This window comes from Stegostoma tigrinum, chromosome 12 (genome assembly GCF_030684315.1).
Source record: "Stegostoma tigrinum isolate sSteTig4 chromosome 12, sSteTig4.hap1, whole genome shotgun sequence".
Taxonomy (NCBI): Eukaryota; Metazoa; Chordata; class Chondrichthyes; order Orectolobiformes; family Stegostomatidae; genus Stegostoma; species Stegostoma tigrinum.
Genome location: NC_081365.1, coordinates 21,879,751 through 21,951,839, shown reverse-complemented (window position 1 = coordinate 21,951,839; position 72,089 = coordinate 21,879,751). Strand labels below are relative to the sequence as shown.

Here is a 72,089-nt window from a genome sequence, read left to right as displayed (position 1 = left end):
AAAGTGGGATCTTAAAGATTGTAATCTCACTTTTACCCCCAGCGCCAAGTTGGAGCAGGACAGAAATGGGAGAATAGACTTGTTGCAGAATAGCTCTGGAGAAGGCTCACTGGACTCAAAAAGTTAACACAGTTTTCATTTCAAGATGCTACTAGACCCGCTGAGTTTCTGCAGCAATTTCTGTTTTTGTGTATTTCAGATCTCCAGCATCCACAGTTCTTTCTTTTGTAGAAGATACTAAGCAGAGCAGAAAATATAACACAGAACAATATGACAAGTCAAAGTACAGTGGCAGTTCAAGGATACAAATACAATGTAGTAAAAAGCAATTTTAGAATAGATATCAGAACACGTCCTCACACAGAGAATGGTTAATAGCTCAAACAATATTCTGCATAGGACAGGGGAAGTAAAAACCCAAAGGAAATAGTTAAACATTGTGGCAAGATCTTTATTTATTCACAGGATGAGGGCATCACTGGCTAGGCAGCATTTACGGCCCATCCCTAATTGCCCAGAAGAGTCAACCACATTGATGACCGTAGACTTCCATGAAAGGAAAAACTTGATGAGGTATTTGTCTTTCACGTCCATCGGTATTTATTTTTATGGGGCCTAAAAATATTTCGTAGTGTTCCACAAAAAATATTATCAGAAAAAATGAATCTTTATTGAATTGGAAGCCACCTTGCAACATGCTTTGAAAGTTTTTAGAATGTACGTGACAGTGAGTGGGAATAAAAGGGGCAGGCTGCGATTGATGGGATAAGATGATTGTACAACTACAGGAATTTTTTTCTGGAATCTTGGTTTCTCACAGTATATTTAATGCTTTGGATAAAGGAATCGAGGATTGTCTATCCAAGTTTATACTTCACCAGAAAGCATAGTAGGAGGCTGAAAGTTCAATGCAATTAGTGTTTCTTTTCAATGCAATATCATGTTGATCTGAAGTTATTCAATGGCTTTTAACAAAAAAGGAATAGCCTTACAAGAGTTTTATTTCATACATTTGTGGGAATAACCGAATGTTTGAAAATATTTTAAATTTCACCAAAAATCTTGTTAATATTACAAAAGATAGAGCATAAGCGCCAAGTGTGTAAAGGCAAAGTGTTGTCTGCAGGTGCCTGATGTCTGTAAAATGGCCATATCAATATAACCATATTACCTTAGGACATTACTGAGAAGAGGTGGCACACAAAGGAAATTACATCTTCAATACTTTGAATATTAGGACAATAATAGTGTGATTTGATCTGTTCTGAAGAATACTATGTGTAAGGGCGATGCAGGAGCTTTTCAGTTTCAAGTGGAGACTGAGTGGTAATTAGGCAATTGGTTTAAGGTGATAATGAGAAAACTGCAACAGGTTGGAATATTAATGTTTTTATTTTATAAGGTATTGGCACAGTTGAATTAGAATTGAGATCACTTTCACCTCATCTTGGCATGCGTCAAAATGGTCACACAGAAATCAGACTGTCAACAAAACCAGAGATAATGGGAACTGCAGATGCTGGAGAATTCCAAGATAATAAAATGTGAGGCTGGATGAACACAGCAGGCCAAGCAGCATCTCAGGAGCACAAAAGCTGATGTTTCGGGCCTAGACCCTTCATCAGATGAAGGGTCTAGGCCCGAAACGTCAGCTTTTGTGCTCCTGAGATGCTGCTTGGCCTGCTGTGTTCATCCAGCCTCACATTTTATCTGTCAACAAAACCAGGTTGGTATCATGAATTTGGAAATGAATCCAGATAATTGTCTGAGTTATAATTAAGAAGTGGTCGGGGCTCGGATGAGGTGCAACAAAATGTTCAGTAATGTTTCCTGAATTGTTCCACTTCACATGAATTAATCGACACTCACAGTGAACATTAAGCTGTTGGCCCCTCTAGCAATCTTTCATTCTGGCACAAGTTTCAAAATCCAGCAGTAAACTGGAATTCATGTCAAAAACAAAAACCAAGTGCTGCAGATACTGGAAATCCAAAAGAAAAGGGTAGAAAATGGTAGAAATACTGAGCAGGCCAGGCAGCATCTATGGAACAAAAGCAGAGCTAATGTTTTAGGTTGATGAGTTGATCCAACATTAATAAACATTCAACACTGCATCTTAAAAGTTGTTCTGAGAAAGGCCTGGCAAAAATCACTTGCCTAAAATAAGAAATCAGAAAGTGTTGGAGAAACTCAGCATGCCTGACAGCATCTGTAGAGAGAGATGCAGAGATAATGTTTTGAGTTAACTAGATGCTGCTGTTTAATAAGGGGCTGCCCATTTAGAGTAGGGATGAGGCAAGATGTTTTCTCTCAGAGGGTTGAGTCTTTTTCAACCATCTCCCTGAAATTGTAGAGGAGGCAGAGTCTGTTTTTAAAGCAGAAGTGGATAGATTCTGTGTAGAAAAGTTGCGAAAGATTATTGGGGTAGGTGGGAAAGTGGATATGAGATTATAATCAGATTAGCCATGATTTTATTAAATGGTGGAGCAGAATCAAAAGTCCTACTTCTGCTCATAATTCATATGTTCCTTTGAGTCCAGTATTACCTTCAGTCCAGCCGCACACAGTTTTTGATTCGGGAACATTAACTCTGTTGCATTTTTCACAAAGGCTGCCAGACCTGATGAGTTCCTTCAGCACTTTCTGTTTTTATCTCAGATTCCAGCATTAATTGCATTTTGCTTTTGTTTAAAAAAAAGTCACTGTCCTGTCTCTTATCTCCCTTGAATTCTGTTTCGTTCATTGCATCTTGGACATCTGAAAGTGAGCCAAGCTGACTTCTTTGTAGTTTCAGAATCCAAATAGTTATCAGAATCTGGCTTCATTTTAAGCAGGGCATCACAACTCCTTGTGGGTAAATTCTAATTTGTTGCAGGATTTGTGATGTTATCCTATTTCCTTACTTTGCTCTACTTATATAAGCCACCGTCTAACCTTTTATGACTCCACGTGAATTGATCAGTCACGTTGCAATTGCTGCAAGATTCAAGGAGATGTGGTGAGTGCGCTGCTTTGTTTCCTGTGTTCACAAGGTCACAATCTCCCAAAACTGTCCACAGTCATGTGCTTTCTGAAATGTTCAGGCTGTTATAATGTCAGGCAAGGCAACAGTCAACCTCCACCATCCCACAAGCAGCAATGACACATTAAAACTGCAATCATCTCAAATTCATTCCTTTCTGATGAAGACATCAGGAAAATTGTGGAACAAAAACAGAAATTGCTGGAGAAACTCACGAGGGCTAACAGCATCTATGGAGAGGAAGCAGATTTAATGCTTTGACTCCAGCAAACCTTCTTTGAAAATTGTGGGCTCTGTCTGGGAAATGGGCTTTCCCAACAGATTCCTCATGGGTTATGTTACAACTGTCTGTCCTTTCACTGTGAGTCATTACACTGCCAACCTGGCAATTCCAATTGGGTTTAATAACAGTTCAGTTGATTGGATGGCTGATTTATGATGTTGAGTGATGCTAACAGTGTGGGTTCAATTGCCACACTGGCTGAGGTTACCATAAAAGATTCTCCTTCTCAACCTCTCCCCTTGTCCAAGATCTGGGGACCGTCGGGTTAAACCACCACCACTTGTGTCTCTAATGAGAAAGCACCTGTATGGGACTATGACAACTTTACCTTTTAATAGCAGCAAAATGTACCAAGATTGTTCAATGCAAAAGTCTTGCCAACATCACTGAAGGTAGAATCACACACCGACTGTTTTATTCACTTGACTTAATCTCTCTATGAAACATCCAACTCCCTTGCCCCAACATGCATCATTAACTATCTCCTTCCAATTTCACAATTTCATCTCAACTATTTGCAAACCAGTTGTTTTAACACATGAACGTATCCTCCTGATTGCTGGTCTGTTTCCTAGCTATTTTTTGCTATCTGGGGAGGCAATGGCACCTTGGCATCAATATCCTCCAGCTGTTCCACGGTTACCCTACAAAACATGTCCAACATATGCTCTGGTCTTTTTGTGCAGATGTCCCAGCACACTTAGCCTCTTTCTTTCACTGACTTCTTCCTTTCACCAGGACCATAAGAAACTACAGAAGGTTGTGTGCATCACAGATGCCAACCTTCCATCCATGGACTCTATTTGCATTTCTCGTTGCAGCAGAAAGGTTGCCAACATCATAAAGACCACTCCCACCCCGTTAGTGCATACCCACAGCCTCTTTGCTCAGGCAGATGATAAGGAAGCTTGAACACATGCACCAACAGGTTCAAGAACCCCTTCTTCCCTGCCATTATTAGGCTGATGAATGGACCTTGCTAACTTCAAATAATGTTGATCTTGCTTCATGCACCTCCTATTGTAATCCATACGCCCTGCTCTGTCTAAGCACCCTTTGCTCTTTATGCCCCTGTTTGCTATGATCTACCTGTACTGGTCACAAAACACAGCTTTTCACTGTACTTAAGTACAGTGGACTACAATAAGTCAAAGCGCCTGGTCAAAAGGTTGTTCAGAAACAAGCGGGAACAGAAGTGAGGAATATCTGAGGTGAGAAACACGCCGTTCGTTTTGAGAAACGCTCTCAAAAAACACCATTAAGTTACACTTCACAGCATCACGAGTTAACTTGAATATGATACATGACAATAAATGTAAATAAGAATTCCCAGTTTACTAATTGCTGCGAATTGAGATTTGAATTCGTTATTTCCATCTTTTCCCGTTTTGTATGGAATTAATTTAATTCATTTCAACACCCAGTTCCTCTTCCTCCCGCAAAAAGAAACTATTTTCCTTGTTTGATGATGCAATCCCAGTAAAATTAATATTGAAAGAAACATTTTGGTATGACGTTTAAAAGCCTATTGCTCTAGTATCACAATATCAGTTATTACACACAATTGCTAATTCGTGTTCTTTATGCAGTCAGCACTTTTCTCGTCTTCACTCCTAGTTTAATTTCCATTAGATTGATAAACGGGGTCCTATTGAGGTTTGCTATTTATTCTACTGCCTTCTCCCACTTGCTATGCCAACCACTAACGTCAACCGAAATGCTCGAAGACCACTTTTTAATTAGTATCGACATTAACAATACGCGGCGGAGACAATTCGAGCAGATAGCTCTAAATGCTGCGAGTGCTGATCCCCCTCCTTTACCGAGCCAGTTTACCCAACTGTTTGCGAAGATTGCCCCTGTTCAAGCAGTGATAACGCAGACTTAATGTGTTTGCTCTCGACCAGACAAGAGGTGTGACGCGAGAGTTACATTTGCAACACGTTACAGAGCCAACCACAGATTCAGCAAAGACACGTCGCCAAATGTCAAGGTACAGATTTGTAAAATGCATTTGACTTGAGGTTTTTTTTCTCTGTGGATGTGTGAATGATGAGCCAAAGCGTTTAAATATTGGGCATCTCGGTAGAATAGAGGAGACTGAGACGAGACCTGACAAGCCTTTGTTAGGAGGCGCTTCCAGAACTTGGGATAAATCAAAGGGGAAGACATTTGTCACCATGAGTCTTCATGTGTTATCCGGTCTTCTCCTCATTCTTGTTGCTGTGGCTCACCTTGTACAATCGAACCCCGTGTTTTCTGACCAAATGCAGCGCCACCAGGGTGAGTCCTGTGGGAAGACTCCTTATTTTGGTACTTTATTTTTAATTTTAATTCGAATCTCGCAATATTGAGTAAAGAAGCCTTGGAATGAACGAATTCCGCACCTAATCATTGAGCAGGGATGAAACAGTTATTCTCAAGGGATGCTTTTCTTTTTACATATGCTAATTACTGATTACTGTGTTGTCGAATTTCCATGTAACACCTTTCTATGTTTCTGCTTGCTCATGAAAGAGATGGCAAGACCCGCTACTGTTGAGGAGTTAAATTCGGAGGGACGGGAGAGCATTATGAAGATCCTAGCTAGTCATGGCCCGACGCACAAAGATGACAATGGGAGGATCCGAACCCAAATAACAAGAAGCAGAGGTGTGTATAGAAGAGCTGTACGTGCATTTGTCAGGGAGAGAGACACAAGAGGTATATATATATATTATGTATAGAGAGATGAGCTGTATTTGTGGGGTTAGGTGTGGGGAGAGATTGGCAGATGTAAATGTAAATTGGAGCTGTGTGTGTGAGGTGAGAAACGGGTATGTGTAAGAGGAGTGTATGCATGTGTAAGGGAGAGAGGCAGGTACATGTAGACAGAACTCTGTGTGAGAGGTGGAGAGACAGATATGTCTAAGGAGGACTCAGGGAGACAATATTGAGCTGAGGGGCTACATTCACCCTTCATTCTTCATAGTCTCTTAAACATACCAGCTCTCTCATATTCTCACGTTCATTCATCCCTCCGTGCGCACCGCACGGGCTGCAAAAAGATGCTGGCCCATCCAGCCGAGTGTGAGCAATGAGAGTGCGGGAGATACTATCAGGGACAGAGCATGAAGAAGTCGGGGTGACGGATGGGTGTGAAGGGGAGATGGTGTGAGAGGGAAGGAGAAGGTGTTGGAGAAGTGTGAGGAATGAGGGACAAAGTGTGAGGGCACAGACTGAGGGAAGGAGGGCACTGGGGGAGGAGGTGAAGAAGTGGGGGATAACTGGGAACTTGCCTGGACTGTTTATTCTTTGGACGCAACATCTCAGGTTATTTCAATTTCTTTCCATTATTTTCCAGTTGGACATAAATTCATGTGCATTTTGTGTTCATCACCTTTGTTGCTTCCAACAACGGATAATGAAGGAAAAATAACCTTCGCAAACGTTAAAAGAAACTCGTTCTGAGGAAGAATCACTGGAGCCGAAATGTTAACTCTGATTTCTGTTCATAGATGCTGCAAAACCCTGCTGAGTTATTCCAACAATGTCTGCTTTTGAAATAAACCCATTTGGACAAAATAAACGTTTCGGACATCATTAGTCCAGAGATTTAGGAATAAGCAAACACTCCAGAAGTAATGCTTTAGAGTTGGAGTGTTTGAAGTAACTGGATTGCTGAGATACAGGAAAGAGTAGAGAAAAGAATGCTTAAATATGCGTGGCTCAGACTGTAAGGGGGGACCCTCGACCCGAGCCCGTTCTACGCCAGTTTCATAAGGAATTCGATTCAGGGTCAGAAAGACCACTCCGAACCTTGACTATTTTAACACAATCCGTGCCCATCACTCAAACAGCGAACATACAACACTGGGACAGACAACACCCAGCACTCCCCAAAATTGCTCATCCAGCTGGAGGGGAGAGGCAGTTTATTCGTGTTTCGGAGACAGCGCCCGTTAAGGCGCTAGATAAAGGCAGAATCCTTTCCTCCCCTTCATGGAAGACCAGCTTTAGAACTGTATTAAAAGCAACGAAATTCAGAAAGAAATGAAGTATTCGATATTGAAAATCTAACGTAAATAGTGCTATGCACTCCAGGAATCCGAGAGGTTTGAAGTGTTCTTTCTTGCTACAGTGTTACTCAGTGAGATATTTCTGACTTTATTTTCAGCCGGCGGGAAGAGGTCAGACAGAAGAGATGATACGGTAAGGAATTTAAAACAGTCAGCTACCGGCGGTGAATAGCGTTAAACTCGCTCAAATTAGCACAGGATCGAAATATCAAAACTTAATGAGAGTATCATCCAAATGTAATAAATACTGTCAAGAAATGATAGGTAATACGTAGATTCCAAAATGCAATGCCCTGTATATAATAGATTAGAAAATGAATAATGCGAAGGATGAGCGATATTAAATCTGTGAATTTATTTTTTTTTCTAATTCTTCGTTAAAGCGCCTTCATTTAGCCAAGAGAATAGTTACAAAGAAAACCAACTGGCTACATCATATGAGTGATGAAGTTTTAAGAAACAGTCTTCAATTCATGACTGTTTTTTGAATTTGATTCATTCGTATTCAAGGTCGATGAAACAGTTATGGTGATCCAGGACTCTTTTTGTACTGTGAGGAAAATCCAGGGAAGTGAGCGCATCCCGTTAATATGTTAAACTACACCCACGCATTAGCTATTCCGGAGCTGTCTCTGGATATCTCTAAAGACAGTGATGAGAAAGTACCTGCAGCGTGGAAAGTAACAATTGTGAAACGGCCCAACGAAAGCATTACAGCGATCATTATATCCACGGTCTTAACTCTGCAGCAAGCAGTGTCACGCTAGAAAGCCCATGGCCAGCTGCAGATTCGGGAGCTTCACCGTGTTTTAGTTCAATCACAGTCTGAGGGCTGGTGGTCAGGCAAAGATCAGGCAGCTGCTGCTGCACCTGCTGAGTTTCTCCAGCACTTCCTTCTTCTTTTTTGTTTAGGATTTCCAGCATCCGCAGTTCAATTAGTGTACAGGATGACCCAGAGCAACCACTTTCTCATTCTGTACAGAGACTGAGGATGGTGGGACTATCCGACTACAGCAGACTACCTGCTGCCAGGATAGTAGTCATGTATTGTACACAGCCACATGCCAACTACACATCCTTGCAGCTGCTTTATCTCTCTCCATTGCCCTGTCAGCGGACCCTTACACCATCCAGAAATTGGCTATCATGGCACATTAAAATGTCCATTAATTTCTTTTCACTCTTGTGAATGACAATGCCTTGTCTTTCTGAACTTCATCACTTCTCAGGGTGTATCAATGAATGGCATACTCAGTAATGTTACACAGGTCACCCACTCCTGCCTGGAAAGCTGCTGTCACATAGAAGTCTCATAGCAGTGTAATCAGTACAAGCATGTTCCCCAACTTGGTTTAAGGCTCCAGGCTGTGTTGAGCAGGTTACTTCTAAGGGAGATGGAGACATAAGAAATGCTCAGGGAAAACCTGTGAGGAAAGTGGGAAATGGGACCCAGCCTTCTGTGCAGAGTCATCTTTCACACTGTTTACAGAGGCTCCCCTCTGTTAGTATTCTGGTTATGAACAAATGTTGAAATATAAGTTACCTAACTATAATGTCCTCATTTCTCTTTCTCTCTTGCTGGATCTGCTTGTGTTTTAGTATCTTCTCCATTTGTTGTAACAATTTCTTTCACTGTCATCTGCACAGCTTTGTATCTGCCTCTGGTACATTCTATCACTTTAGCTCCTTCAACATCACTCTTTCTTCACAGCAGTGCACATGTGTCAGGAAAGAATCAAGAAGAAATCAAGAACACTAACATTTTGACACTGACTATGAGAAGCAGCAAGAGTGAACTTCTGAAGCTTCAAAAAACACAGTGGGTGCTGTAAACCTGAAAGAAACACAGAAAGTGCTAGAGAAACTCAGCAGGTCTGGCAGCACCTGTGGAGAGAGAAATGTAGTTAATGTTGTGTGTCTGATATGACTTCTTCAGAACTGAAAAGTCATACTAATCTCGAAGCATTAATTCTGTTTCTCTCTGCACTGATGCTTCCAGACATCTTGAATTCCTCAAGCATTCTCCCTGTATTTCTTTCTAAATCATTAGAAGCCAGCCAGCATGAGCTCAGAATGGATTTCATCAATCATATTATAAATGAAAGTGTAGAAAATATACATAAATTACACCACTTACTAATTTTCATCACAATGTACCATGTAAAGGCCTAAGGTTTAACTTTATAATATTTGTTTGTTGTCCTTAAATATCGATAATTTCTAATCAACCTGTTCAAAAATGTTATTATGCATCCTGTATCAGGTAGGACTTAAACCCGGTCCTCCACAAGATCTCTGTCATATAAATTTACAAAAGATCCCATCACTGGTATAAAATACAAAATTGTAACATATGGAATGGATGTCATTTGATAGGTTCAATTAATAACACTTTGCTTTCTGCAATGTAATGAAGATCTCCTTTACCGGAAAGTTAAGCATTTCTTAAAGCAGCATAGTGGCTCAATGGCCCCTCACAGCACCAGGGAACAGGAATCCACGGGCGACTGTCTGTGTGGAGTTTGCACATTCTCCTGAGCCTGTGTGGGTTTCCTTTGAGTGCATTGGTTTCCTCCCACAGTCCAAAGATGTGCAAGTTAGGTGGGATTGGCCATGCGACAGTGTATAGGTTAAATGGATTAGCCACGGGAAATGTCGAGTTACAGAGATAGGGTGGGTCTGGGTGAGCTGCTTTTTGGAGGGCCAGTGTGGACTCAGTGGGTTGAATGGCCTGTATCCAATTCTATTCTATGATCCTTACACTGACAACATAGCTTCGCTTGATTTCTCTGTAGGACCTCGTGGAGGAAATACAAGATGGCTATATGTTTTCTGAGAAAGAAAGAGAAATGAAAGATGAGCCATTTGCTGCAAATCCTTTGAAGGAGAAAGATGCCAAAAAAACAAAGAAGCAAACTGGCAAGAAATCAAACAAGCGTGGTAAGTGGGACTTGTGGCTCTGCTAGATTTTCGGTGATTTATTCTCTCACACAGTGTTCCGCTCTCTGCTTTTTTGCTGGGATTTGATTCCATGGGGGCTCTGTAGCTACTTCAATTATTACTACTTAATCATGTGCCACCAGTAGAGGACAGCACAACTGAATCTAAGTCAGCACATGCAGATGTAAATAGGTAGAGTTTGAAAGGGAAACCCCAGTTTGTGTCTTCCTTCCCTAGTCCTGAACACCAAAGCAAAATATTATCAAGTGACATGTACTCAGTAGTCCTGCAATTTTTAAGTCAACTCCCTAGTTTTTCCTAATTAAGAATTCAGGTAACTCCATCTTTTTACATTGTAAACCTTGTCACTGCCTATTCTGAAAAGGCCTTCTTTCATATCTGTCCAAAATGTTACTTTAAACTAGAACATGACTTAATTGGCCATTATTAGCCAGTCAACTTAAACAGGCATTGAACATTCTACCTGTCCCTGGTCAGTTGTCAAATTTCTTTTCTTCCAAAATATGCTTTAATCTTAAAATCTGTAAAATTACATTTTGTAATGGTTCAAATTGGACATTACTGAAATTGCAATACAGTTCAAATCCTTTTCATACAGCATTTGGCACTCTGAAGTGCCTTAATACAACTGCAATTGCATATGATGTTTAAATGTACACTTCATGACAAAAATACCAACAGAATGGTTTCACAAAATTTCTAGCTCCTAAATATGGGAGACAGACAGTGTCATTTCCCTAGCACTCCTTTATGATGGCTGCCCTAAACTTTAGGGGTCGCTCAGTATGCAGTCCTCGACCCCGTGTCTGCACCAGTGAAGTAACTGATATTATTCAAGATGTGATGGAGAGTTCTCTAAATCACAATTCCCCTCCTGTCACACCTCACATTTCGGTTGGGTCAAGATCTGCTGGATTACAAAAACTATAGCTCTCACGTGTGGGACTTTGACTTTTGGAAGGTTACTATATAATTCCTTTCCCTGCAGGATGATTTTTTAGTATTACCCATCAGTGCTTTAAATATCTTTTGTTATCTTTGAAGTTATTCAAAACTTTGGACTTCAAGGTGAGTGTGTTAAAGCCAACTCTGCAAAAAAGAAGCTCCATCCTTATCTACGTTCATTCAGTCAAGAAAGACCTTGGGTTGGCTGTACTAATGCTTCTCAATAAAGTACTTATATTTAATGTTATAATCTTCTTGAGAAACCACAAAGAACAAACAAGGACTTCTAGTATTAAATTTTAACATTAGTTTTAGAAGGTGTATCATGGTTTTCTATTAAAGTAGAACTACGTTTGAATTATTCAAATATTTATCATTACTTTTCAGCTTGTTTTTGGAAATACTGCAACTAGAAAACATCAGATTATCAGCATTTTGGACAAACCCAACTGGTGACCAAGGAAATTAAACCATTTGACATAGAAAGTATCACTTTCAACATTATCCTTTAAATAATAAAATGAAACTCTAATCAGACTGCTTTTCTGCCTTGTGTAAAAATTATATTTGACAAAGTATAGCTGAATATGTGTATTTAAATTACCTTATTGAAATAAAAGTTTAATTTTTCTTATCAAGGTGGCTTAGATTTCGCAATTTTTAGACACTGTTTATAACTTGTTTTAACATTTAGATTCTACTGTGGTTTCTTCATACAAATCCCTGACATTTACCTTTCCAACTAAAATGGCTCCCTTTTGAATATGTTCTACAACACATGAATTTACTTAGGCATGGAAATCCTAGCTTTTATATTGAAACTAAGCCAGAAGGAACGTGAAGGCATTTCTTCCTTACGCTGGATACAGATTCCAGGATCTATAAAAAAAGTCCCTTTATAAAGAGCAAATGATTGAGAGACAGCTGCGTGAACATAAGTTCTTTCTCCTTTTGTTGCTCCAGAAACCTGTGACCAATGTGGCAAACTATAGCCTCGCCTCAACATTTTTCTTTCTTTGCTGTTTTGGTTTTCTATTAATTTAGTCTTTCTTGATCTCCCTCACAAAATACTCCCTTTGCTGATTGGAGACCAGAAACTATTTCCCTTAGATTCTGTTTATAAGGATGGCTTGAAGTAACTTAACCTCCCAATCAATAAAAACCAAAAGAACTGCGGATGCTGGGAATCAGGAACAGAAACAAAATTGCTGAAAAAGCTCAGCAGGTCTGGCAGCATCTGTGGAGGAGAAAACAGGCTGTTTCAGGTCCTGTGACCCTTCCTCAGAACGTTCTGAAACAGGCTGTTTCAGGTCCTGTGACCCTTCCTCAGAACATTCTGAAATGTTAATTTTCTCCTCCACAGATGCTGCCAGACCTGCTGAGCTTTTCCAGCAACTTTGTTTTTGTTGTTTTTTTTTAATCATCCATTCATCCTGCTTCTCAGGAATATATATCAACTCAACTCACTACCTGTCCTAGTAGAAATTCACAATTTGTGTCAATTAAGATAATCTATTTGTGACGTACACTGTATATTTTCACTTACATTCAGAGAGTGAAATACAGAATGAGTATGACTTTTTTTTTAAAATTCAAGTTTTCCTCCTCAGCCCAAGGAAAATTGTACCAAAATGTCAAACTATGAGCAATACTTCTGGTAAAACATTAATTATAATTTAAGAAGCATCACTCAGCAAGTAATACAAAGGCTACCAAATATCTTATTTAGTAATAGTGGCAGATTCTTCACTTTTCAAGTATGTTCAAGCTGCATGTGATTCAAAGGTCACACTTTTTACAGCTAAATCTACACTAAGGAATTTGTTTACATTGGACGAAGGCTGTGTGCTGCTGCTCCCCGTCTCTCACCTGCTTTTGAATTGTCACAAAGGTATGTAGTCTCCGAGATGTCTGTGTAGTTTGGCAGCTGCACAGTATATGACTGGCCCAGGGCATTTCTTTGCTTTTGCCCTTTGCTACATTTCAGCAAAGGTGCTAACTATGGTACATCATCATAGGGAAAAGTAAGGAGATAGCTCTTTAAGTCTATCTCCTCCAGTACAGCATTTGACCCTATGCAGTGAATATTACATGACACCAAAGTCTTAGCCAACTGAGCTAACTGGTTCTTGAAATAAAACCTTCATTCTAAAATCTAAGCTACAAAACTAGTGAACGTAGTCAATGGCAAGTTAGGGTCAGTAAACAACAAAAGTTACTTGATTATTTTTTTTAATGTAATAAGGGAACTGAATGTACATTGCATTATCTTGCACTTTGTCAATACTGTCACCTGCACATTGAGATACTGGTGTGAAGTATATCAGGCTATGCATTCTGCACATACACCACACTGACACTGTTTGCCCCTTATTTCTAAGTACATGTCCCCAACTTCCTATTACTCCTTTATTTACAGCTGTACATCATAGATCATCAAGTGCAGCTTTCTGGTACAGTGCCTCGGACATTTTGTTTCACATTCTAAATTGATGCCTTTTCTCTTACTGATATCAGAGTCATATGATCAGGTACATTATCAAAATGTATATGAATCGCATTATATCATATATTTTGAATATTATCTATTTTGATTTTCTGAAGATATTTAACAGGTTCCACATAACTCATCATAACAATTAAGAGATTTGAACTTATTCGGGCAAATGCTGCTCCATGAATAGGGGAAATAAGAAATCAAAGATTCAGTGGAAATGGATTCTTATTACATTGGTCAAATACTTAAGGAATGTACCCCAGGGGCCCACTTTGTTTGGCATTAGTATAAAAACAATTGGGCAAATTTAATTTTCCGAATGTAACAAATTAAGGAACATGGCAAAGCATGAGAAAGCTTACAGAAGGTAACAGACAATTCACAAAGTGAGCAGATAGAAGGGAGGTGTAGTTCAACACAGATGATTGTGCAGTGGGAAGAAAGTCCTTTTTTCCTTGCCTATCTCCCAAATGTTAAGGTCCCTAACAGAGTGGAGATACAGAGGGAGTCGAGATAATACTGATATCTAAAAAAAAGGAGGGTTGGTAGTAAGGGCTACAAAATAGCAAATGGACTGTTGTGAATTGTTATGATCTCAGCTGATGCTGTTACTGGGTTAGTCAGATCCCAGACTGAAATCTGGCTTGATTGGTATGATTTTTTTTTGATTGAGTTTAACGAGGTAGACTCTCACTGAAAAATAAGCAGACAATATTGCAAATTTGATTGTAACAATACACCAGAAGTTTATTTCACAAAAGAAATAAAGATAAAATAGAATAGACCAAGCTATTTATACACACATTTAAATATTTTGAAACACATGGTAAAAAAGATCTTTCCATTAATCCCAAAAACTCACCTTTACAAATCCTTGAAACAATCTTTTGTAAATTGAAAAATATAACCTTTACAGTACTCACACCAGAGAGAATTTCATTTTTCATTGCCTCTTAATTTAGTTGTGACTTCAACCCCCATGAAGAATCTGATAGGGTCTCCCTGAAGCCTTCATGCAACTGAGTTTAAATCTTGTCAGCTTCAAATAACCCCTCGGAGTTTTACCTCAACACAACTGGTCTGGGTCTATTACCTAAACTGAGCTAATCTATTTTCTAACAAAGCAAATTTAATCCTGTGTTTCTCAGAAGCAAGCAACTTACACATCCATCTTACACCAGGACTTCAGAAGGCCACATCAATGAAAAATAAAACTGAATGGCTTCTCTCTATGTTATGGTTATATCCCAATGCTTACAAAAAGACTCAAATGTCCCATCAGCAAGCCATTTTTATTCACTCATGGGACATGGGTGTTGCTGGGTGGCCAACATTTATTGCCCAGGCCTTGTTGCCCTTGAGAAGGTGATGGTGATCTTCTTGAACTGTTGCAGTCCATGTGATATATTGCGTATTTTGTTCACTCCCTATGCCAACAAAAATGAAATGCGGAAAGTTAAGTGCATAAAGAAATGCTTAATAATCAAATCCCTGCAGATACACAGCAAACCCAATGTGCTGCAAGTTAAAAAATCAAAAATAAATGATATCTACATCATGTAAGTCACACAGAGTGTGTCGCAGGACATTGAATATAAAATAGGCAGGGAAGCAAAATTCAATTTGCAAAATGCAATTTTAAATGCCACCCTTCCTTGTAGTACTAGGTGGCGTTCTTAACATTACACAATTATAGGAAGGATATCATTGGCTTGGGAAAAGTGTGACGAATAGTAATTGGATTGTGCCAATCCAAGTCTGCAATTAGTAAAACCCAGGTACAGTACAACACTGGCACCTGATCGAAAATCAGTTTCTACCAGGCAGGTTAGGTTAGACATACCCTTCTTGTTCATGTTCATGTTCATTTTTTTGGTCTTGTGTAAAGATGAGTTGCATAAGGAATGCTTTCTGAAAGGTGCATGTATGGACTATCAAGAGCGACTCAGGTCAATGCCTGTTCTGAACCATTGTAACTCATCATACAAGTGACAACAGATGCCACAGTAAAGCAAACCAACCAAAACATCTACAGTACAGGCCATTATGCCATCTTTGCAGGTAATCTATTAGCAATGTATTCACTCATCCAGTAGAATCTCACAGTTTGTGCAGGATATAGAAATTTGGGAAGATTACAGAGGGGAGAGAAGAATCAGAATTAAACACATTCATGGTGAACTTCACTGTGAGAAACAACAATGAAATGCAAATACCAAAGTGATGAAAGAAAAAAAACTTATTCAACATTCAACTTATCACTTAGCATGTTATCATTTTGATGGGAACATAAATATAAGTTACTTTAAGGTAAACTAAATCAAATACATGCACTGTCTACTTCAGATATACAGGTAAAAGGTAATAGCACTTCCATCATTCTTAATCTGTCCAATAGCAAACTATAATCTCTGATGGTATTGGACCATGAACCAATTCCTTAGGCACCTAATTCCCAGCCATTACTGATCTACCATTGATTGGTATATCCTCTTATCTTCCACAGATTGCAACTGCTATGGATCAAGGTCAAGAAAGTGGGATTAGGCTGGGTAGCAGGGACATAATGAGATAACAAGGTGTAGAGCTGGATGAACACAGCAGGCCAAGCAGCATCAGAAGAGCAGGAAAGCTGACGTTTCGGGTCTGGACCCTTCTTCTGCATTCATCCAGCTCTATACCTTGTTATCTCAGATTCTTCAGCATCGGCAATTCCTACTATCATGGATACAATGAATTCTTTCTGTTCCATAATGTTACCTAAATACAAAACATTCCATTTTGCAGGCTTGGTCTGGGGCCTACAATAGACTACTGTTTATAACTATTCTCTTTTATTTCAATGAGCTGTTGATTACGTGTCTGTTTAGTCTGCTGTGATGGTAGAGGAGTGATTAGGGGGTCAGAGCTATCATCAGCCGCAACTGTAATACATAATCATTTATTTCCAGGACTCTGCCTCCACGCTTCCTTCATTGTGAGAAGAGCTGCACATGTTTGATTTGTTTGAGAATGGGGATGTCTGCATTTTGTTGATTTTGGCATAGGAGGACAATATATGTTTTGCATTAGTTCCATACAGCTTGATATGCAATGGATATGAAATAATAGACCTTCTTTGGCAAGCATTATATTTACCAATGAGCATATACAGTGAGCGATGATCTTTACTTTGAAAAAAATCTATCGATTTAATAATGCCATGGTTGGGCCTGCTGGTCGACATTGAGGATTATCTTCCTGATTGCTGAGTGATACAAGACTTTAATTAGTCCTTTGAAAAACATGGAACAAATAAACTACCCACAATCAAAGTGTCATGTGTTTCAGAAGGTCATTTTTGAACACGAGTTGAAGGCAATGTCAGATTTCACTGCCGATCTGCAGTCTTCAATTAGAATTGTCTTCAATCTATCAATCATAAACTCCCTGCTAACCCCGAGTATTATGAACTGCTCACTCATCAAACATGAATAAGTCACTTGTTTTGTGATAAATGTCTTTTGCTACAGTCAACGGTGCCTGCCACTGTGACACTTTGTGCTCCCAAGACATTGCCACCAGAATTCCCTGGTGCAGAGATCTGTGTATATTCAAAATTTAACATATGCAAATCAGAGATTGACAGAGTTTTAGAAGTCAGGGAATCAGAGGATATGTGCATTGTCTGGGAAGGCATAACCGACGTAGATGATCAGTCATGATTTTATTGAATGGCAGAGTAGCTCCAGGGAACTGATGGGCTACATGCATCTGGACAGGATTAATGTTTAATTTTAAAGCAAGACTTTTTGTTAATTAGGTCATTGATCAGCTATGTTTTCATTCAATAATGGAATGAGGGGTTAGACAGCCCAGTCCTGTTCCTAAGATGCTAAGTTTTCTCCGATATATTTTGATTAGGGTAATGCTACATATTCCAAATTCTCACTCGTATTTCTGCCAGTATTACATCTCTCTTAACTGTTTCCCTTTTCAATTAAATGATCAAACAGACATTAGTATTAGGCGATATTGTTGCATGTTGGCCATCTTTAATCATCTTTTAAATATAATGGGTAAAATGGTGCAGCACTGTTCAACATTTTAGAAACTAAAGAACTTTAATTGATTATGTAGCAACAAACTGCATTCTGATGCATTCATATGTACATTCTGAGCTGCAGTAATGGACTTATTTCATTCTCTTTGCAACGTCTAAATATGCAATCTGAATCTCACGATTAGCAGGGCACGTGTTTACAAACTCCTCTCTTTCATAAGCATTGTTCAAGTATCTCCAAATTCCAGTCATTTCCTTTGGGATTTCAAAATTTCGGTATTTCAGTGCTACAATCTAAATGAAGGAAACAAGACAAAACATTTGCTTGATTTTTATTCTTGATATACAGGCAAGGCAGCTTAACATAACACATACAAATTTGCTGTTACAATATAAATGTCATGAGGGGAACTGAATTCCTTTTAACTAGGCTACATCCCAAATTGCTGGGACAGCCCCACAGACTTAAATTGTGCTGCTTAACATGTGCCTAGATACAACTTAAAGCAGTTCCTCGAAACATTTCAGCCCATAGCACAAAACATTCTGACATTTAGCAACTTCATCAAGTCTAAACTGATGACAGTTATATATTGCTGCATTAATTGGGGTTAAGAACAGACCATTCAGCACCTCACATCTGTACTACTATTTGATTACTATTGGCTGATCTGCTTCTGCACTCTTTGGTTCCCAAGCATTTCTGCATTAGCTTTGAGTGTATTGGCAAGTCAAATTAATATCAGTGTTCTGCCAATATTTCATGTTCTGAGCTAGCAAAAGTCTATCAGTCACAGATTTAAAACTTCCAGTTGAACCCCCAAACTAGCCTCAAAAGCATTTGGAGGAGTAGAATAAGAACTAACATTCTGAATTGAAATATGACTGTTCTTCAGAACTGAAGGGAAATTGAAATGTGATTAATGTGATCTGATGGGGTTGGGGGTGGAGGACAAGAAACACAAAAAGGAATATCTGAGGTAATGTAGGAGCCAAGAAATGATAAAAATGGCAAAGATGTGATGGAAGCGAAGGCAGAGGATGCACGAGGTATTGTAGTAAAGAAATAAAATATTTATAAAGTATGAATGGCAGAATAATGAAGAGCTCTATTTGGAAATGAAAATGTGAAAAATACCAAGACCAGCACATGACAACAAAAAAATCAAAATGAGAGACTTAGCTCATGTACTAAAGTTATTGAACTCAATTTTGCACGCAGAAGGACGCAAGAACATGTAAAATATCTAACTGGACAATGAGGAAATGTTCCTCCATTTTGTGCTGAGTATTACGAGAACACTACAGCAGCCTAGAAGAGGAATGTGAGCATGAGGGCAAGGTGGTAAATTAAAATGGCAAATAACTAGAAACTTGAGGTAGCATTTACATACTGGGTGGAGATGTTTCACCATGTAGTCACCAATTCTGTGTTTTGGTATCTCCAACTTGAGGGATGCAATATTGTGAGCAGCAAATACAGTAGGCTACTGTGAAAGTAGTACAAATTAACTATTGTTTCACCTGGAAGGTGTGACTTGGATAAAGAGGACAAAGGAGGTGAAAAAGTGCTACATCTCTCAAAAAGTGCCATGGAAAGGTGGCATGGTGTCAGGATGATACAGGAATAGACCTGGAGTTCACAGAAAGAGCAGTCACTTTGGGATGCTGATAGGGGAGGTGCACAGTGGTTCAGTGGTTAGCACTGCCGCCTCACAGTGCCAGGGGCCTGGGTTCGAATCAAGTCTCGGGAAGTGTCTGGGTGAAGCTTGCACGTTCTCCCTGTGTCTGCATGTGTTTCTGACAGATGCTCTAGTCTCCTCCCACAGTCCAAAGATATGCAAATTAGGTGAATTCGCCATGCTAGATTGCCCATAATGTCCAGGGATGTGCAGGCTGGATGGATTAGCCACGGTAAATGCAGGGGACTGGATGGGATTAGGGGAGGTAGGCTGGGTCTAGGTGAGATGATCTTCGGAGGGTTGGTGCAGATTCAATGGGCTGAATAGCCTCTTTCTGCACTGATGGGATGCTAAGATGTGTTGGTAGTGGGATTCTGCTGGAGGTGACAAAGTAGTGAAGGAGGAACCTTTGAATACAGAGGCTGGTGGAGTGGAAAATGAGGACAAATGGAAGCCTATTGTCATTCTGTCAGGGATGGGACAGGGCGGGGGGGGTGGAGCAGAAGCATATGAAATGGATCAGACACGAAGGATGGGGTGGAATACTGTGTTGGGAAAGGAAGGAAGACACTTCAGAAACACTTTTATGGGAGGTTGTGTTACCTGAACAGATTGGACAGGAATGGAAAACCTGGGAGAATGGAACTCCTGGTATAATTTTAAGGCTACCCCGCTTCTTGTTCTGGAGTCCTTACAGGCAGATCAGGAAAAACCAGAGGAGTAAGAATCACCAGCTTTCGCTTCAAAAGAACTAACATAGACAAAGTGGATTGAATGATCTTAGTCTGTGCTACACTATTTAAGGATTTTAAGCTGAATTCATTTCTAAAAGAACAAATGGTGCTGTGTCATTGGGGACTGTAATGATCAAAATGCATCTACTCAACAATCATCGAGTATTTATAGAAATTGAAACAAACCTTGATAATGTGAAGCTTTGGCAGGAGATTGCAATCTGCTAAAGTCAAGTAATCTCCATCTAGGTATTTTCTTTTTGAGCAAATATCTTCCTCTGTGCTACTGGCATCAATTTCTTCAGGTAAAGGTGTGTTTAAATAATCATCTAATTTTTTCAGAGCTTTCAATAAAGCCTTTTCCAAACCTGAATAAACAAGAGGAAAGTAACTGTAAGCATCTGAAAAGAAGAAAAATAAAGTAATTGTCGTAAGTGGGAAACTTGCTCATAATTGAGCTTGCCCAGCTCTTGGAAATGAATGTAAAGGAATTGCTTTTTACCTTGTTTCTGATTTTTCTTCATTATTTTTCACTTAAGCAATCTTAATCACCTTTATTCTTGATTATCTTTTCTTCCCTTTGATTTCTTTTCTTGCTTATTGTCTGCCATCTCCTCCCCTGTACGTTTGTATTTAAAAATCTGTACCTAGGTACCTTTGTATCTCAGATGGCATTGTAACCGTCAACAGTACTTATTTGAGTACATGTGGCAATAAAGCTAATTCTGCATGACAATAGTCTTCTGACACCAGCCAATAAAATGCTGAAAGTCCAACATCTTATTGTTTCATATCATCAGTGGGCAATGGAAGATTCTACTTGGAGATAAACAGAACAGTAAACTCTATCACCTTTACCCACTTGGTGGCACTATCCACAAACCCCCAAATACGCTGAAACCATGAGGTGGAATCAAACAGGAACAAACAAGTTCCATGTAGCTCCACATTAAACGCCAGTCCCCAACCCTGCCGAGTGTTCGCTATTCCTCCAGACCTCCCCCTTACTGAGGACAAATGGTCAGTCCTCAGTAAAGGGCTCACCTTTATCCCCCTCCACCCAGACATCAATGAATACCGTTCATGCCTGGATATCAAACAGTCTTTCCGCCGCCTCCGCGCTTACTTCTTTAATCGCGAGCCTAACCCTCCCTCTAATGACCCCTTCTCCCGCCTCCAACACACACCCTCCTTCTGGACACTACCCCTAGGCCTCCTACCCTCCCTCAAACTCTTTATCTCCAACTGCCATCGTGATATTAATCGCCTTAACCTCTCCACCTCTCTCACCCACTCCAACCTCACCCCAACAGAACGTGCAGCCCTCCGCTCCAATCCCAACCTCACCATAAAACCCACAGACAAGGGAGGCGCAGTGGTAGTATGGCACACTGACCTCTACATCGCCAAGACCAGGTGTCAACACTCCGACACCTCCTCCTACCGCCCCCTTGATCATGACCCCACCCCTAATCACCAAAACATCTCCCAGACCATCCACAACCTCATCACCTCAGGAGACCTCCCACCCACAGCCTCCAACCTCACTGTTCCCCAACCCTGCACCACCCGTATCTATCTCCTTGCCAAAATCCACAAACTTGACTGCCCTGGTCAAGCCATTGTCTCTGCCTGCCCCTGCCCCATTGAACTTATCTCCACTCATCTCAACTCCATTTTCTCCCACCCTCGCCCACCTTGCCCGGTCCAGGAACTCCCCTACGTCCATGACACCATCCATGCCCTCCACCTCCTCCAAAAGTCCTGGCAACTCTCCCCCAAAAGGATATCGATCCAGAGACATCTGGGGTTTTGAAGAGAGAGAGAGATTAATAGATGTTTGTGAGGGGAAGCTGTCACAGGATGTGGGGTTATGACAGGTAAATGGAATTCAGGTGCAGATCATCCTTGTTAGAGTAACAAAGCAGACTGTTGAGGTTGAATGATGTATTCCTGCTCCTGCAACACTGGCGTATGAGATGTGGGTACCTGAACTGAAAAAGTGTGCCATTCACCACCACCTTCAAAACAAAAAAAACACACAGCAAGTCTACTTCACTGGTTTTCGTTATCAAATTAGGAAATAACGGTTGTACGCGAGTAGCTGCAGTCAAATGAAAAGGGACTAATGGGGGAGGAGGAGACAAAGGGCTTTATAGAGTCATCTAGCACAGAAACAGACACTTCAGTCCAACCAGTCCATGCCAACCATAACTCCAAGCTAAACTAGTCCCATCTGCCTGCACTTCACTCATATCCCTCCAAACATTTCTTATTCATGTACTTACCCAAATGTCTTTTACAAACATCACATCCTGATTCTCCTATTGAGAAGGATTGACTGACAAGCAGTACATTTCAAAACCTGATCCCTGTGGCTGTAATTGCCTTACTTACTTTCATTTGCATCTTTCTGGGCATTTTTAATGTATGCTGAGAACTTGGCAAACACATCATTTCCTGCAGAGTTCGATTCTGGATATCTGGCAGAAAGCTTTGGATACCTGGAAAAACACATTGTTGCCCTTTTAAAACAAAATCTTCTTTACTTTAGCAGTTAAGGAATGTACACGGATGCATAACCATTCACTCAATAAACTTCCAGCAAAGGAGTCACTGGACATCAATGAGGAGCCAGAATGCTGGTCACTGCCTCTTTATTTTGGGGCTCCTAAGTCAAAGAGAGCATCTCTAATGTGAGCGCGACTCTTGCTCTAAATTTGACAGGGTGTGCACATCTGTACCACAGTAAGAAACTGCTGGATTTCATGAGACTAAATCTTCTTGGAAAAGTAACACTGGACTTCTGATATACACTACCATTAATGCTTGAAGTGGCCAGCAAATTCAGGGGATTAAGACATATACCATGAATTATTCTACTCTCTACCATTTGCTTTTGTATGTGGCATCCTGACCTCAACTTCTCCACTATTTTTAAGAGATTATTGGATTTACACAATAATTAAATGAGCTGTGGAGAACTAAAGCTCATTCTTAGTCAACACAGCGTGGAGCTGGAGGAACACAGCAGGCCAGGCAGCATCAGAGGTCTAGAAAAGCCAATATTTTGGCTCGGGACCCTTCTTCAGAACAGTCCCGACCCAAAACGTCAACCTTCCTCCTCTTCTGATGATGCCTTACCTGCTGTGTTCCTCCCCTCCATATTGTGTTGTCTCTGACTCCAGCATCAGCAGTTCTTGCCAGCTCTGAAAGCTCATTCTTAACTGTGTAAGTATACTTTCAACAAAGTGATAATTGTTAATGCAATATCAGTGAACCTGTCTGATGCAGAAAACATACAACTTCAACTGTTAAGTTTCATCAGTTTATTATGCAGCTATTTGTGGGGGCTTATTCAAATGATGCCGCGTATCCTATGATACAACAGTAAATTCATTTCAAAAGTACATTGGCTGTGACGTACTTTGGGATTTCTAGTGGTGGTAAAAGAAGCCTTTTTATTCCTATAGGTGATAAACTTTTCCACAATTTCTAAGGGGAGGCAATGGCCTACTTGTATTATCGCCTCACTATTAATCCAGCAGTCCAGGTAATGTTCTGGTGACGGTCTGAAGTTTTTAAGAATTCTAAATCAAACGATGACCACGTTGGAATAACCCCATTTGGTTCACCAATGCCCTTTACAAAAGGAAACTGCTATCCTTGCATGTGACTCCAGATCCACAGCAATGTGGTTGACTCTTAATTGCTCTCAGAAATGGCTGAGTGAACCATTCAGTCCAAGGGCAATTAGGGATGGGGAATAAATGCTGGCCGTACCAGTAATACCCACATCATATGAATGAAACAAACTTCAAATTATACATTATTAAATTCTTCCCTTACTGGTCCTCCTCGTACCAAACTCTATTGGCTATGCAATCTTTCTTTCCCTGTCGGTATTTCTTTTTCGATAGATCATTTAATTCAAATTCATCCTCTTTTTCCATTGTTCTCTTCTCAACCCTTCACATTAACTGGTTGAAGAGACAGATTGTTAGCCCTCGTTGGCTTCTCAGTGATATTAGCAGCCTGCACCTCCAGCAACTGAGGGGTATAACATTGTGAGCTGAAGCGAACAGAAACCAAATCTTTGCCCCTTTTAGGACTTCATATAAAAATGTTGTTTGCTTTGTTTCATACAATTAGACCCAGGTGTTCCAATAGGCAGAATGCTATTGAAGTGTAGACTGGAATTATATGACAGGATTGGACAGAAATTTAATTGCAGCTGACTCCATGAGGATTGCCGGGAAAGCTGAAATGTCCGACATGCAATTACCCTTTGGCTGGAACACCCCCTGAAAAGTTCTCCAACCCCGAGATAGAGTCAGGCACTGTGGAGCGCTCTAACTCATTTACCGAAATGGCTGCCTGGGGAAGGTTAGAGGAATTAAAAGCTGCTCCAAATCTCGAATAACTACAAACTGCCCCTCACTCCCTGCCCTCTGCTTGAAACTCAAAGACATCCCTGTAATCCCCCAAAATGGATCACACCATTCCCTCTCCCTCAGATCTCCTGAAGATACCTGACAACCTTCTCTCAAGCCCCATATTCCGTCAGGATCTGACCCTAAATATAACACAGATCCTGATCTACCACAGACTTGATTCGCCATCAGGACATCCCCACTCTGATTCCCATTCCAGCAATCCAACCTTTGCTGTCTCCTCCCCCAATCCCAAACCCCTACACCTGGACCTTGCACCCCGGATGCAACACAGTCTCCTGATCTAACAAGGAATTAACACAACCCCATAGCCCACAACTGAAACCCACTCCCCACTTCTCCCCTGGCATCCCAACACCTGCCTCCCCCACCAGCCCCTAACTCCTCACTTCCACTCAGCCATACACCATCCCTGACACAACCTGATTTGACAATTCCTTGACCTGACCCCACCCTGCCCCTGACTGCCCTAAGCCCTCACTCGTCTACCAGCCATATCTTCTTAAATACCTGGCACCCGTACCTCTCAGCTGCCTGGCACCCCACCACCACTCAACTGCCTAGTCTCTCAGTTATCCTACACTCTATCCTCTCTCAGTAGCTGTCAAAGTCACTTCAAGATATTTAATTCACAGAATACAAAGCTTACTGCTGAAGAAAGGGGCATGGTTTCAGCATTAATCGACTCCATTACTAGTTGCAAGAATTCCTTGACTCAGAGAGACATGGATATGTGGAAACTGGGAACAGGAGTAGAACTCTCAGACCTTCAAGCCTGGTCTACCATTCAATCTGATCATGACTGATTCTCTATTGCAGTGCCACATTCCTTCTTCTTATCCATATCCCCGATGCCTTTAAGATCTTAACACTTATCTATATATTTCTTGAGTATATTCAGTGACATGGCCTCCACAGCTTTCTTTGGAAGCAAATTCCAGAGGTTCACTGCCCTTTGAATGAAGAAATGTTTCTTCATCTCAGTCCTAAATGGTCTAACTTATATGCTGAGACTGTGACAACAGCTGCAGACTCCCAGCCATCTCCAATGCTATGGATGCAAAGGCTCCTTGCCCAGATATATGACTGAAAAACTGTACCAAAGGTAAGTGGGCAAATTGTAGACTGTTCTGGGTCAAAAATAGGGATTTCGACCCATATCTGAAGATTTGGGCCTTAATATGTATTAATAAGTTCAACCAAATCGGGTTGAGGGGCCTTTCTTGATCATTCAGTTCAACGTTATTAAATATTCTGCCACTTTTATTGATTGCCTGCACAATCCTGCAGAAACAGACCTTGGTGGTACCAGTTTGTCTTCCAGAAATTCTTCGATCTTGTTAACATCTGTTTTGACTTCTCCATTGAAGGTCAGAAATGGAGGGTTTGTGCCCGGTGCCAAATTTTGCAAATCAGCAGGCTTTCTGCAGGGATACAGTCAAGGCAAGAGGTTATAGCAGCTTTTTACTTTTGCACCTTTATATTTTTAATAACAAATAACTACTGCTGGAACTAAATGTCATTAGGTACAATGGAGCTTGAGGAATGTACTGTCCAAGTTTGATGGTAATTCACAAAAACGATGAGGTTTTTACCATTGTACAATTACCAAAATATTTCACAGAATTACAAATGAAATGTTAAAGGAAGAGGAATTAGGACAGGTGACCAGAACCACAAAAATGCTGAGTTTTAAAAAGGTGGTGGAAAAAGTTAAAGTTGAATGAATGCAGAGTGTGAAGAAATAATTGAACGACAATCATACAGTTAAACCAGATTCCAGTCACAAAATAACTTGATTCTTAAAAGCTCCACTCACTAGATGTCACTATTATCCTTTGCAAGCAGGCTACCATATAGCAAGGTCCTACAATAGCATGCCAGTGCCAACTTATCTCTGCTTATTTAACTCAAGCTTTCAAAATAGATGCCTTCAATCTGCAACCAAAGCTAATAAGAGTAAGCGTCAAGATCAGAAAGAGGGTAGAGTATACTCTCTAATTTCAAATAATGTTGATCTTGTTAATGTCGATCGTGCTCCCTGCGCCTCCTGAGCAGCGTCACCTGTATGTATCACTCTATAAGAGTTTTCTTCACCCTATGATCTGTATGTCCTTGCTTACTATGATCTGCCTTTACTGCTCACGAACAACTTTTCACTGTACTTAGACAAATGTGACAAAAAATCAAACCAATCAATCATTATACGATAATGTGTGGTCTTCGCCCTAAAATTCAACCCATTTCTGCAGCAAAATAATTTCAATTATTCAAATGACATGAATCTCATGTGGACCACACAGAATGCAGATTTACATTAATACTAAAATGACTGAGATGTGACAAGTGATTCATCTGTGATTAAACTGTTTAAGTTCCTCAGATGAATAATGCCGCCAGTGCAACACATGCTGTGCACAAGAGGGAGTAACACACCGATGGTCAATTTAAGTTCAGTAGAAATCTGGAATGAAAACCTGCTAACAGTGATCATGCAATCATTGCTTTTAAAATATTTCCAGTTCATTAATATCCTCTTAAGAAGGAAATCAGCCATTCTTACCTGATCTGGCCCACATTTGACTTCAGTCCCACAGCAATGCGGTTACCTTTAGGCAAAAAGGACTGGGCAATAAATTCTGGCACAGCCAGAGAATCCCACAAATGCCAATTGAATACATAATTAGCTTACCACAGAAGATAGAGAGTGGTAGTGGAGGGTTGTTTTTTACACTGGAGATTTGTCACCAGCGGTGTTCCACAAGGATTGGTTCTGGGTCCTCTTTTGGTTGTCATTTATATAAATGATTTGGGTGAGAATATAAAAGGCAGGGTCAGTAAGTTTGTGGATGACACAAAAATTGGTGTCTTTGTCGTCAGTGAAAGTTTTCTAAGATTACAAAGGGATCTTGATCAAATGGGTCAATGGGCTGAAAAATAACAGATGATGTTCAATCTGGATAAATGTGAGGTATTGCATTTTCGTACAACAAACAAGCTCAGGACTTATACAATTCACCAATCTTTGGGTGAAAATATTTCTTCTGAATTCCTGCTCGGATTTCTTGGTGAATATCTTATACTGATGACCTTTTCTGCATAAGAGGCAGTATTTCTGTGTGTATCCACTTCACAAAACATTTCATAATTTTAAAGACCTCAATGAGATCACCACTAGTATACTATTTTCAAAACAATAAAAGACACAGACTGAAAATCCTTTCCCTATCCACACAATTCTGGTATTATCCTTGTAAATCTTCCCTCAGTCTCTCCGTATCCTGTCATATACCAAGGCAACCAGAACTGCACGCAAATTTTATGCATTCCTGGAGTGAAGGCATTGCTGGCTAAAGAAGCATTCATTGCCCATTCTTATTTGCCCAGAGCACAGTTGAGAATCATCCACATTGCTGTGGGTCTAGAGTCACGTGTAGGCCAGACCAGGTAAGGATGGCAGTTTCAAGAACATAAGTGAACCAAATGAGTTCTTCCAACAATCAACAATGGATTCACGGTCATTATCAGACTTTTAATTCCAGGTTTTTTTATTGAATTCAAACTCCACCAACTGCTGTTGGCAGGATTTGAACTGGGGTCCCCCTTACATAGCCTAGGTCTCTGGATTAATAGACTAGTAATACTACTACACCATTGCTTAGCATACTATGGTTTTTGGTGTTCATTGAACCTTTCCCTGGGCTCACTTGCACCATGGAACACAGGTGGTATTCTGAGACCCACATCTGGTGGTCAGCTGCACATCTACTGTGAAAGAAGTATTTCAAAATGAGATAACATTAGTCCCATGATGTATCAATTTAGATGACACCATGCCCAAGGGGCTGAGGTTCAATACATCGCCACTGGAACAAATCTGGATTTTCAAGTAATCTCTAACAGCATTAATTCTTAATCCATGAGGCAAAACAAAAGCAAGGGTCAATCTAGGTTTGTAGAACTTTTACCTCTTTAGGTCAACTGTTGTGACATTAAATATCACGCCTTTTAGCCAAAGGATCATAAAGAGCCGCTGCGAGAACGGACAGTTTCCAATGCTTTCCCCATCACCTCCGGCCTGTACAACACAATATAGACAAGGGTCATTCACTGCTCATCATCTTGCTTTTTTTGAATGGCTGTTCATTAGATGAATGATTGCAACGAAATCAAGAACCTACAAAAAGCCTGAACCAATGCTTGAAATTTCTTGCCATGCAGGAACCTTGTTGGGCAGGGCATGTATCTGTCAAAGTGTATTTGTGTGCCACTACAAAGACAACTTTTTTAGTACATTAGGAATGGTTAACGATTGTGCAGCAGAATAAGGTCAATGCACTGAGGAAAATTTAGCCATCTCACAAAAGAATCATGGAAAGGTTGAAAACCAGCTCTGATTCCAGGCCAACCTCCATGTATCACCCTCCAGAAACTTCAGGTCATATCCTGACCAACAGGTATCCCTCAGCCTATATCACAACAATATTATCTTGTCATTAACTCATTGTTGTTTAAGGGATCTTGCTGGGGGTGAACTTTGCTGCTGCAATTCCAACATTAAAGCAATGACTAAGCATCAAAAGCAGTTGATCAGCTGTAAAACACTTTGGGACATTCTAAGATTGTGCAAAGTGTTATATAAATGCAAATCATTCCTTTGATTTCAAACAGAAGCCTGCAGCCGATATCCTAATTTGCACCAAGTCTTGTTCATCGACCATCTTATTTCTTATTTACCTCCCAGCTATCCCACCTCCCACCTCAAGCCCCAACCCCATCTCCTAACTACTAGCCTCATCCTGCCCCCTTGACCTGTCCATCCTCCCTGGACTGACCTATCCCCTCCCTAACTCCCCACCTACACATCACCTTTACTAGCTCCATCCCCGCCTCTTTAACCTGTCTGTCTCCTCTTCACCTATCTTCTCCACTATCCATCTTCGATCCACCTCCCCCTCTCTCCCTATTTATTTCAGAACCCTCTTCCGCTCCCCCATTTCTGAAGAAGGGTCTAGGCCCAAAATGTCAGCTTTCCTGCTCCTCTGATGCTGCTTGGCCTGCTGTGTTCATCCAGTTCTACACCTTCTTATCTCAGATTCTCCAGCATCAACAGTTCCTACTATCTCTGCAACAATTTTAACCCCACAGCAAAGCTTCTTCTAAGGATGCTTACCTTAAAGAAGTTCCCCTCCTGCTGCCTCCCCCTCTCTCCCTATTTATTTCAGAATCCCCTTCCCTTCCCCCATTTCTGAAAAAGGGTCTCAAACCGAAACATCAGCTTTCCTGCTCCTCTGACGCTGCTTGGCCTGCTTTGTTCATTCAGCTCCACACCTTGTTATCGCGGATTCTCCAGCATCGGCAGTTCCTTCTATCTGTGGTACCAAGGAATGTTGCTTTCATCACATCACCAGACATGTTAATTTCCAATGCTTGGGAATCCTTTAACAAGTGTGGACATTTGTGTTTATCAAAGGATACATCAAAATACAATAGCTGATGATTTGCAAGCCTTTGGAAATTTTACTACAGAAAAAACTTGCGTGCAATTTTTGCATCCTGATTAGCCACAATAGTTGAACCATCACCTCACAGAAACTTCCAACAGGTTTTTCTGCTAAAGGAGAGAACTATACCTGCAGTCAAATGACCTCACTGGAAAATTCTCTAACTGTACAGGAATGAGGCAAAAGAGATGAAGCTGGGACACATGATTTATTTGCCAAACTTACACTTTCAGAATTAACGTGTTATTTATCACTATTCTACCACAAATGCTGCCCTGAAACATTGCAGTGGTATTTCTAAATAAAAATGCTGCATCTTTCTAAGGAGTAATATATTGTACCTCACTGCACTATGACATAGGACTAGTACCTTTCTTTATATAAATGATATCTGAATATTACCTTTTTTATAAATAATTACTGATTTACAGCTGTATAACAACAAGTATATGTATGTTTTTAACACTAACGTTGCATTACCAGTTAACAAGCATCATTCGTAATGGATCTTAAAGAAAGGTATGGATTTGCATCGCACCTTTCATGACCACCAGAAGTTTCAAAGCCAGTTAAGCACTTATCCAAACATAGTCACTATTATAGCATTGGAAAAAGCGTAGCTATGATACAAGGTGCATGAACACTGTATGAACACTGAAAAGGAGTGCTTTTGAGATTAACGAGGTTATATTTGCCACCTGTTTCTAAATCTTTAAGCTTCTGTCATATGTAGTCTGGTTTAGTGTATTTTATATTAACTTCTTTTGCTTTGTTGTTAAAATGGAATCTGTGGCATTGTATGTTTGTGTTTCAGTGAAAAGTCACTTATAAATGCCAAAAGCAAAACAAGCAAAACATTTCGGGAGAGAGAGAGAGGGAGCACCAGGAGACTGCTGGGAAGGTAAGCTTTTCCTACTTTAAAATGCTTACCTCAAGCGGGAGCAGCCTTCATTTATTTGGGCAGCGGGAATGGGTGACCAAAAGGCAGAGGAAGAGCAGGAAGGCAGTGCAGGTGTCCCCTGCGGTCATCTCCCTCCAAAACAGATGTTCCATTTTGGATACTGTTTGGGGAGATGGCTCACCAGGGGAAGGCAGCAGTAGCCAGGTTCATGGCACCGTGGCTGGCTCTGCTGTACAGAAGGGTGCGATAAACAGTGGAAGAGCGATAGTCATTGGGAATTCAATTGTAAGGGGAGTAGACAGGCGGTTCTGTGGTCGAAAACGAGACTCCCGAATGGTATGTTGCCTCCCAGGTGCACGGGTCAGGGATGTCTCCGATCGGCTGCAGAACATTCTGAAGGGGGAGGGTGAACAGCCAGTTGTCGTGGTGCATATGGGCACCAACGAGACGGGCAGAAAACAGGATGAGGTCCTACAAGCAGAATTTAGGGAGATAGGAGCCAAGTTAAAAAGTAGGACCTCAAAGGTAGTAATCTCAGGATTGCTACCAGTGCCACGTGCTAGTCAGTACAGAAATGAAAGAATAGCCAGGATCAATGCGTGGCTTGAGAGATGGTGCAGGAGGGAGGGGTTCAGATTTTTGGGACATTGGAACCGGTTCTGGGGAAGGTGGGACTATAACAAATTGGACGGTCTACACCTGAGCCAGACTGGAACCAATGTCCTTGGGCGTGCTTTTGCTAATGCTGTGGGGGAGGGTTTAAACTAATGTGGCAGGGGATGGGAACCAAATATTGGACAGAAAAGATGGAGTAACAAAAGCCTGTAGGGAACTAGATAATGGAGTAGGCGTGACTAAAGGGAATAGTAGTCGGGTAGCAGATGATGCACGCAAAGGGACAGGTGGTCTGAGGTGCATTTGTTTTAATGCAAGAAGTGTAGTAGGTAAGGCAGATGAGCTTAGGGCTTGGATCAGTACCTGGAAGTATGATGTTATTGCTATTACTGAGACTTGGTTGAGGGAAGGGCATGATTGTCAACTAGTTGTTCCAGGATATCGATGCTTCAGGCAGGATAGAGAGGGAGGTAAAAGGGGTGGAGGAGTTGCAGTACTGGTCAAAGATGATATCACAGCTGGACTGAAGGAGAGCCCCATGGAGGACTCAAGCAGTGAGACAATATGGGTAGAACTCAGAAATAGGAAGGATGCAGTAACAATGTTGGGGCTGTACTACAGGCCTCCCAACAGTGAGCGTGAGATAGTGGTACAAATATGTAAACAGATAATGGAAAGGTGTAGGAGAAACAGGGTGGTGGTGATGGGAGATTTTAATTTTCCCAACATTGACTGGGATTTACTTAGTGTTAGGGGTCAAGATGGAGCAGAATTCGTAAGGAGCATCCAGGAGGGTTTTCTAGAGCAGTATGTGTATAGTCCAACTCGGGAAGGGGTCTTACTGGACCTGGTGTTGGGGAATGAGCCCAGCCAGGTGGTTGAAATTTCAGTAGGAGTAGGGAACTACTTTGGAAATAGTGACCACAATTCTGTAAGTTTTACAATACTCATGGACAGGGATGGGAGTGGTCCTAAAGGAAGAGTTCTAAACTGGGGAAGGCCAACTATACGAAACTTCGGCAGGATCTGGGGAATGTAGATTGGGAGAAGCTGTTTGAAGATAAATCCACATTTGAAATGTCAGAGGCTTTCAACGAGAGGTTGATTAGCGCGCAGGAGAGACATGTTCCTATGAAAATGAGGGATAGAAATGGTAAGATTAGGGAACCATGGATGACAGGTGAAATTGTGAGACTAGCTAAGAGTAAAAAGGAAGCACATATAAGGTCTAGGCTACTGAAAACAGACGAAGCTTTGGAAGAATATCAGGAATGTGGGGCGAATATGAAACAAGGAATTAAAAGGGCTAAGAGGGGACATGAGATATTGTTAGCAAACATGGTTAAGGAAAATCCCAAAGCGTTTTATTCATATATAAAGAGCAAGAGGGTAACTAAAGAAAGGATTGGCCCACTTAAGGACAAAGAAAGAAAGTTATGTGTTGAGTCAGAGAAAATGGGTGGCATTCTTAACGAACACGTTGCATCAGTATTCACCAAGGAGATGGACATGACAGATGTTGAGGTTAGGGAAAGATGTTTGCTTACTCTAGGTGAAATCGGCATAAGGAGGGAGGAAGTGTTGGGCATCCTAAAAGGCATTAAGGTGGACAAGTCCCCAGGTCCGGATGGGATCTTCCCCAGGTTATTGAGGGAAGCGAGAGAGGAAATAGCTGGGATCTTAGCAGATATCTTTGCACATTCCTTAAACACGGGTGAGGTCCCGGAGGACTGGAGATTTGCTAATGTTGTCCCCTTAGTTAAGAAGGGTGGTAAGGATAATCCAGGTAATTATTGACCAGTGAGCCTGACGTCAGTGGTAGGGAAGCTGCTGGAGAAGATACTGAGGGATAGAATCTATTTCCATTTGGAAGAAAATGGGCTCACCACGGTTAGACAACATGGTTTTGTGCAGTGAAGGTCATGTCTTACCAACTTAATAGAATTCTTTGAGGACGTGACAAAGTTGATTGATGTGGGAAAGGCTGTAGATGTCATATACATGGACTTCAGTAAGGCATTTGATAAGGTTCCCCATGGCAGGCTGATAGAGAAAGTGAAATCACATGGCATCCAGATTGTGTTCGCTAGATGGATAAAAAAAACTGGCTAGGTAACAGGAGACAGAGAGTAGTAGTGGAAGGGGGTTTCTCAAATTGGAGACCTGTGACCAGTGGTGTTCCACAGGGATCTGTGCTGGGACCACTGTTGTTTGTGATTTACAAAAATGATTTGGAGGAAGGTGTAGGTCGTCTGATTAGCAAGTTTGCAGATGACACTAAGATTGGTGGAGTAGCAGATAGTGAAGGGGACTGTCAGAGATTACAGCAGAATATAGATACATTGGAGAGTTGGGCAGATAAATGGCAGATGGAGTTCAATCCAGGCAAATGTGAGGCAATGCATTTTGGAAGATCTAATTCACAGGCGAACTGTACAGTAAATGGAAAAGTCCTGGGGAAAATTGATGAACAGAGAGATCTGGGTGTTCAGGTCCGTTGTTCCCTGAAGGTGGCAACGCAGGTCAATAGGGTGGTCAAGAAGGCATATGGCATGCTTTCCTTCATTGGACAGGGTATTGAGTACAAGAGTTGGCAGGTCATGTTGCAGTTGTATAAGACTGTGGTTCGGTCACATTCAGAGTACTATGTACAGTTCTGGTCACCACACTACCAAAAGGATGTGGATGCTTTGGGAGGATGCAGAGGAGGCTCACCAGGATGTTGCCTGGTATGGAGGGCACTAACTATGAAGAAAGGTTGAGTAGATTAGGATTTTTTCATTAGAAAGACGGAGATTGAGGGGGGACCTGATTAGGGGCTACAAAATCATGAGGGGCATAGACAAGGTGGATAGCAAGAAGCTTTTTCCCAGAGTGGGGCACTCAATTACTAGGGGTCATGAGTTCAAAGTGAGAGGAGGAAAGTTTAAGGGAGATATGCGTGGAAAGTTCTTTACACAGAGGGCGGTGGATGCCTGGAACACGTTGCCAGTGGAGGTGGTAGGCACAGACACGATAGTGTCTTTTAAGATGTATCTGGACAGGTATATGGATGGGCAGGGAGCAAAGGGATACAGACCCTTAGAAAATAGATGATAGGCTTAGACAGAGGATCTCGATCAGCGCAGGTTTGGAGGGCTGAACGGCCTTTTCTTTGTTCTTTGTTCTATGGAAACAATCTATCAAGTCAGATTTCGGTCTGACTTGTTCCAGTAATAACATCAGCTGGGATCATAAGATAACCAACTGTACACAACAAGGTCCTACAAACCCACAATATGATAATGGCCAGATGTCTTTTTTTTGTGTGACGTTATTTCAGGAATCAATATTGACCATGCAAATGTCAAAAGATCCCTTAGATTCATGTGAAAAACCAGACAAGCCTTGGTCTCATATTTCATCTGAAAGAAAGCATCTTCAATAGTGCAACATTCCTTCAATTCTACAAAGAAGTATCCACCATGATTTTGGCTTAAATTCTTGAGTTAGGCTTGGACCTTGTGAGTCAAACTAAAATTGAGCCATGGTTCCCATGAAAATGTTATTCACAAACTTCCTAGTGAAAGTAAACTGTCCTAATAAATCTTACACAACTATAGGACTCTTTCAAATTACAAGGAGTAATGTCAAAAAGTAGCATCAAAACACATCAATTTCAATACGTGGTGGTAAGAACTGATGATGCTGCAGTCAGCGATAACACAGTGTGGAGCTGGAGGAACACTATGCTGAAACGCCAGCTTTCTTGCTCCTCTGGTGCTGCCTGTCCTGCTGTGTTCCTCCAGCTCCACACTGCGTTATGCCTAATTTCAATATGTGGATTTGCACTGCTTTGGCACTAATTAGAGCTCAAACAGTCAGTGTTGCACCTCAAAAGAAAAATCAAATTACAATGAGGAGCCAACAATAATGCAAACCAAGAAGGAATCATAGTTGGGTATTGCATGGAAAACTAACAAACAGATGAGACAATAACTAACAGAAAGGCATGGAGGCAATCAGGTTTTGTACATGTAGACAGCACAAAGCCAAAACTTTGGTATTTTAATATTAAATCGTTGCCTCACTTCTAAGCAATGCATTTTCTTCCTTAAATTCAGAGAACATTCCAAACAGCAATTATTTCATTTCAAAGCAAAGAACAATTGCAACTGTTGTTGTCTGTACTGAAAGAGAGAGATTGTTCACAATGAAATAGAGTCTGACATAACACACGCAAAGTGTTACAGCTAAAGTACATATGACATACTGAAATGCACGAAAATCACAATTTTATTAACATGCTTATGGTGAGAATCTTACCTTGACGAACAATTCAATCTCTGGATAGATGTGTTCACTTGGTGCTGAGTTAATTGCAGCCATGCTGCTGGCAGAGCAATGGGCACTCTCCTTAAACAGCACTGTAAATTAATACAATTCAAGCCCTTGCACTTAAGTGGTGAGCAGCATTAGTCAAACTTCTTTCAACTTCACCACACAATGCCTCAGGAAAATATGAAACTTGCTGTGGACCTTCATGCCACACACACACACACACACACACACACACACACACACACACACACACACACACACACACACACACACACACACACACACAGACACACACACACACACACACACACACACACACACACACACACACACACACTGAAAGCACTGGCAGCATCTGCTGGGTGTAACTTGGATTAAAACTGCCAATAAATACTCAGCTGCTGTGAGTAGGTGTAGGTTCGTAACTGAAAGCTGAATGCAAAAGTGACATTAACAACCAGTTTTTGTTTTGATATGATTTAATTCACAACCGTCTACATCTATAAATTCCATACTGCTCAGCAGGAGTTTGAATGCTTACATAATCTCACTGCACTGAGTTGTGTTCTAGTAGCAATGCCTGTTACTGGTTGATATCATGAGTGGGACTAACATTCCAAAACTGGATACATGTGAAAATGTAATTACACCCTGCAAGATACTTTTAATATTGACCTACACAAGTCCATCTCCTGATGCTGACGAGTAACACAGGGTGCATAATATAAAGAAGGGTCCCAGGAATATCACACATGCATTATACTGCACAATCCTCTAAAATTCAGAGAAATGCCACGCATAACTGACTGTGCTCTGAAATCTGCAGATACGAGGAGATGGTCCATTGTTCAAAAGACAGTATATGTGTTCAGTTACATAAAAGGATAAAACCTGTAGAGCAATAAAAAAGCAATGCTACATGCTTCAGAAATTGAAACTCAAAGCCACACCTTGGTTAGGAAATATTTTATGACCTTCATCCTGTCACACTGTCTAACTCTGTTTCTACTTCCAATTCCAGCAAAGTTACCAAAAGGGGGCAAAATTCATTCATGCAACTCCATTTTTTTTAACTCATTCACAGGATGGGGGCATCACAGGCTAGGCAGCATTTATTGTCTAACCCCAGTTGCCAGAGGAAAGCTCAGAGTTAAACACATTAGTGTGGGTCTGGAGTCACATGTAGGTCAGGCAAGGATGGCAGTTTACTTCCCTAAAGGACATGAGTGAACCAAGGGGTTTTTCCCCAACAATTAACAATGGGTTCGTGGTCATTATTAAATTCTTAATTCCAGATTTTTATTGAATTCAAATTCCACCATCTGCCTTGGCAGCGTTCAAACCTAGGTCCCCAGAACATGAGATAACACGGTGTGAAGCCGGATGAACACAGCGGGCCAAGCAGCATCAGAGGAGCAGGAAAGCTTGATGTTTCAGGTCGGGACCCTTCAGAAATGCTCCTCTGATGCTGCTTGGCCCACTGTGTTCATCCAGTTTCACATCGTGTTATCTCAGATTCTCCAGCATCGGCAGTTCCTACTATCTCCCCAGAACCTGACCTGGGTCTCTAGATTAATTGTCTAGTGATAATACCACACAGCCATCATCTCCACATCTGAACATTCTTTTCTGAAAAGATGGTAATATGCCCCATTAAACATTTAATGTGATTGTATACCTTAAGTTAAACAGTATCAGTTCTCTATTCAGTTAATTTAAACATCATGTTGAGTGACAAATGTAACTGGTGGGTCAGCGTCTCCAAGCACTGCAAGAAAACATATTAAGAATTCAAAAAGATCAAAACAAAAAGATCAACAAACATGCACAAGTCTTAATATAATTTGCACAACTGTATAAAGAATAAAACAAGATTCATGTATATTGCAGTATGAATACATTTGTGTAAGCATTCTGGATATGAGAGATGGAACAGCAGATGACTTATTACCAACGCTATTTGCTTCCATTAAAATATTTTCTCAGTCTGAGACTAAATCTACATTAAACTGTCTTCCCACAAACCAACCAAAAAACAAAGCAACTATTATCCGCGACTTCAGGCCTCACAACCAACGTTAATAGCTTCAATAAACAAGTCTTTTGTTTACCTCGCATTTAACAGTTAAGATTCCTTTTGCCAACATAATTAGTCAATGGAATAATAGTGTTTTGAATAACGCTACTCTTGCACATTCATATGCTGTTTGTAGTACTTCTAAGGAAACAACAGCTTAAATTTATATAATGGCAGTATTGCAAGACACTTCACAGAAGCACTATAAAACAAATTATGCCGCCAAGCTACACAAAGCGATATCAGTACAGGCAGCCAAAGCCTTCATCAAAGAGCAGAATTGAAAGGATTCCTAAAAGAGGAAAGGGAGCCATAGAGGTATAAGGATAGCAAAACAGAGGTTTAGGACCTAGGTAAGTGAATGTGTAAATGTCAATTACTATTATAGGGGATGCCCAATTTTTATCAAGGATTGTGTAAAAGATGACATGGATAGGGAGGGCTGAGGCCATGACAGGATTTTGTAACAAAGATAAAATATTTAAATTAGTATGTTGCTTGATCAAGAGCCAATGCAGGTCACCACACATTGAAAAGTTGGGGGAACAGGGCCTTGTTGTAAATCAAGTATGAACAGTTCTGAGTAGCATTAAGCTTACAGAAACCAAATGTGGGAGATCAGTTAAGGGTCTATTAAAAATGTCAAGTCCATAGCTAATATATGAATGAAGGCTACTGTGGCAGATGAGCTGAGACTGGGAGAAGTTGGACATTGTTATGGGGTAGAAGTAGGTGGACGTAACAATGGCATGAATATATGAAAGCGGATACTGGTGTTAAATATGAAAGCAAGGTTGAAAACAAACTGGTTTATCCTCAGACATCTGCCAGGGAAGGGAATGCAGTTAGGATCCAAGGGATTGAGCTTGGAGCAGGGACTGAAAATAATGACTTTAGATTCCTCGATATTTGATTCAAGGAATTTTCAAATCATCTAGTATTAGACAACAGATAAGCAGCCCAAAGATTTAACAACAGCAGTGGTTGTCAAGAAATATGGCAGTGAGTTGGGTGTTATCAGCGTGCATGTGGAAACCAACATTGTGCTTTCCAACGGTGTTGCCAAGGGGTTGGAAGTAGACAGAAAATGGCAGGGACTCACCTTTGGCTGACACCAGAGGTAATGGTACTGAAGCAGCAGGAGAGGCCAGTGTAAGTGATATTCTGGTCATTATTAGATAATAGTGAGATCAGTCCAAAACAGCTGGACAATACGGGAGGGGCACTGGAGAAGCAAGTGTGAACTACTGAATAAGAGGCTTCAAACAGGTCGAGAAGAACAAGGTGGGAAAGTTTACCTTTGTACAATTAGTATGCAAAAACTCATCATGATACTCAAGCAATATAATAAAGTCTGATGAAGGGTCTAGGCCCGAAACATCAGATTTTGTGCTCCTGAGATGTTGCTTGGCCTGCTGTGTTCCTCCAGCTTCACACTTTATTATCTTGGATTCTCCAGCATCTGCAGTTCCCATTATCTATGATACTCAAGCAATACTGGTGATCTGATCCTATTAAAATTGAATCCACACCCTCACACCCAACACAGAGGGAGCAGGAGTTCTTGGTTGTTAAATACATGGCTGATCCGATTGTGGTCTTAAGCCCACTTTCCCCTCTGCACCTATTGTCCTTGGTTGATCATCTGAGGAGGTCAGAAAGGAATTTTCCACATTTTTTATCTTGCTATCCCTGCTATATTGTTGTCCTCCCCCCGGGGGATTACATGATGCTGCAGAGTGTGTGCTGGGAGGTGTGCAGTCGTGAATTATGCTTGAACGGGTGTGGGGCTGTTTTGATGGCCAAGCCAGTCTTTCCCTAAACTCAAGCTATTTACATTATTTAGATGATTTGATATGTGAACCTCTTAAAAGGATCAGGTCAAAATTGAACCTGACAGAGCAAGGAAAATGTGCAAGTTTAATTTTCAGTGAATACACAGTTAGTTCACCTCAGTATGACTACTGACAGGGATGGAAAATGACTGTTAGCTGGTACATGCATGATGGACCAAATGGTCTTCTTCCCCGTGTCTTAAACATTCGGTGATCTCCTAATTACTTTGTGGTTTGTAGTTTTGCCTTTGTACAAAACGGTATTTAAAATTTTAGGCATCTCTCTAAACTTTGCTTTCCCCACTCCGCTGCCACTCTCCAAGTGTGTTCTGAGTGAAGTGGGCCTTTTATTATTCTTTGCGTTTGCGTTATGTCAAGTTGGGTCAAGGCATGTCTTTGTTCTCATCAAAGGGGCTGCAGTCCTGGTGCCGGGCTGGCGATTCCTCCAATGATGCAGCGTATCGTCAATGCAATCCAGAAATACATGACTGGATAATTCCAACATTTCCTGTTTATCCGCCGTTGCCTTAGCGACAGCAAATTTCACGGACCGGAGCTGCCAATCGTCGTACAATCCCATTGTGTAACTTTTCGTCAGAGAGGACATTAACAGGGCTGAACGGAGACATGTTACCATGGCAGAAGTGAAAGAGTAACGGACAATGAGTCCATCAAAATCTTATTAAACCAGGATGACAAATTGGGCACTGCCACCCCAGAAACCCTGCACTCTGTAATGTTTGTCCTCTCTTTGGCAAAGCTTAGAAGTGCTGCCTAGATATTATTTTGTGCTTAGTATGATTAAGGGGTGAGGTTTTGACGTACATTCCCAGTCAGCAGCATTATTCAACAGATGGACATGATGTAACTCCTTAAACAAAGTCACATATAATTTGATCACTATTATTTTTAAATATATGCTAGCTCAGACATCTCTCAGTGAAACACATTGAAAATTCGTCTTCTTTTTACCAACACACCTTATAGTTAAAATCAGCCGCGAAAAGAATTTATGAAAATCAAAAAACATTTTTCTCTATTTAAGCTTTCGATAACAAGGTTGTTTTATCTTAATTATGGAAATTCCACCTATGCCTCAAAAACAAAATGAGGTTTGCAAAATTTTGATGCTAGGCTTTCATGGATTTATTTCCTGTATGATTCATGGAATTATATTTGCAAACACAATCACCAAGCAGCGCCATGGAGCATTCCCCATTGTGGAGGTGGGAACAGAGTTGGTGAGAATGGAAAATGATTAGACAAGTCGACCTTGGAGAGATATTTACCTTCTCCTTCCACTTTACCTATCAACTTCTGGATGGGAAGGCCCATCGGAGGCTCTCAGTCCGCCTCCAACTAATAACCCTCTCAACACCCTTAAGGGTCTATACCCGAAACGTCAGCTTTTGTGCTCCTGAGATGCTGCTGGGCCTGCTGTGTTCATCCAGCTCCACACTTTGTTATCTCCCTCTTTATCTTCCTTGCAAACTCACAACTCCCTGCTTTTACAGGAGGCTCCCTTCTCTCCCTATGAAACAAATCCTGAGGAAACGCAGGGATTTCCTCTAATAAAACAACCCATAAACCTCATGCAAACAGAGGGATTAACATCACTAAATATATTAAGCTCGTTATTGCAATTTTGCACAAACCAAGTTCTGTAAATATCACATCATTCTAAATGAAAACCAAGCTTTGCAGTGTTTCAGAAAGGGAAAAGATATTTACATCACATGAATAACACACATACTAAAACAGCAATGACCACAGAAGACAAATTGTCTGTGACATGGCTGATAATCACACAAGCTAATACTGCTTGTATGTACCACAGTTCTAGGTTCTCTGAAATGCTTGTCTTCCATAATTTATCTCCTATTTTTCTACCATCACTTGCATTCAACTGCAAAAAGTCATTGTAATTCTTCAATAATAATCTCGTCAGAAATATGTTTCAGACATCATTACTTGGAAGATAAATTTCAATACAGTGTTGGTTGTCGAACAGGCAATGTAAAATCTCAACAAATAGTATGGTCAAGGGTCTTGTTATGTCTCTGTGCATTTTAATCTGTAGTTAATTGAGCAAGATGTAACTGCGATCAACTAACTCTGTCTAATGTAGCATTTGCATAGAGTCACAGAATCATGCAGAATGGGAATAGACCCTTTGTTCTAACTCATCCGCACTGATCAGACATCTTGGTCTGACCTAGACCCATTTGTCAGCATTTGGCCTATATTCCTGTAAATTCTTTCTATTTACGTAGTCATCCAGATGCCTTTTAAATGTTGTAATTGTACCTGTCTCCACCACTTCCTCTGGCAGCTCATTCCACACACCACTGGCGTCTGCATGAAAATGTTACCCCTCTGATCCTCTCAGCTTAAGCCTATGCTCTCTAGTTTTAGACTTATCCATCCTGGGAAAATGATCTTGGCTATTCACACTATCCATGCCCCTCATGATTATATGAACCTCTATAAAGTCTCCTCTCAATCTCTGATGCTCCAAGGCAAAAAAGCCCAGCCTATTGAGCCTCTCCCTATAGCTCAAACCCTCCAAACCTCTCAACTTTAGCAATGTCATTCTTATGGAAGCATGATCAGAATTCTTCGCAGTATTTCTCAGATACTTTTGATGTGGTTTATTCACAACAGCCAAAGACATTGTGGAATGTAATTTCTAAATAGTTAAAACCAGAATTTATTCTTCATTTCCATTTTAACCAAATGACCTTGGATATCGAATTCAGTAAGTGCTTGTCTTGAAATTCAACTACAGCAGAATAACCAGAGGGGGCTTCAGGATTAGAATTGATCATACTTAAACTGTGTACAATGTATACTGAAAGAAGCTAGATCCTTGCTATGCTCTCAGGTTTTGAAGTGATTAATTCTTTTGTGTCATATTTTCCTTCTCATTTGAGTGAGAATGCTTCTCCTGTAGAATTCATTGCCACAGAATGTTATGGAGGACAAGGCTTAAAGTGTTTTTAAAGCAGAAATAGATAGGTTCTTGATTAGTAAGGGGATCAAGGGTTACAGGGAGAGGGCAAGTGAATGGTGTTGAGACACATTTCATCCATTTGGGGGGAGGTATTAGCCTTGCGGGATTATCGCTGGACTGTTAATGACCCAGATAATGTTCTGGGGACCAGGCTTCAAATCCTGCCTTGGCAGATGGTTTAATTTGAATTTAATAAACATCTGGAATTAACAATCAAATAATGACCGTGAATCCATTGTTCATTGTCAGTTGTCAGAAAAACCCGGGGTGGCCATGGGCACCCGCATGGGTCCCAGCTATGCCTGCCTCTTTGTAGGTTACGTGGAACAGTCCCTCTTCCGCACCTACACAGGCCCCAAACCCCACCTCTTCCTCCGGTACATTGATGACTGTATCGGCGCCGCCTCTTGCTCCCCAGAGGAGCTCGAACAGTTCATCCACTTCACCAACACCTTCCACCCCAACCTTCAGTTCACCTGGGCCATCTCCAGCACATCCCTCACCTTCCTGGACCTCTCAGTCTCCATCTCAGGCAACCAGCTTGTAACTGATGTCCATTTCAAGCCCACCGACTCCCACAGCTACCTAGAATACACCTCCTCCCACCCACCCTCCTGCAAAAATTCCATCCCCTATTCCCAATTCCTCCGCCTCTGCCGCATCTGCTCCCACGATGAGGCATTCCAATCCCGCACGTCCCAGATGTCCAAGTTCTTCAAGGACTGCAACTTTCCCCCCACAGTGGTCGAGAATGCCCTTGACCGCGTCAACCGCGTCTCCCGCATTTACCGCAACACATCCCTCACACCCCGCCCCCGCCACAACCGCCCAAAGAGGGTCCCCCTCGTTCTCACACACCACCCCACCAACCTCCGGATACAACGCATCATACTCCGACACTTCCGCCATCTACAATCTGCCCCCACCACCCAAGACATTTTTCCATCCTCACCCTTATCTGCTTTCCGGAGAAACCACTCTCTCCGTGACTCCCTTGTTCGCTCCACACTGCCCTCCAACCCCACCACACCCGGCATCTTACCCTGCAACCGCAGGAAATGCTACACTTTCCCCCACACTTTCTCCCTCACCCCTATCCCAGGCCCCAAGATGACTTTCTATATTAGCAGAGGTTCACCTGCACATCTGCCAATGTGGTATACTGCATCCATTGTACCCGGTGTGGCTACCTCTACATTGGGGAAACCAAGTGGAGGCTTGGGGACCGCTTTGCAGAGCACCTCCGCTCGGTTCACAATAAACAACTGCACCTCCCAGTCACAAACCATTTCCACTCCCACTCCCATTCTTTAGATGATATGTCCATCATGGGCCTCCTGCACTGCCACAATGATGCCACCCGAAGGTTGCAGGAACAGCAACTCATATTCCGCTTGGGAACCCTGCAGCCCAATGGTATCAATGTGGACTTCACCAGCTTCAAAATCTCCCCTTCCTCCACTGCATCCCAAAACCAGCCCAGTTCGTCCCCGCCCCCCACTGCACCACACAACCAGCCCAGCTCTTCCCCTCCACCCACTGCATCCCAAAACCAGTCCAACCTTTCTCTGCTTCCCTAACCTGTTCTTCCTCTCACCCATCCCTTCCTCCCATCCCAAGCCGCAACTCCATCTCCAACCCTACTAACCTCATCTCACCTCCTTGACCTGTCCGTCTTCCCTGGACTGACCTATCCCCTCCCTACCTCCCCACCTATACTCTCCTCTCCACCTATCTTCTTTTCTCTCCATCTTCAGTCCGCCTCCCCCTCTCTCACTATTTATTCCAGAACCCTCACCCCATCCCCCTCTCTGGTGAAGGGTCTAGGCCCAAAACGTCAGCTTTTGTGCTCCTGAGATGCTGCTGGGCCTGCTGTGTTCATCCAGCCTCACATTTTATTATCTTGGTTCACTAATGCCCTTTAGGGAAGGAAACTGGCATCCTTATCTGGTCTGGGCCTACGTGTGACTTCACACCCACAGCAATGTGGTTGACTCTTAACTGCCCTCCAGGCAATTAAGGATGGGCAATAAATGCTGCCTAGCCAGCAACGCCCTTGTCCCATGAATGAATAAAGAAAAACAAATCCATAATTGAATGGCGAAGCAGACTTAATAGGCCAAATGGCAAAATTCTACTCCCAATCCTTGTGGTCTTATGGTCTTGGGTAGAAAGCACCCAAGAACTAGAGATCATGGTCTCAGAGAAAAGGGATCTGCTGTTAAGTTTGCGATGAGGAAGAATACCTTCACTCAAAAGGTTGTGAATATTTGGAGCTCTCGACCCCACAGGGCTGTGAACGTTCAGTTGTTGAGTACATTCAAGACAGTGATTGATTGATTTTCAGATACTCAGAGGACAAATGGATACAAGGGTAAGGAAGGAAGGTGGAATTCTGGTTGAAACATGCCATGAGCTTACTGAGTGGAAAAGCAGACTTGAATGGCTGAATGGCCTGCTCCTACTCCTATTCCTTCTGTTCAAAGAAAACAAGTCCAGCTTCGAAGATAGCCTCATAAATAGCCTGAAATGTGCAATGTGTGTAGCTTGTTTTAGGACTGAAGGCAGAGAACTGAAGCTGGATACTATTCCTACCTCTCACCTCTTTTTAGCGCCTCCCTAAAACCCACCTCATTGATTCATTGGCTTTAAGTCAGTCTTCTTCACTTTATCTCTGGCACAGTGACATTTTTTGGCTGATTGCCTTGTGAAGGGCATTCCTATTTTTTTTTCTACATTAAGAACAATCCAGTGATCAAACAATATTCCTGATTTCCCCTCCTTCTCAAAGTGCACAATTTAGCTGGGGATCAAATTGGTCATCTCAGAGACAAAGTTCTAACCCTTAGTAAAATAGTAACAATATTCAAGTGCGCTGTCACCATCTCCAAGTCAACATCATTCTCCACTGAGGACAGTGGGACACAGACTGGGATCTTAGTTTAGAAAAGTAGTGCTGTGAAGCAGCTTAATCTTCACAGGATGATAAATCAGAACAGAGAGATAAAGAGTGAAACATGATCACGAAGAGATGGCGTTCTAATCAAGGACAACATAGGAGCGAAAACCAGAAATTTCCATAGAAACTCAGCAGATCTGGCGTCATCTGTGGAGAGAGGGCAGAGTTAACTTTTCAGGTCCAGTGACCCTTCTTCAGAACTGTAGAAGGATCAATGGATGTGATGTTCTTCTGGCGACCAGTCGCCACTGCAGGAAACATAGCGATTTGTTTGCAAACAGCAAGGTGCCACAAATACCAATGTGATCACCCGTTGTTCTTCATTGATGCTGGGTAATGGCCAAAGCTGACCAGGATCTTGGGGAGAGTTCCCCTTATCTGGAAAATACAAGGAGCCTTTTGCAACCACTTGAACGAGTACATGACTTAGCAGCACATTCAAATGAGCCAAGTTAACATTTGACAACTGGCAAAGCACAGGACACACTGTAGGAAAGATACAAAGATACAGATTTTGCAGGAATTGAGGCATTTTGATGACATTTTACTATTGCTTCTTCACGAGAAAAAGACTCATTTGCAAAATATCCTGAACCATACTTCAATTTGTCTGAAAGTGGAACCGTACGTATGCATATTTGATAGAATACAGTTATGGAATATATTCTCAAAATTAAATGCAGGCCATTTACGACTGAGTTGAAGAGGAACTTCTTCACTCAGAGGATTGTAAGTCTTTGATGTTCTCTACCCAAGAGGGCTGTGGAGGCTCAATCATTGAGCATGTTGAAGACGAATATTGATAGATTTAACAAACTGGCATCATGTGTTTTGGCAACAGCTCGGGAAAGTGGCTTTGAGGTAGACCATCAGCTATGAACCAATAGGATGGTGAAGTTGGTTCGACAAGCTAAAACAACTACTCCCTATAAGTTATTATGTACCTGGCATGACCAGCCCCCACATAACTGCCCATGAGACAAATGAGTGGTTTGAAATATAACTTCAGAGGGCAGTTAAGAATCAACCACTCTCCTGTGTGTTTGGGGTCACAAATAGGCCAAACCAAAGTAAGGACAGTAAAGGACATTTTAAAAGATACAGTGAACCAAAACATTGAATGTATTCAAGAGGCAGCTAGATATAGTACTTGGGGCGAATGGGGTCACAGTTTATGAGAAGAAAGCAGGCTGAGGCTATTAAGTTGGACGATCATCCATGATTGTGAAGAATGGTGCAGCAGGCTTGAGGGGCCGAATGGCCTCCTCCTGCTCCTATCTTCTATGTTTCTATGTTTCCAACCAGCAGTTTTAACAAAAAAATTACTATTAGCATAAGATTGCAGAATTTTGTTTTTTAAAAAATGAACTTAAGGTTCCCACTTTTAATTGGTATTTAAGCTCATATCTTCCAGTCATTAGCCTCTAGATCACTGTTCTTAAAATAGAGTCACTATGTTACAGTATCCCGCGCTGTTACCGTTTATCAATGGAAGCTACTGTATGTCTGCCCTCTAGTGGCATTGACTGTGCATGTAGGCATATTCACCCTCATGAAACCTTAACATTTCGAAGACATCACAGAAAAATAATTTGCATTAGCAATTATCAGGGGGGTCTTGTGGCACTGTGGTCATAACCATAACTCTGAAGATATGGGTTCAAATCCTATGTGCTCTAGTGCCACATAATAACATCATTGAACAGATTGATTAGAAAGTATACACATTGTCGGAATTGTAGGCATTTCTGGAACGCTTCCACAGTGTCAAAACATTTTGATGTTTTACAAACTCGAGTGACATGTGAGCTTATTATTTCTGTTGCATATTATTTATCGACTTAACAAAGATTGCAGAGAAGGCTCACACTTTCCACCATACGGATATGTCTTGAATCCCAGTCCAGTTCTCAGGATCAGATATCTTAGTTGGAAACTGGGTGGGTCAATGTTCCATGAAGGATGACAGTAAGTTCTCTAAACCACTTTTGAGGCTTCAAGTTGTTTTTTTAATGAGATAAAAACTTTTGTGAGCAATGAACCATTTAGTATTTAAGATCAATTGTTTATTGAATTTCTTGCTTAATGCTGGCTACATCCATTGGAAAACTTGCAAATAGTGCAGTAAAGAATCAGTTAATTTTAATGAATTGAAAACGTGTTCCTCCAGCTCCACACTGTGTTATCTCTGACTCCAGCATCTGCAGTTCTTGCGATCTCTTAGGTATCTTGAAGACCAAAGGTATGATTCACCATTCTCACATAACAAGTCACAAGTGCAGAAATTTATTCTGACGCTTTCAAGCACAAACATTGAGATGAGAATTGTTGACAGTGTTCAGAACATAAAAGGGATTGTGGCGGAGACTGATCAATGGTAATATGGTGGGTTGGTGGAATCCAGTTATCTGAAAAAGCCCAAAGGCAGTTTGGGTCAAATTCTGCCACCCACAATGCTGATAGATTTTGATTACTCCATGTTCAACAGGCCATTTGGCTCTGCTATGTTTTTCTATCACTCTAAAACCTCCCTCCCAAACAGTCTACAAGATCTGAAACTAAGAGATCGCAAGAACTACCAATGCTGCAGTCAGAGATAACACAGTGTGGAGTTGGAGGAACACAGCAGGCCAGGCAGCATGAGAGGAGCAAGAAAGTTTGAGTTTTTATGTAGTGTTACTGTGATCACAATTGGGATCACGACCCAAATTTAAAAACCACTGCTCCATAGTCGGGACCCTTTCTGAAGAGAGCTGCACACTGTGTTAGATCTAAGGCTAACATTTTTGTAATTCCAATTTCCAAGATCTTTCCCCTCTTTTCCATGTTCACATTCCCAGTGCACCCCAACTCCAGAACGATCACATTGTTCCCAGACTCCCAGGCCACCATCAGCAAATCTACAAAATACAACTCCCAAGATCTGCTCAGATAATAAAATGTGAGGCTGGATGAACACAGCAGGCCAAGCAGCATCTCAGGAGCACAAAAGCTGATGTTTCGGGCCTGGACCCTTCATCAGAGAGGGGAATGGGGAGAGGGAACTGGAATAAATAGGGAGAGAGGGGGAGGCGGACCGAAGATGGAGAGTAAACAAGATAGGTGGAGACAGTATAGGTGGGGAGGTAGGGAGGGGATAGGTCAGTCCAGGGAAGACGGACAGGTCAAGGAGGTGGGATGAGGTTAGTAGGTAGATGGGGGTGCGGTTTGGGGTGGGAGGAAGGAATGGGTGAGAGGAAGAACAGGCTAGGGAGGCAGAGACAGGTTGGACTGGTTTTGGGATGCAGTGGGTGGGGGGTAAGAGCTGGGCTGGTTGTGTGGTGCAGTGGGGGGAGGGGACGAGCTGGGCTGGTTTTGGGATGCAGTAGGGGAAGGGGAGATTTTGAAACTGGTGAAGTCCACATTGACACCATTAGGCTGCAGGGTTCCCAGGCGGAATATGAGTTGCTGTTCCTGCAACCTTCGGGTGGCATCATTGTGGCAGTGCAGGAGGCCCATGATGGACATGTCATCTAGAGAATGGGAGGGGGAGTGGAAATGGTTTGCGACTGGGAAGTGCAGTTGTTTGTTGCGAACTGAGCGGAGGTGTTCTGCAAAGCGGTCTCCAAGCCTCCGCTTGGTTTCCCCAATGTAGAGGTAGCCACACCGGGTACAGTGGATGCAGTATACCACATTGGCAGATGTGCAGGTGAACCTCTGCTTAATGTGGAATGTCATCTTGGGGCCTGGGATAGGGGTGAGGGAGGAGGTGTGGGGGCAAGTGTAGCATTTCCTGCGGTTGCAGGGGAAGGTGCCGGGTGTGGTGGGGTTGGAGGGCAGTGTGGAGCGAACAAGGGAGTCACGGAGCGAGTGGTCTCTCCGGAAAGCAGACAGGGAGGGGGATGGAAAAATGTCTTGGGTGGTGGGGTCGGATTGTAAATGGCGAAAGTGTCGGAGGATGATGCGTTGTATCCGGAGGTTGGTAGGGTGGTGTGTGAGAACGAGGGGGATCCTCTTAGGGCGGTTGTGGCGGGGGCGGGGTGTGAGGGATGTGTTGCGGGAAATACGGGAGACGCGGTCAAGGGCGTTCTCGATCACTGTGGGGGGAAAGTTGCGGTCCTTGAAGAACTTGGACATCTGGGATGACTTCACCAGTTTCAAAATCTCCACTTCCCCAATTGCAGCCCTAAACCAGCCCAGTTCGTCCCCTCCCCCCACTGCACCACACAACCAGCCCAGCTCTTCCCCCCCACCCACTGCATCCCAAAACCAGTCCAACCTGTCTCTGCCTCCCTAACCGGTTCTTCCTCTCACCCATCCCTTCCTCCCACCCCAAACCGCACCCCCATCTACCTACTAACCTCATCCCACCTCCTTGACCTGTCCGTCTTCCCTGGGCTGACCTATCCCCTCCCTACCTCCCCACCTATACTGTCTCCACCTATCTTGTTTACTCTCCATCTTCGGTCCGCCTCCCCCTCTCTCCCTATTTATTCCAGTTCCCTCTCCCCATCCCCCTCTCTGATGAAGGGTCCAGGCCCGAAACATCAGCTTTTGTGCTCCTGAGATGCTGCTTGGCCTGCTGTGTTCATCCAGCCTCACATTTTATTATCTTGGAATTCTCCAGCATCTGCAGTTCCCATTATCTCTCTCCCAAGATCTGCTCTGTGTGTTTCCAGTCTTCCTTCCATATATTATTCATCCTAATATTGCCAGCCTGCTGTATTCCCAGTTCCCAAGGCTCCATCAGCGTGGATGTCCTGGGAGTACTGAATAATGTACCTTTATCGTAATAAAACTTGCAATTCACTTGGAGCAAAGCCACAGGAAAACTATTAGGGGTGTATCCATGAATACAATACTGAAATTCTCAGCACCAACCACACTGTGTACTCTTCCTTACTCACTAAATCCAAGGTTCACTACTGAACATTACAAAGGGACAGTTTCAGTTCAATGGTTTATGTAAAGCTAATTTAGCAAATTTATCTCAGGACTAATGCTCAACCTCGAATTCAACAGAATATTCACTGTTAAATGTTCTGACAATAAAAGCCCTCAAAGGTTCACTTAATCTCTTTGTAATTTGTACAGAAAAGCCAATAAATGGATTATAGCCCACGTATTTGCATGCTTGCTGGAAAAGGGATTAGAAGCAACCGCAGAGAATTTGCTCTAGTATTCGGACAAAATGAAATACTCTGACAGATTCAATGATTTTTAGTGCCGTGAGATAATTTTGTGAGAGCTCCTCCTCACCACCGTGCAACCCCCCCCCCCCCTCCCCCCCATCCCGTACTGTGCACATGTAAACAAAGGGCGACTTGGTGACAGGATACCAGCCTCTGTGCAGTAAAACACCTTGACCAATAAGCAATAACAATGCAGGGTTAGTTTCTGCAGCTGGCTTGTGTTGGAGCTCAGGTCATTCCACATCACCAAGGCCTGTGCTCAGATAGGCTGTGGTTTAGCAGACAGAGAAAGACTGAGGCATAAGCAGGGTTATAGCAGAGTTAGGCACTGCCTAGTGCATGGCGTTGTTTAAGAGCAAGGAGCAGTTTGCTTTTTTATGTAGTGTTACTGTGATCACAATTGGGGTCACGACCCAAATTTAAAAACCATTGCTCCATACTATGCACAGTGGTGGTGTTTTTGCTGGTGGCTGAGAATGTAGGTTGAATGCCTGTGCTTGCTCATAGGTCAGGCTCTTCCATTTCTTTTCCTGCACCAGTGCTTGGTCAGATTGCTGTCCTTGAGAGTTATGAAAGAATAATGACAAAGGGTAACAATGGGAGTGCATTGCAAGAAGTGTATCCTGCATCTTCTAAATCAGAAGAATGCACAAGATGGGGGTGAAGTGGGACATGAGGAGGAGAGAATTAGTTGTGAGGATTCTATAATCTTCAATGGGTTCAACCACACCCCTGACCAGGCCCTTAGTTATGTCACACCTTGAATCTGGGCTCTTCTGTACAGACTCTATAGTGGTATAACCTCTATAAGCCCAAGAGAGAGGAAATGAAGGGTTGGTGACAGGAAACAACCTCAAACATTCTATTCTATTTCTACTCACTGCATTACTACTAATCAGCAGTCGTCATCTGGGTAAATACCACACACAGTATCACTGCATGCCCACAGTCCACAGAGGAGCTGCTGTAACACAATCTACGTTCTCAGCCTCCAGCTCAGGTACCGCCACTGTGCATACTTTTGAGCAGCGGCTTCCAAATTTGGGTCATAACCCCAATTGCAAACGCAGTAACACTGCATAAAATCGCAAACTCCCGCCCAACTCTGAGAAGAGCCCAGCCCATTCAGACCTTTGAGATTGTCACTATGCATCAGAACATGTCTGTTGCTGCCACTCATTGTCATGCAACAGCTCTGTCAGTGCAAATTATTACTTCCCTAGTTAGAAGCAGAAAAGTCCACTTGCTTGATCTAAGCCTATCTTTCTGCCACATCCTTAAGTATTCAATCCCCTCCATCTCCATGACCATGCTCACTTGCTTTTTGAATTTATCTATTTATGGTAATATTCCTTTTTATGTCTGCGTTTCCTTTCTGAAAATTGAGCAGTTAACTGTGGCAATCTTAGATCGTGCCTTTTATGTCAATATTTACCACAAACCCTTATCTTTAAGGTTTGAAGAACAACAAACTATTATAATTAAATAGGGGCGGCACGGTGGCTCAGTGGTTAGCACTGCAGCCTCACAGCACCAGGGACCCGGGTTCAATTCCAACCTCAGGAAACTGTCTGTGCAGAGTTTGCACATTCTCTCCGTGGGTCTGTGTGGGTTTCCTCCGGGTGCTCCAGTTTCCTCCCACAGTCCAAAGATGTGCAGGCTAGATGGATTGGCCATGTTAAATTGCCCATAGTGTTTAGGGGGATGGGTCTGGGTGGAATGCTTCAAGGGGTGGTGTCAACTTGTTAGGCCCAAGGGCCTGTTTCCACACTGTAGGGAATCTAATCTATTCAGATTACTTCCTGAGTTCAATTGACAAAAGGTAGCACTGAGGCATCTCAAACTTTTGCACTGCTTATCAACCAGGTTAACAAAGTCCATGTAGGATATCAGGAATAATCCCTGTTTCTGATCAATCCTGCCATGTTCAATAATTAACAAGTCCTTCATGTATTCTCATACCACTGCTTTTGCCACCAGAAAGTCGAATTGACAGGCTGTTGGGAGGAAAATGAAAGGAACATTTATAATGAAACTCTACCACTGAATTTGGCAGGAATTATGTGACCCTGTCCTCACCAGTTTACCCCAAACGTACACAGGCACCTGCCCCTTGACCACAAACATTGGGTTATTCTTTCGGGCATCATTATGGAGTCAAAGTGACACTAGCAGTTTGAATCTCATCTCACTCCAACAATCATCTGCTTGAAATTCTATATTTACTGTTACATTTGTAAAATAGAGGTGTACAAGACGATGAGAGGCATAGATAGAGTGAATACCGGAGACGATTTCCCAGGGCAGAAATGACTATTACAAGGGATTGTAATTTTAGGGTGATTGGGGGACGGTATAGGGGAGATGTCAGAAGCAGGTTTTTTAGACAGAGAGTGGTGGGCACGTGGAATACATGCCACTGGTGGTAGTGGTGTCAGATACACTAGAGACATTTAAACAACTCTTGGATAGGCACATGGATGTTCGTATAATGAAGGGTGTGCAGGGTAGCTTGATCTTTGTAGGACAATAGGTCGGCACAACATTGTGGGCTGAAGGGCCTCTACTGTGCTGTGTTCTCCGTTCTATGTTCTGAAGAGAATGCATTTTTTTCCGAGCATTTTGACAAGGTGAGTTCTGCAGGTCAGCAGTGAAGACTGCCTGAGCAATGTCACAATTGAAATGACAATTGGGTGGTGTAAGGGTGCACCTGTAAAAGTAGCTTCCCCAATTTTCCCTTCCAGGCAATGTGCTCCAGGTATCGAATGCAGATCCACACAAATCACAGCCTGAGTGATTCCGAGACTTTTGTCAAGGTCTGCAAGCAACACTGTACCGGATTTACACAAGTGCTGACTTTACTCATAATGTCAATTGCCTACTGGCCCAAATCCTCGTACTAGTCATCGAATCTAGTAGATAAGGTTGCACTTTGGTAGTTAAAGTATTTTATATTGTGAGCAGTCCAACATGCCTTTAAGACCATACCTTACAATTGTAATATCTGGAAAAACTCAACAGGTCTGCAGCATTTGTGAAGAGAAAACAATATTTAGCATTTCAAATCCAGTGACCTTTCTTCACAATATTTTGAGGCATCCGTTTCTCTAGCTGGGTTTTACTGAATTTCTCCAGCAATTGCTGTCCTTTTCTGTTTCAGATCTCCAGCATCTTCAGATTTTCGTTTTATTTCACAATATTTGATTACCCTAAAACATGGAGAAGCTGAAAGGGTTCTTACAAGGATATAATAACTCAGATTGCATAACAAGCTACAACAGTCAAACCCATGGAATTCAGCGACTTGCCTTAAAGATTACACTGGAGCCTGTTAATATATTTTTATGTATCATTCAAAGAAGGAGAAAAAGAAGAGAGGGAGATTGTCCCAGAAGGTTACAAAAAAACTGACTATGGAATGAGTGATAATGGCAACTGCAGATGCTGGAGAATCCAAGATAATAAAATGTGAGGCTGGATGAACTCAGCAGGCCAAGCAGCATCTCAGGAGCACAAAAGATGGCGTTTTGGGCCTAGACCCTTCATCAGAGAGGGGGATGGGGTGAGGGTTCTGGAATAAATAGGGACAGAGGGGGAGGCGGACCGAAGATGGAGAGAAAAGAAGATAGGTGGAGAGGAGAGTATAGTTGGGGAGGTAGGGAGGGGATAGGTCAGTCCAGGGAAGATGGACAGGTCAAGGAGGTGGGATGAGGTTAGTAGGTAGGAGATGGAGGAGACTGTAGTCCAATGGGGATGATCCGGTTCCGTAGGCAGGTGCTGAGGAAGGTGATGTGGCTGTGTTACCTGGTTTGCTTCAGGACATGGTCGAGCAGTTTCAAGGCTGAAGAGATTACAAGAGAGTTGCAGTGGGAGAGAGATTCCCTGAGGTTGGTCTGGAGGGAGAAGGGTAACTTCTTCAGGGTAGGCATCCCTGGAAGAGGCTTCGCAGTGAGGTTAAAATTGTATCAGTGATAATGGGAACTGCAGATGCTGGAGAATCCAAGATAATAAAATGTGAGGCTGGATGAACACAGCAGGCCCAGCAGCATCTCAGGAGCACAAAAGCTGACATTCCGGGCCTCTTCCAGGGATGCCTAACCTGAAGAAGTTACCCTTCTCCCTCCGGACCAACCTCAGGGAATCTCTCTCCCACTGCAACTCTCTTGTAATCTCTTCAGCCTTGAAACTGCTCGACCATGTCCTGAAGCAAACCAGGTACCACAGCCACATCACCTTCCTCAGCACCTGCCGACGGAACCGGATCATCCCCATTGGACTATAGTCTCCTCCATCTCCTACCTACTAACCTCATCCCACCTCCTTGACCTGTCCGTCTTCCCTGGACTGGCCTATCCCCTCCCCACCTCCCCACCTATACTCTCCTCTCCACCTATCTTCTTTTCTGTCCATCTTCGGTCCGCCTCCCCTTCTCTCCCTATTTATTCAGGAATCCTCACCCCATCCCCCTCTCTGATGAAGGGTCTAGGCCCAAAACGTCAGCTTTTGTGCTGCTGAGATGCCGCTGGGCCTGCTGTGTTCATCCAGCCTCACATGACTGTGGAATGAACTGGCACAGTGGTGCAGGAGCAAGAGATTACATTTTACATATGAAATTGGAGGGTGGCAGATTAATTTTGTGGGGAACTTGCATCATTTCCCCCAAAACGCACTCAAGGCCAAGATTAATATGGATACACAATGCTGCTTAGAAAATAGCATTAGAAGGGGATCAGGAGAAAAGACACATTTAGATAAATGCACTATATTTTACCTAGAATGCTCATCTAGTACACAGAAACCACAACATTTCCCGCAGTGCATATATTTTAAAATGTTTACTCTTGGAATATGAGCTTCACAGGCAAAGTGACCATTTACTGTCTTTAGCTAGTTGCCCCTAGAAGATGCCTTCTATGGAGAGGAGCTTAGTAAGCCACTCTAGAAGGCATATTGTCGTTCTCTTCCTATGAATCCACTGTTTTCTTCCCATGGATCAATTTCTTTCATCCATTTCTGGGACTACCTTGAATGCCTTTAGGAATTTGTCAAAACTGTTTAGGAAATCTTCATACGTAATGACTAGAGTTTGAATAGTCCACATGGGAAGTCGCTTCTCAAAGGTGTCTAGGATGTTTACCAAGCAGAACCACCCTCACTTGCACCATGCTCCCCACCTCATTCTCCTAGTCCCATTACCTCCTTCCCTTACCCCAATCTTGCCATAATACCCCTCACAACCCTGATCGTCATTATAACTATGGCAGTGAGCATCAGGCTGGGTTTTTTCCAATCAGCAGTGTCTTCTTTGTAGTCAACAACTCCCAAATAATTATAATCAATGCCTCGCTATTACAATCCCATCTCTTATTATTTTGTGATAAACACCATTTATCTCTGGGGATTTCTTTGTTTTGAGTCCTATAAGTATACTGAAGATGTCCATCATACTTGCACTGAAGTCACTGAGCTCTCATTACCTGGGCGGAGGGGGGAATCATATTGCTTATGCGTTTTCTAATGCACACCTGGAAGAGGTAATCGTTCAGAATATTAAATTTCTACAATAACATTCTGCTTCAGCCCATTTTGCACTTTTCATGGTTCGCACCTAAAATTTGACGATAAAGTTAAAATAAAGCCTTAATTTTTATTTCTGGAGATGTTTTGCTCCGGTGATCTTTGTCATCGGCTCACCATTTCGGATTGGTCCTTTTTCTGCTTTCATTAACTCCGCCGAAATGCACAACCATTTTATCATTCATGTTTTGTAGATTTTACTTTTCCTATCTGAATAATTTGTTAATTTATTTCGAATTGTACTTGTTTAATCTTATTTAAGATCTTAGGTATGCATTTATCTTACTTACTCCATATTATGTACATAGATATTCAATTTGGTCGCAATTGAAGTATACAGGAAAAAATAGAAAACCCAACAGACAAACAGCATAACTATGGGTGAGTTAACACTGGCAGGAGGGGTGGTTGTCCAAGGCGGTGGTCAGATGGCAGGGATTGCAGGAGTGGAGTATCTCCAGAAATGAAAATTCCCTCACACTCTTTGTCATCATTATTGATACAGCACTGAGCAGCACACTCAGCAGAATCCAATCAGCAGAGTATTTTCTAAGGGAGGCAAAATCTTAGTGGTATTATCACTGGACTGTTAATCCAGAGACCAAATCAGTAGGTCTCCCAGGGATCTGGGCTCAAATCCCGCCTTGGCAGTTAGTGGAATTTGAACTCAATTAAGGAAAAAGTCTGCAGTTAAGAGTTCTAAAGTTGACCATGAATCCGTTGTCAATTGTCAGGAAAAAGGCATCTGGTGCACTAATATCCTTCAGGGAAGGAAACTGCCATCCTTACCTGGTCTGGACTATATGCGACTCCAGATCCACAGCAACATGGCTGCCTCTTACCTGCCCACTGGGCAATTAGGGATGTGCAACAAATGCTGGACTAGCCAGCGATACCCTCAGCCCGTGAATGAGTAAATGAATGAGTTGGACACACCTGGAAGATGTGAGAAGCGAGATAACCAACAAAACAAAAGGGAAATACTAAATGCACAAAATCTAAAAGCACAGAAAATGTAGGAAATATTTGTGTCAGGCAGTATTTGTGGAGCAGATAACAAAATAAGTGTGTTGATAAGTAACAGTTTATCATTTAAATGAATTAGAAACTGCGTTCAGAAAATATTAGGATATCATTTAAAAATACATAAAGTACTGTTAAAACCTGATTAAAAATATTTTTATGACCTCCCAACCACACTTTTAAAATGAATCATCCTACAATAGTAAATGAGAAAAATGAAAGAACAAATTTAATAACTCACTGTAGTTTTATTCTTGCATTGCTGATGGGAAGCAACAGACACATGGTTTTGTAAAGAAGTTGATGTGGTTCGATGATTGAACATGAGGGAATTCATCAATTTGGGCTGTCCTGGGCACTGGGTAGGCCACTTTTGGAATACTGCGTGTAATTCTGCTCCCACTATTATAGGAAGGATATTGTGAGACTTGAAAGGGTTCAGAAAAGATGATCAAGGATGTTGCCAGCACTGGGGGGGGGGTTTGAGCTATAGGGAGAGGCTGAATAGCTGAGGCTATGTTTCCTTAGCATTGGGAGCTGAGGGGCAACCTTATAGAAGTTTGTAAAATCATGAGGGGCATAGATAGAGTGAATAGCCAAGGTCTTTTCCCCAGGGTAACGGAGTCCAAAACTAAGGGGCATTGGTTTAAGGTGAAAGGGGAAAGATTTAAATGGGACCTGAGGGGTAGCTTTTTTCATGCAGAGGGTGGTGTGTGTGTATGGAACAAACTGCCAGAGGAGTGATGGAGGCTGGTCAATTACAACATTTAAAAGACATCTGGATGGGTCGATTATAGGAAGGTTTAGAGGGATATGGGCCAAATGCTGGAAAGTGGGACTAGATTAATTTAGGATATCTGGTCGGCATGGACAGGTTGGAACCAAAGGGTCTGTTTCCTTGCTGTACTGCTCTCTGACTCTTTGACTCTATTTAAGAATCGAATGGTTTTGAAGTCATTTGTTAGCCAGACTGTGCAAGGACAACAACAGACCAAAAATGAAGTGGACTAGCAATTTAGGTGGTGTACCTACAAAAACAATGCAGAGGCTAGAAATCCTGTGCAAGTAACTTACCTCCTCACTCTCCAAAGCCTGTCCACCACCTTCAAGACACAAGTCAGACATCCAATGGAATGCTCCCTACTTGCCTGTATCAGCGTATCTCCAACAACACTCAAGAAGCTTGACACCATCCTGGACAAAACAGCCCACTTGACTGGTACAACAATCACAAGTATTCACTCCCTCTACTACTGACAATTTGTAGTGTGTACTACTTACAAAATGCAGTGCAGAACTTCAACAAGCCTCCTTCGGCAGCACATACCTAACCCACAACCATAACCATCTAGAAGGGCACAGGCAACAGATACATGGGATCACCATCACTTACAAGTTCCCTTCAAAACTACATACCATCCTAATATCAAAATATATCACTGTTCCTTCAGTGTCACTGAGTCAAAATCCTGGAACTCTTTCCCTGAAGGACATTAACCAAATGGACAGTCGCAGTTCAGGAAAGCTGTTCATCACCACCTTCTCAAGAGCAACTAGGGATGGGCAATAAATGCTGATCCAACCAGCAATGCCCATATCCCACGAGTCAATAAAAAAAACTTCTGTTCCATAATAAACATTAACAAACCAGTTGGGAATTTAGAACAAAGAACCTCACAGTCACTGTTGCTGATATTTTCAAAAAATGACCTAAATATTTCAAACTGCCATCATGTATTCTCCTGATTATTAGTATAGGCCTCAGGATTATTTCCGATCAGTTTTTTCGGCCTGAAAATATCTTTGTTTGACATATCTTAATTAATTAAATTGAGGTCATTGAGTAAAATCAGCTTTTGGAGCCAACAGAAGTCTAAAGTACCTGATGTTGACTTTCAACAACAGAAAGTTTGAGGCATGTAGACAACAGGATCATTTTTAATTGGTGTAGAAGTTATTGCTGCATTGTCAGAGACACTGCTTAATTTTTACTTCTAATTATTTCAAATCTTTGTAACGGCCAGTTGACACTCATCTACCCATTCTGTTGAAGTTATTAAAAGCCTTCAGGGACTAAACCATGGAAATTACCGTTTGGTATATGATATGGGGAGGCAATGGTCTAGTGGTATTATCACTAGACTGTTAATCCAGAGACCAGATGACATTCGGGGGATCCAAGTTCAAATCCTGCCATGATATTGAATTCAAAAAAAATCTGGAACAAAGATTTGAATGATGACCATGAATCTATTGCCAATTGTTGGGGAAAAGCCCAGCTGGTTCACTCACAGCCTTGAACGAAGGAAACTGTCGTCCTTACCTGATCTGGCAGACATGTGACTCCAGACACATAGCACTGTGGTTGATTCTTAACTGACCCTGGGCAATTAGGAATGAGCAATAAGTACTGCCTAGCCAACAATACCCTCATCCCGTGAATGATTAAAGAAAAAAATGATAGAAATTACCCTTTTGATTTGAAGCAATGATGATTGAGCATTTGTATTTTATAGCTTTTTGATTAATTTTCAATTTACACTATAGACATCAAACACGAGCTGTAACAAAATCGATTTATTTCATGTTTATGACGTTCATTATGACATGTGGTAGTCATAATCACCATTATAAAGATGTAACCAGAATCTAGCAGATTAGCACTGCAGGATTACATATCATTGTTATGCTCACCACAATTCCACACAATGTGTTAGAATGGTTGATGTTCTATCTTTACTGCTGTTATCAGTGACAGCACAGTCATTGAAAACGAAACATTTTGACTGATCTGATTCTAACATGTGGATTGAAGACAAATGGCCCATTTCAGTTTTATTAGCTGTACCCGTTTTGCTCTTTTATGTCCACGCTAACATCAAAACTAATTCCAGGAAAAATCCTTCATCAGCGACATTATCTCTATGTTGTACAATGTAACTTCTGCTCCAGAATTCAAGGGATGATTATTATACCTGTAGTCAATGTTCTTTGTCTTGCAAATACAGAAATAATTGATCATGGAAAGCTGCAACCTTGCAATGGTTGAACAGGCTTTTAAATAATTCATTTACTTGTTCTATGTGCATGAAATCCACTCTCCTTAGTATATAAAGGAAGCATTGTGCCTCACCGGTTCCAAAGTATATGTCCACCAAGATTACCACACGGTAAAGTCCCAATCCTGGCATGCCCATGAGGTGCAGGCACAGCTATGTATCTCCTCAAAAGTGCTGCAGTATTAATGAGGGTAACACAAAACATTTTTATGCATATCCTCAGAAGTAATGCAGAATGCAATGCAAAGGTCTAGAAATAGATTGCACGTGTGCCATGTAACATGAAGGGACTTACCATAGAATCCCTACAGTGTGGGAGCAGGCCATTCGGCCCACCATTTCCACACTGACCATCCAAAGATCATTCCACCCAAACCCAACCCCTATTCTATTCCTGTAGCACCGCATTTCCCATGGTTAATCCACCCAGACTGCACCTCCTCAGACACTATGGGCAATTTAGCATGGCCAATCCATCCAATCTGTACATCTTTGGACTTGGGGAACATGTGCATGAAACACAGAAAGCTTGCACACAGGTACAGCAGTTAATCAGGGAGGTAAGTGGAATGTTGGCCCTTATTTTCAAGGGGGTTGATGTCTTACTGCAACCTTATGAAGTGCTAGTGAGACCATGTATAGGGTGCTGTGAGCAGTTTTGGTCCCCTTATTTAAAGAGAGATATTGTTTTATTGGAGTCAATTCAGAAAAGTTTCACTATGATGATCCCTGGCATGGAAGTACTGTCTTATGGACAATGGCTAAACAGATTTAAGACTCTATTCACTGGAATTTAGGGGAATGAGAGATGATCACTTTGAAACATATAGGATTCTTAAGGAGCTGGGCAGGGTAAATGCTGAGAGGATATTTCCCCCAACATCGGACACTCTAGGACCAGAAGATAAGGTCTCAGTATAAAGAGGTGCCAATTGAAGACTGCAATGAGGAGGAATTTACTTTCTCAGAGGGTTGTGAGTTTTTGGAACATTTTGCCACAGAGAGCTGTGAGGGCAGAGTCCTTGTGTATAATTAAGGCTGAGATAGATTCTTGATCAATACAGGAATCATGGATTTTGGTGAAATAGCAGGAAAGCAGAATTCAGTAATGCCAGCCCAGACCTGGCATGAACTTAGTGAATGGTGCAACAGGGTCGAGCGGCTGAGTGGCCACTCCCGCTCCTATTTCTTACGGTCTTGTAGTCTTTAACATATTTTGTAATGATGTCTAGTCCACAGACAAAATTAAAGGAATACTGAAGATGGAATGGTAAGGAAAGTGTAATTAGAAGAAGTGATTGAAATTTCCTGCTTCATTGAAATCCCCATGAAACCTTCGTCCAGACTTAAACATGTGGATAGAACTATGTGAGGTCATTAAAAACCCAAATGCACAGATATGTGTAAAGATACACTGGAAAGAAAACAGAGCCACATGCTATTGTGTCTAAGTTTTGCTGTATGTCCGAGCCCCTTTCAGCCTAATGTAATCTAGACTGGATTAGGGTCCATCCTTCTCAGCTAAATGGAACGGTATCGCTGAGTAAACAATATGAAGTTAACTGTATTACTTCAACTACTACAGATTACATGAACACAGCCTGCATTACTATAGAATCTGGTAGGAGCACAATAGTCCCAGATCTGTCTCCTATCACCTCTTTACTCTGCCCAAGACAACAACACAGTGGATAACAAATTGAGAGGCTAGATGAACACAGCATGCCAAGCAGCATCTCAGGAGCACAAAAGCTGATGTTTCAGAGATGAAGGGTCTAGGCCCGAAACGTCAGCTTTTGTGCTCCTGAGATGCTGCTTGGCCTGCTGTGTTCATCCAGCTCCACACTTTGTTATCTTGGATTCTCCAGCATCTGCAGTTCCCATTATCTCTGAACAACACAGTGGATGGTGTGTATTGCACACAGCATACTGCACACAATCAAATATCAACCTTAAATTATAAAGAATTATCTGTCAATTATCTCAATTAGCTCCAAACATTTTGAAAAATAGTGAGATAGCAATATCCTTGAACTCCCTCCTTAATTTGTTAGCTTTTTGAAAATAAGAACACAGAAATAATGCAAAGGTGTTAAGCATTCAAGCCAAACCTTATATTCAGGTTAGGAACAAAAGCAAACAGTAAATGGAAGCATGAAGGAAGTATCTAATAAATATTTACCCAAGGACAGGAATGTCATGGCTGCAGTTTCATTCTTTTATTCGAGTCATGAAGCTGGATTTAATGCACTACTCATCGCAGCAGGAAGCTCGATGGTGAGGCAGACTTAATCATGGCAGAGGGCACATAGCAGGCTCCCAGTGGTGGGAGAACCTCCCTTGATTAAATTGGAGGGCAGAAGCAGATTCTTGGCCCCATGAGGCCACTGTATCTCTGCTTCCACCAAGTAAACACAACAATCAAGAAATCCCAGTCCAAGACTGGTAGCTAGTATAACCTCAACCTTGGTATCTCACAAAGTCATGCAGAGAAGCAGAAAAATATTAGAGATAAATGATGCAGATAAATAGCATGACAAGACTGTCACAAGAAAACTGTGCCAGGCTGAGCTAACTTTGCTCCTGTGAAACGTTTCCAAATCTCACAAAAATAATTACAAAACAAATATCTGAAATTAAGCCTAGTTTGGTGCTACACTAAAGAACCGTAGCTCAGAAATAAGCTAACATCAACTCCATCATAACTTGTGGGGCATGAGGCTAATTTGTATTTTCAAACCAGACAATAAGATCGTCAGAAAATATTATTTCAATTACATTCATTGAAAAAAATGCACTATATTGTGCAAACTTTACAGCAAAACTCTGATCCTACAGGTCACACCCTATACAGGTAAACATATCGATAAGAAACAGCAAAACAAAAGATGTTAAACATACATACATCAATTACAATGCGTAAAATAAATCCAGTTGCATATCCTTCTTAAGTCTACAAATTGTCACTGGGTAAGCACCCAAAGCAGATTTCTTTATAATAAATGAATGACTGAGTCGTCTCTAAACATTTCTGGCACTGGCACATGCTTTATATGTTCCAGAATGGTTTGTGTGAAAAAATATGACTGGACCACAAAGTTGTTTTACCATAGAAAGAGACCACTCAGCCAGTTGTATCTGGGCTGGCTCTTTGAAGGAGTAATTTACGAACATCACTTACCAATCTTGTCCCCTTGACTGTGCACATTCTTCCTTTTCCAATAATTATCTAACTCTCAGTGAACTACTCCATTGAACCTGCCTCCACGATACTCTCAGGCAGTTTAGTCCGATCTTAATTGTGTGCTGCATGATGAAGCTTCTCTTCCTCTCTCCACTGTTTCTTTTTCCAATTGCTTGAAATTTGTACCTCTTGTTCCTGATTCTTTCATGAGTTGGGGCAGCTTTTCTCAACGTATTCTGTCCAGACCCTTGATGATTTTGATCCAATTTCCTACAAAACTTCTCTCCCCTTATAAGTGAATAGTCTTACCTTTCACAATCACAGAAGTTTCTCAACCATGGACCCATTCTCACGAATTTTTCCTGCACCCTCTTCGGTGTTTTCACATCTTTCCTAAAGTGCAGCCCAGGTGAGGACACAGTGGTCCAGTTTGGTCAAACCCAGAAAAGTTTAACATAACTGCCTTGTTTTGGTAGTCTATGCCACTGTTAATAAATCCTAAATATGATCCGTTTTACTAACTACACCCTGATTTTGTCCTGACTTCCAGCTATGTGCCTCTGCTTTTGCATCCTCTTTAGACTCATACTCTTTTCTTTATAAAAACATACAAACATAGAAGTTAGGAGCAGGAGGAGGCCATTCAGCCCTTTGAGCGTGCTCTGCCATACATCATGATCATGGCTGATCATCCAACTCAATAGCTTAATCCTGCTTTCTCCCCATAATCCTTGATCCCATTTGCCCCAAGTGTGATATCTAGCTGCTTCTTGAATACATTCAGTGTTTTGACTTCAATTACTTCCTGTTGTAATGATTTTCACAGGCTCACCACTCTTTGGATGAAGAAATGTCTCCTCATCTCCATCCTAAATGGTCTATCCCGAATCGTCAGACTGTGGCCCCTGATTCTGGACATACCCACCATGAAACATCCTCCCTGCATCTACCCTGTCTAGTCCCTTTAGAATTTTAAAAGACTCTATGAGATACACGCCACCACCTCCCCAACCCCCACCATCATTTATCTGAACTCCGGCAAAAACAATCCTAACCCAGTCAATCTCTCTTCATACATCAGACCCATCATCCCCAGAATCAGCCTGGTAAATATTTGCTGTACTCCCTTGAAAACAACAGCATCCTTCCTCAGAAATGGAGACCAAAACTGCACACAATATTCTAGGTGTGACCACACATAGGCCCCGTATAACAGCAACACATCCCTGTTCATGTTCTTGAAACCTCTCGCATTGAAGGCCAACGCACCATTTGCTTTCTTTACCACCTGCTGCACCTGCATACTTACCTCCAGCATCCCTCTCTTGCACCTACTCTGGCCCCAAACCCCACCTCGTCCTCCATTACATTGATGACTGTATCGGCGCCGCCTCATGCTCCCAAGAGGAGCTCGAACAGTTCATCCACTTCAACAACACCTTCCACCCCAACCTTAAATTCACCTGGACCATCTCCAACACATCCCTCACCTTCCTGGACCTTTCTGTCTCCATCTCAGGCAACCACCGACAAACCAATGTCCATTTCAAGCCCACTGACTCCCACAGCTACCTGGAATACATCTCCTCCCACCCACCTTCCTGCAAAAATCCCATCCCCTATTCCCAATTCCTTCGCCTCTGCCACACCTGCTCCCAGGATGAGGCATTCCATTCCCATACATCCCAGATGTCCTCGTTCTTCAAGGACCGCAACATCCCCCAGCCCCGTAGTGGTCAAGAACACCCTCGACCGTGTCTCCTGCATTTCCTGCACTTCATCCCTCACACCCCGCCCCCGCAATAACCGCCAAAAGAGAATCCCCCTAGTCCTCACATACCACCCCACCAACCTCCGGATACAACGCGTCATTTTCCGACACTTCCGCCATCTACAATCCGACCTCACCATTAAAGACATTTTTCCAACCCCACCCTTGTCTGCCTTCCGGAGAGACCACTCTCTCTGCAACTCCCTTGTCTGCTCCGCACTCCCCTCCAACCCCACTACACGTGGCACTTTCCCCTGCAACCGCAGGAAGTGCTACACCTGCCCCCACACCTCCTCCCTCACCCCCATCCCAGGCCCCAAGATGACTTTCCACATCAAGCAGATGTTCACCTGCACATTTGCCAATGTGGTATACTGCATCTGCTGTCCATGGTGTGGCTTCCTCTACACTGGGGAAACCAAGCGGAGGCTTGGGGGCCGCTTTCCAGAACACCTCCGCTCGGTTCGCAATAAACAGTTGGACCTCCCAGTCGCGAACCATTTCAACTCCCCCTCCCATTCCTTAGACAACATGTCCATCCTGGGCCTCCTGCAGTGCTACAATGATGCCACCCGTAGGTTGCAGGAACAGCAACTCATATTCCGCTTAGAACCCTGCAGCCCAATGAAGCACCTTCTTTTGTAAAGATAATTGCAAAATATTAACTTCATATCTTCGCTATGCCTCCCTCTTTATAAGTAAATCCTTACTTTGCACTTAAATCACATTGCATCTTCTTTTGCCACTATTTTGCTTTTTCTATGTCTCAGGAAAACTTCTGTATCCGCTTTATGTTTGCTGCCAGTTTCTTTTCGTATTCATTATTTGCTTCTCATATTTGTTTTCTTGTTTTCCCCCTGAACTTCTATACTCACCCTAGCTCTCCGTTGTCTTACCTAGCTGATATTGTCGTGAACATACTTTTTCTTCTTCAACTTAATCTGTACCTTTTTCAATCATGTTACAGAAATAGTACATTCTGATTAACTTCCAAAGAGCTTCTTCTCAAAAAATTGTAAAACAGTTCCAAATTTTCTAATGCCGTCTCCTTTCCATTCTGCAACCTATGGACACCCGAGAATATTGATTGTTTATCGATGCAAATGTCCAAATTTCCAGGCACGCTTTAATTTTGGATAGCTTGGTCACCTACTTGCAGGGAACAGCTTGCATTTTTATTGGGAGCATTTTAAGTTCAGGAAAAACAGGAGGCAATGCAATTTCCAATAAGGAAGACAAAAATAAAATTTACCTAATGACTGACTGCAATAAATTGAAGTTGTAGCAGGAATATTCTGTGGTCCTTCAGAACATATGGAACAGCACACACATTCTGTGTGTTTAACGCAACCATGTACACATGCTTTAACTGTTGTTTAATGTAACAGTGCACATAAATGTGCATACATTAATGCACTGACTGAAATGGCAATTCTATTCAAAGCACTCTCACCTCTGAGTCACGGGGTCTAGGTTCAAATTCAAATCCAAGATTTGAGCATAGACAAGAAAGCTGACTTCATTGCAGCGTTAAAGGAGTGCTGCACTGTCAAAGTTGCCAACCTCCAGAAAACTGAGCCCCATCTGCTTACTTTGGTGGATGTAAAAGATCCAATGGTACCATTCCAAAGAAAATCTGATGAGTTTTTCTTGGTGTATTGATGAATATTTATCCTCCAATCAACATCACTAAAATAGATTAGATGGTCATTATGACATTGCCACATGTGATATTATGGTGTGAAAAATAGCTGCTGAAAAATTCCCACAACAGTGATTACACTTCAAAAGTACTTCATTAGCTGTAACTTTGAGACAACTGGTCATTATGAAAAATACAATATAGAAGTGTTCACTCTGACCGCATTTTAACATAACTGTGCACCGACATACTAACTAGGTGTTTCATGTAGCTATCCACACACACATTAACTGGGTATTTAATGTTACTATTCACACACAACAACTGAGCACTTAATGTGACCATGTACAGAAACAAATTGGCTGTTTAATTTAACATTGCACAGTCACATTTACTGAATGCATACATGCTAACTGTGCATTTAATGTAACCACACACACACACACACACACACACACACACACACACAGTCTCTCTTTCTCCCGCGCACACACTCACTCTCTCTCCCTCTCACACACACACACACAAAGCAAACTAATTCTTTAATGTATCTGCATATATACCAGGTTTTTAATGTAGCTTACCAAGACATTTCATACATGCACTGGGAGTAACAAGGTAGGTCCACTGATGAACAAAGGAGGGAATTTATACATGGAAGGAGGAAGTGGGTGAGATACTCATTAAGGAATGAGTACTTCACATTGGTATTCACCAAGGAGAAGTTCATGATTATTAGTAAGTTTAGGGAGCAGCATGTTTATATTCTAGGGTGTGATGATATTAAGAAGGAGGTGGTATTGAATTTTTTGAAAATAATTAAGACAGGTAAGTCCCCAAGACCTGATTTGATCCATCCCAGGTTACCGAATAAGGCTAGGGGAAGAGATTGCTGAGGCCTTGCTAGAGATCTCTGCGTCCTCTTTAGCCCCAGCGAGAGACCAGAAGACTGGAGAATAGCCAATGTTGTTCATTTGTTTAAGAAGGGTAACAGAGATAATCCAGGAAATTATAGGCCAGTGAGACATACATCAGTGGAAATTTTTGGAGAGAGTTCTTAGAGACAGGACTTACTTGCATTTGGAAAGAATGGACTTATTCAGGATAGTCAGCAAAGCTTTGTGCAAGGGAGGTCTTGTCTCACAAATCTGACGATTTTGACTGAAATAACTGCACAGAGGTTGATATCCCATTACCCAGTCACCTTTTATCTACCTGTGCGTGGTACAAGTGATCAGCCAGCTCAGAGTCAGTCCCCTGAACTGAGTACATCCTAAATCTCCCAGTTATGTGGGTCAGCCAGGACTTTCCTGATTGGCCTAGGTAAACAACTCCAATCAGCAATCTCATAGTCAACACGGTCAACCTGGTTCTGGTCATTACATTAAGGAAGTTATGAAGATTATTAATGAGGGTAGGGTAGTGGATACTGTCGACATGGACTTTATTATAGCATTTGACACGGTCACTCTTGGTAGGTTGGTCTAGACAATTACCGGGATCACGGTGAGTTGGCTAGTTGGATACAAAATTGACTTGGCCACAGAAGGAAGAGGGTCGTTGTGAAGGGCATTTTTCTGACTGGAGATCTGTGCTGACACAAATCAGTTTTGGGACCTCTGTTGTTTGTATTATTATTAAATGATTTGGATGAAAATGTAGGTGGCCTGATTAGTAAAGTTGCTGATGGCACAATAATGGGTCGAGCTGTGGCTAGTGAGAAATGTTGTCAAAGGACACGGCAGGATATAGATTAGTTGGAAAGTTGCTGGGAATACATGGATATGAACCATGTGCAGGCAGTTGGGATTAGTTAGGAATGGCACTGTGGTGGGCACAGGTATGATGGGCCAAAGTAGTGTTCTTGTGCTGTACTGTTCTCTGTTCTGTGCACCTACACACACAACACCAAGCAAGTTTTATGTAACCCTGTATAGTCACACTATTTGACCATTTAATGTAACCATGCACATACACATTAACTGGATGGTGACTGTAACGTGTGCTTACACACATTAACTGAACGTCTAAATTAGATGAATACACGCTTGCTCTAATGACAGGTTTAGTCCAACTGTGAACACGCACGCGCACACACCTACTGCAAGTTTAATGTAACAATATTCAGACATACTAACTGAGTGCTTAATGAAACTCTGAACAGACACCACCTGGATGTTTAACATAACCGTATACATATTCGCACACACTAACGGGATTTTAATGTAACTGTGTATACACATAACAATTACGTGTTAATGAGTCTTTATACAGGTGCACCAAACGGGTGTTTAATGTAACCGTATAGACACGCACAACCTAGTTATTTAATGCTACAGTGGACATTAACACAAACACACACACTTACTAGGTCTTTGATGCAATAGTACTCCAGCTCTCACACACACTGCAATCAGATTGAAAAATAAATTTTCCTTCAGGTATTCAAAGTCCCACGAGTCGTTACAAATCCCAGTTGTAAGTGGATGCTTTTAAGCACAAGAGACCATACCAGGTTGATACCAGGCTTAATAAAATGTGAGGCTGGATGAACACAGCAGGCCAAGCAGCATCTCAGGAGCACAAAAGCTGACGTTTCGGGCCTAGACCCTTCATCAGAGAGGGGGATGGGGGGAGGGAACTGGAATAAATAGGGAGAGAGGGGGAGGCGGACCGAAGATGGAGAGTAAAGAAGATAGGTGGAGAGGGTGTAGGTGGGGAGGTAGGGAGGGGATAGGTCAGTCCAGGGAAGACGGACAGGTCAAGGAGGTGGGATGAGGTTAGTAGGTAGCTGGGGGTGCGGCTTGGGGTGGGAGGAAGGGATGGGTGAGAGGAAGAACCGGTTAGGGAGGCAGAGACAGGTTGGACTGGTTTTGGGATGCAGTGGGTGGGGGGGAAGAGCTGGGCTGGTTGTGTGGTGCAGTGGGGGGAGGGGATGAACTGGGCTGGTTGAGGGATGCAGTGGGGGAAGGGGAGATTTTGAAACTGGTGAAGTCCACATTGATACCATATGGCTGCAGGGTTCCCAGGCGGAATATGAGTTGCTGTTCCTGCAACCTTCGGGTTGCAGGAACCGAAGGTTGCAGGAACAGCAACTCATATTCCGCCTGGGAACCCTGCAGCCATATGGTATCAATGTGGACTTCACCAGTTTCAAAATCTCCCCTTCCCCCACTGCATCCCTCAACCAGCCCAGTTCATCCCCTCCCCCCACTGCACCACACAACCAGCCCAGCTCTTCCCCCCCACCCACTGCATCCCAAAACCAGTCCAACCTGTCTCTGCCTCCCTAACCGGTTCTTCCTCTCACCCATCCCTTCCTCCCACCCCAAGCCGCACCCCCAGCTACCTACTAACCTCATCCCACCTCCTTGACCTGTCCGTCTTCCCTGGACTGACCTATCCCCTCCCTACCTCCCCACCTACACCCTCTCCACCTATCTTCTTTACTCTCCATCTTCGGTCCGCCTCCCCCTCTCTCCCTATTTATTCCAGTTCCCTCCCCCCATCCCCCTCTCTGATGAAGGGTCTAGGCCCGAAACGTCAGCTTTTGTGCTCCTGAGATGCTGCTTGGCCTGCTGTGTTCATCCAGCCTCACATTTTATTATCTTGGAATCTCCAGCATCTGCAGTTCCCATTATCTCTGATACCAGGCTTTGCAGTTCAGCGTAGAAACACATCCTGATTTTCTTTGTTACACTTAAGGGGCGACCTAAATATTTGAGACCACCGACTTTTTTGAAAAAAAAGTACAAGCTACAAGTTAATTAACTTTCTGTGCATTATACAGGCTGGATTGATACCTTCACAAATAAGCAGACCTCATGTTCCGTTTGTTCCAAAGTGTTGCGGTAAATATTGAACGCTCCATTGTGGCTGTCCTCTCTTTCTACCTCTCCGTCCTGGCTTTTACCCGTTTGCCCGCATTCCCTGTTTCCCGAGCAGTTCGGAGTAATCCACACCTCTCCATCCTCCTCGCTCACCGCTCTCTCCGCGTTTCCCAACTGACCTGCCATCTGCATGCACTGACCCGCTGACAACCTCGACGAGAAACGATGGCTTAACGAGTCTTAAATACACTGCGCATGGCTTCTCAAATCCTTTCCTGTAGGTCTAGGATCAGGGACACAAAGATTAGAACAAGGAGCAAGCCAGAGGGAGCAATTACAGATAGCCATGCAAGACAAATGAGTTTCAATTTTTTAAATATAAAGTAATGAGGTTTACAGCAGCGATTTATTAGCACAGAGGCTGAAATTTACCAGAGATAAGCAGAATGTCAATTTTGTGAGTTTCCTGGAGGTTTCTCTCCATGATCTGTGAATTCTGTCACACTATCCTCCGCAACTCACCTGGTGCCCACTCATGCTGTCCTCTGCTCAACAGCGATGAATGTACCCACCCCTGTCAGCACCTCCTGGTACTCCCAGGGCTGTCCACCCTTTCTTAATCCCAGCCATGCACCAGGTGAAGTGAAGCCATTGCCCTCCACAGTACACATTGGAGGTAGGGAGTGGATGAGAAACACTGATGCTGGCACATAACTGGCACAGGGGACTGTTCATTGCAAGTACCAGTGCACGTTTGTAAATGTATTGCTATTTAAGGCTCAAGCTACAAAGGTGACTCACAATTAGCATCATACCATCTTACAATTTGGCCTGCAGGACTGCGCGCCGCATTGCCTAACATCTTCTCATTGTTCAATAATGCTGTGTCACATAAAGGAAGGCAAGTGGCTGAAACTGATCATTTTTATT

At 42.2% G+C, this 72,089-nt stretch overlaps 1 protein-coding gene across 4 annotated transcripts; it reads right to left on the bottom strand.

The window, feature by feature from the left end:
• Positions 1-14,531: 14,531 nt before the first annotated feature.
• On the bottom strand, positions 14,532-71,370 carry LOC125456786 (chloride intracellular channel protein 4). 4 transcript variants are annotated; one of them, XM_048540191.2, is made up of 6 exons: positions 71,151-71,370; positions 28,647-28,756; positions 25,977-26,102; positions 22,622-22,728; positions 20,411-20,592; positions 14,532-18,102 (listed from the first exon to the last, which is right to left on the bottom strand). In XM_048540191.2, exons 1-6 carry the CDS (start codon positions 71,349-71,351, stop codon positions 17,941-17,943), a joined length of 888 nt encoding a protein of 295 aa, XP_048396148.1. In that variant the 5' UTR covers positions 71,352-71,370; the 3' UTR covers positions 14,532-17,940. The 4 variants fall into 4 exon arrangements, with proteins under 4 accessions (XP_048396148.1, XP_048396147.1, XP_048396151.1 ...); XM_048540190.2 differs by having other exon boundaries at positions 14,533-18,102; positions 71,133-71,370; XM_048540194.2 differs by lacking the exon at positions 71,151-71,370 and adding an exon at positions 38,130-38,238 and having other exon boundaries at positions 14,533-18,102.
• Positions 71,371-72,089: the final 719 nt, after the last annotated feature.

Coding starts and splice junctions, on each gene's coding strand:
- LOC125456786 (XM_048540190.2), bottom strand. CDS start 71,351: ATGCAGATGGCAGGTCAGTTGGGAAACGCGGAGAGAGCGGTGAGCGAG. Junction 26,103..28,646: donor ACAACAGTTGACCTAAAGAG/GTAAAAGTTCTA, acceptor GTATCCCTGCAG/AAAGCCTGCTGATTTGCAAA. Junction 18,103..20,410: donor CAAAGCTTCACATTATCAAG/GTTTGTTTCAAT, acceptor TCCTTCATTTAG/ATTGTAGCACTGAAATACCG.